The sequence below is a fragment of the Somniosus microcephalus genome, chromosome 26, assembly GCF_052327205.1.
Source record: "Somniosus microcephalus isolate GS21.2 chromosome 26, FLI_Smic_1.0, whole genome shotgun sequence".
NCBI classification, from domain to species: Eukaryota; Metazoa; Chordata; class Chondrichthyes; order Squaliformes; family Somniosidae; genus Somniosus; species Somniosus microcephalus.
The window spans coordinates 25,946,129-26,018,217 of NC_141012.1; the positions used below are offsets into that span (position 1 = coordinate 25,946,129).

Genomic DNA, 72,089 nt, shown 5'->3' on the forward strand with positions numbered 1-72,089 from the left:
GAACACAGACTTAGATACATCTTAAAATACAGAGCTCGAGATACACCTTAAATACAGAGCTCGGGATACATCTTAAATACAAAGCTCGAGATACACCTTAAATACAGAACTCGAGATAATCTTAAATACAGAGCTCGAGAGAACCATGGCAACCAGCTAATCAAAGCCAGGAGCCACAGAGCGAAGGCTAGTCCCCAGTTACCCGGTTAGGACTGAGCAAGGAAGGGAGCAACCACAGAACTTATATACCAAGAAAACCAGGTGCAACCCATGAACAGCTAACAGGCCGTTAAGAATTAACACAGGAGGCTAGGAACAATTAACAAAGGGCTAGAGCCAAACAAGTGAAGGTGCCATCTAGGGGCTAGAGAAGGAACTGACTGGCACCGTCACAGTTCCTCATTCTAGACCTTGCTCTCAGTGGAGCAGGTTGTGCTGCTGCTGCTGCTGCTGCTGCTGTGGGGAGAGTGTGTGGTTGCCTTGGCCTGGGAGTGGAGGGGAAGGAGTGACCCCAGGCCACCACTACCAGCAACCTACAACCAACTTCAACCATCTACCGAGGTGCCTGGAGAGGGAGGAGTAGAGGACAGAAGAGGAGGCCAGTATTACAACTGGAGAGGCCTTCTATCACTGCCTCCCAGTTTGGCCTCCGGTCCAGGAGAGGGAGAGAGGGGAGAGGAATACCACTCAGCTCCAACTTGGAAGGAGGGGAGGAGCTGCTGCATCTTTCAACATCTGCAGGTGGGTGTCTTTTGTGCATTCCCCTAAAGACTTTGCATTCTAGGCGGGGGGGAGGAAGGAAGACGGGCCGGAAAGCCTGGCCTGGGTTGGCTGGAGCCTGCCCAGGTGAAGATTTTTTTTCCCTGACAGTGAGAAGACCTGGTGTGGGGCTGAGCCTGGGCTTTCTCCAGCCTACCCAGGCGAAGACATCTTCTCCCCCTGCCCGAAGACCATCTGCCTAAGACTTTGCTTTTCCATCGGGGAGTGCACCCTGCCGACACCCACCCACCGAATACCACCTTGAGTGGGGACCCTGCCTTTGCGGCCCCCCCTCCTTCCCACCCCCCCTCTCTCTCTCTCTTTGTCCTCTCTTTGCCTCTCTGAAAAGGCACCCTCTTTAAATCTACTAATTGCCACTTGAGCAGAGGGAAGAAAGGCCCCTCTCCCAATTAATTCCATCAGGGGGAGAGGCGGGCCAGTTACTTTACACTCCCTCTGCTCAAGGGAAGACTTTTACCAAGGCCATTAACACCTTCAGGCCTGTGACTTGGGGTGTGTGTAGCTCTTTAAAGAACCACCCCACTATGGCTTCCACATCTGCGGCGGTGACGGGGCCGGCAAGAACATATGCGGCGGTGGCGACCAAAGCCGCGGCTACTCCCGCTTCTGCTGCTGCCCCGTCGCCGTTCCAACTTATAACAAAGAAGCTTGGGGTGAAGAGCTACACCCACCCCAACATGACCATCGAGGCGTGCGTGAAGGTCATGGCTGGGGCTGTCGGCCCTCCAGCCATACTTGCTGCCTCGAAAATGTATGGGAAGGCTGTGTTTTTCCTGGAGTCGGAGCGGGCGGTGGCCCTGGCCATCACCAAGGGGCTCACCGTGGGCGGGACCTTCCTGCCGGTGGACCCTCTAGAGGCCACCGCGCAGAGGGTCGTGTTATCGAACGTCCCGCCCTACGTCTCGAGCGAGCTCCGCCTCCCCCACTTGCTCCAACTCGGGGAGGTGAGGTCGGGGATCACGCCGATCCCGCTCGGATTCCGGGAAGCCAGCCTTCGCCATGTCTTCTCCTTCCGGCGCCAGGCCTTTGTTCAGCTGGCGCGGGAGGGGGAGACTGACGGGGCTTTTTCGGTCCTCCATGAGGGGACCCTTCACCGCGTCTTCTGGACGACGGACGGCGTGCGGTGCCACGCCTGCAAGGAGGTGGGGCATGTACGAAAAAATTGCCCTGCCTCCAAGGCCGCCAGGTCGTCTGGCGTGGCCGAGGCTGGCGCCGCCGCCGCTCCTCCCCCCGGGTCTGGCCGTGCCCCCCCCCAAACAAATACTACCGGGGTGCGGTCGTCGTCGGAGGTCGATGCCATCCAGGCCTCCGGCGGGGGGGAGGAAGTGTGTCCGGTCGAGAGGAAGGCGCGGGGGAAAAATAAACACCGTAGGGCGGGTCCCCCCGTGGAGGGCGTGCCCCATGACATGGAGCCCCTGACGCCCGAGAGCATTACCGCGTTGATCACGGAGGGCGACAGTGGGGGGGACCTCGTGCCCGAGCATGTGGCCGCGACCGCTGAGGCGGGAGTGTTAAGACCTGCGGCCGGGCTTGGGCCCGAGGGACCCGACGAACCTGCTCCACCGGAGGGAGCAGGGGAGGCCCCTGCAGAAATGGAGGCCTCCCCCTATCCCTCCACTTTAAAAAGGCGTGACTCCCAGGAGGAGGACCAGGAGGAGGAAGGTCCCTCCGGTCAAGGGGAGTCATCGCCCGCCGCGGGTACTGCGCCCCACCCCACCGCTGTCACCATCGTGGGCGATCGGCAGGGGTCGCCTGTCCCTGGGGAGGCTGAGGCAGAGGTGTCTGCCCAGCTCGTGCCTCCCGGGGATGGGGACGAGACCCTGCCCGTGGGGGGGGGTCGCGGAACAACCCGCGGCTGAGATCGATCCCCTTTCGGTGGCGTTACCCCTTGACGAGTCGGGCGGCTTGGAGTCTGGGTCGGGCGAGCTCGCGGAAGATGAGCTCGCCCAAAGCGGCCCGGACATTTCCCAGGTGCTGCTCGACCTCGTCGAGGATTTTACGATAAATACCCCTTCTGCTGGGTCGGAGGCCGGTGGCGCGGTAGTGGAAGGCCCTCTGTCTGTGTCTCTGGCGCCAGGCGACTTGGAGGAGATCGGATTTACATATTCTCCGGTCTCTCCGGTCTCTCCGGTCGTTCCGGCGCCTGGGGCGGAGGGGGGCTCCGAACCGCCGCCGTCTCCTGGCCCGGCGCCCCTGCAGGAGCCCAGGGAGGAATCCTCCGCCGCCGATCCTGGGGGTGGGATCCGGGCGGAGGCGGGGCCAGCCGTTGCGGCCGAGCCGTTCACTGCGCTCTGCGTGACGGACGGGTCGGCCGCCGGTGGCGACCCCCCGGAGGAGGACGGGGACTCGGTGGTGGGGGCGGAGGACGACTGGGATGCCATCGCCGATGAGGCGATGGATGACCTCCCGTCGCTCGCCGGGACCCCCCTCATTCCCATCGAGGAACTCCGGGACTTTGTGGCCACGTGCCAGGGTCGTCACAGGATTCGGATGGCCCTTGACAGATGGCCGGACCTGGCACTGCTCGTCGGGTCGGCCCGCACCGCCGTCAAAGCCATGGACGCGGGCGCGGGAGTGAGCCCGCCCGGGCTGCGTCAGCTCCGGTCCTTCCTCACTGGGCTGCTAAGGGAGTGGCGGTTGACTAGCGGCCGCTCTCCCTTCCCCCGTTAGATATAAGTAGAGGTTGATCTATGCTTCTGAGATGAAGATAACCATAGCCAGCCTCAACATCAACGGCAGCAGGGAAGCTAGCCGCAGATTTAATAACTTTTCGGTCCTTCGGGACGGGAAGTATGCGGTGTGCTTCCTGCAAGAAACCCACACCGTTCCGGGAGACGAGGCCACGTGGCTCCTGGAATGGCAAGGAGGGGTCAGCATGAGTCACCTCTCCAGTGTTTCCAGTGGGGTGGCTATCTTGCTGGCCCCGCATTTTCAGCCGGAGATCTTGGGGGTCAAGGAGCTCGTGCCGGGCCGCTTGCTCCAGGTCACTGTTCGCCTGGGGGGCGTGCCGCTCCATCTAGTGAACGTGTACGCCCCTGGGGCCGGTGCGCAGCAAGCGCGCTTCTTTGAAGAAGTGTCCACTCTTCTGGGCTCCATCGACGCAGGCGAGTGCGTCATCCTCGGGGGGGATTTTAATTGTACCCTCGAGGCGAGGGACCGCACGGGCACCCTGCCATGCCCGGCGGCGATGGAGAAGTTGAGGGACCTGGTCGGGTCCCTCGACTTGGTGGACGTCTGGCGAAATCTCCATCCCGACTCCAGCGCCTTCACTTGCGTGAGGTCTGGGAGAGGAGCGTCCAGAATCGACCGCCTCTACATTTCCCGGGCATACGTCTCCTGCGTTCCGGCGGCTTCCATGCGGCCGGTGCCGTGCACGGACTACCACCTGGTGTGGGCGGAGCTCGTTCCGCTGCGCGCACGGGGGGGTCCGCGTATTGGCACTTTAACAACCTGCTGCTGGAGGACGCACGGTTCCGGGATTCGTTTAGTCGGTTCTGGGCCGGCTGGAGAAGGAAGCGGGGGGGCTTCCCCTCCTTGAGGCTATGGTGGGATGTGGGCAAGGCTCACATCCGTCTCTTCTGTCAGGAGTACGCGAAGGGGTCGACCAAGAGGCGGGAGGCCCAGGTCGGGCAGTTGGAGAAGGAGGTGCTCGGCCTGGAGTCCCGTCTCGGTCAAGTCTTCGAGGACCCGGCCCTGCGGATGGTGTACGAAGAGAAGAAGGGCGCGCTGAAGGACCTGCAGCTTGTCGGGTCCCGAGGCGCGTACGTGAGGTCGCGGATCCAGTTCCTGCGGGACCTGGACCGCGGCTCCCCCTTCTTCTACTCGCTGGAAAAAAGACGGGGGGTCCGTAAGCAGCTCTTGGAGCTGCTGGCCGATGACGGATCTCTGGTCTCGGATCCGGAAGGAATCCGCGCGGAGACCCACGCCTATTACGGGGCTCTGTTCTCTCCGGATCCGTCCAGCGAGGATGCGTGCGGAGTTTTGTGGGAGGACCTGCCGAAGGTCGGCCTGGAGGACGCCGAAAAATTGGACGCTCCTCTGAGTTTGGAGGAGCTGACCGGCGCCCTCCGCCAGCTCTCTAGGGGAAAGTCCCCGGGGCTGGACGGGCTGACCGTGGAGTTCCACAGGGCGTTCTGGGACGTCTTGGGGGGCGACTACGCGCGGGTCCTGGGGGAAAGTCTGGCGACCGGGGAGATGCCCCTCTCATGGCGCAGGGCGGTTATTGTCCTGCTGCCTAAGAGGGGTGATCTCCGCCTCCTTAAAAACTGGCGCCCGGTCTCCCTCCTCAGCACGGACTATAAAATCTTTGCCAGGGCTATGTCTGCTCACCTAGGCGCCGTGCTGGCCCACATGATCCACCCCAACCAGTCCTACACGGTCCCGGGCCGGACCATCCATGATAACATCCATCTGGTCCGGGACCTGGTCCACCATTCCCAGAGGGCTGGTCTGTCGGTCGCCTTCCTTTCCCTGGATCAGGAGAAGGCGTTCGACAGGATGGATCACGAGTATCTTTTCGGGACTCTGTGCGCATTCGGGTTCGGGACGCATTTTGACGCCCGGATCCGACTTCTGTACGCTGCCGCGGAGTGTCTGATTAAAGTTAACGGGTCCTTGACGGCGCCCCTTCGCTTCGGGAGGGGGGTGCGTCAGGGATGCCCCATGTCCGGCCAGTTATATGCCGTTTGCGTAGAGCCTTTCCTGCGCCTCTTGCGGAAGAGGTTGACGGGACTGGCTCTGCAAGGGCCGGGTGTGGAGGTGGTCCTCTCGGCTTACGCCGATGACGTGCTCCTCACGGTCACAGATCCCGCTGACTTGCGGAGGATGCAGGAATGCCAGCAGATTTACTCGGACGCATCCTCCGCCAAGATCAACTGGGAGAAATGTTCTGGACTCCTGGTGGGTCAGTGGCGGGTGGACTCCCTGCCGGAGGAGTTCAGGCCCTTCGCCTGGAGCACCACGCACCTCCTCTACTTGGGAGTCTACCTCAGCCCTGCCGAGGACGCCTGGCCGGCGAACTGGCAAGAGTTGGAGGCCAAAGTCACCGCTCGCTTAGGACGCTGGACAGGATTGCTCCGAGTGTTGTCCTACAGGGGTCGAGCGATGGTCATAAACCAACTGGTGGCCGCCATGTTGTGGTACCGGTTCGTCACTTTGATCCCTCCCCCTGCGTTTGTCACCAAGATACAGAAGAAGCTCGTCGACTTCTTCTGGGACAAAAGGAAGCACTGGGTCTCTGCCGCAGTTCTGAGTCTCCCGCTTAGGGAGGGCGGTCAGGCGTTGGTGTGCCTCCGCACCCAGGCTGCGACTTTCCGTCTTCAGACGCTGCAGAGATACCTGTATGTCGAGAATCCTCTGAGATGGTGTGCGCTGGCGACGTATTTTTTCCGCCAGCTGCACGGCCTCAATTACGACATGCAGCTCCTGTTTTTGGAAGTGGGCGGCAGGCGTGCCAGCCTGCGGGAGCTGCCTGTCTTCTACCAGGAACTGCTATGGGTTTGGAACTACGTCGCCTCCAGGCGGAGCTCTCCCCCGTCAGGAATGGCGGCTGTCCTCCGGGAGCTGCTGTTCAGGAATCCGCACCTCCACGTCCGCGAGTTCAGGTGGCTGGCGGAACGCAGGGCTGTGCCTGGCAAGGTGACGAGAGTCGGGGACCTACTCGATGGCGGAGGAGCGGGCTGGATGGCGCCGGAGGAGTTGGCGCGGCGCATGTCTTGGGACAACGTCCGGCACGCGGTCGATGCCATCGAGGCGGTGAAAGCGACGCTGCACCCCGGCGCCACGAGGTGTATCGAGGCGGCTCAAGCGCGTGGGGCGATCCCGTCCGAGCTTTCCCCCGTTCGGACGGAATTCCTTATCGGCGCCCTGCCCCGAAACTCCCCTCGGGGATCGGCGCCTCACAACTTGAGCCGTCTCGAGGAGATGCCCTCCGTGCCTTTTCATTCTGCACGGAGGGGTTTCCTGTACGGGCTGCTCCTGCACACCTTCCACTTTGTCATCTTCGCCTGCCGTCCGGACACGCCGTGGCGTGCCGTTTTGCCTTCCGGCGGAGGCGGAGGTCCCCAATGGAGGGCTCTCTATGCGGGAGTCCTCCCTTGTTCTACTGGGGACTTGGCCTGGAGGGTGTTGCACGGAGCAGTCCCGTGCAATATATTGTTAAATAGGTTCACGGACACCCAGACCGCCTGTTTGTTTTGCGGTCTGGAGGAGTCTGTGTTCCACGTTTATGTTCAATGTGTGAGGTTGCAGCCCCTCTTCCATTATTTGAAGGGGCTGCTCCTTGATTTTTGGTTGCACTTCAGTCCCACGCTCTTGATCTACGGTCACCTGGTGCGGAGGGGAGCGGGCAGGCTGGAGGACCTCCTCGTGGGTCTGCTCCTGGGCCTGGCAAAAAAAGCCATTAATTGGTCCAGGCAGCGGGCGGCTGAGGGGGTCATCCAGCCAGATTGCCTCCCTCGCTTCTGCGGCCATGTTCGCGCTCGGGTGGCCCTGGAGATGGAGCACGCGGTGTCCGCCAGCACGCTCGAGCACTTTCGTGACCGGTGGGCGCCGCGGGGACTGGAGTGCATAATTGGTTTAAACGACCAAATTTTAATTTGATTTGTTAAGTTTTATTTAAAGATTTATTAGAGTTTTAGTTACAGTTTATTTGTTGAATTTATTTTGGTCTTACAAAAAGAGGGCCAAACAAGTGAAGGTGCCATCTAGGGGCTAGAGAAGGAACTGACTGGCACCGTCACAGATTAGGCTAAAAACTACCTGTTAACTACCTGTTAACAGGCAGTTAATTGGCACTAATCCCTTCCCACCTCGGGTAGGCGGGTCCCAGTGCAGGGCGGGTACCCGCCGTCTTTGAAACTGGCATGGAGGCGGGTTTGGGTGCGGGATGGGGTTGGGACCCCTGATTTCGGGATTTTAACGCCCCCCCCCCCCACGCCTCCAATCCCGACTCCACGGCCCAATAAAAAGCCTGCCCGTTAACTCTATTTCTCTCTCCACAGATGCTGCCTGACCTGCTGAGTATTTCCAGCATTTTCTGTTTTTATTTCAGATTTCCAGCATCCACAGTATTTTGCTTTTGTACTATAAAGGGTTACTGTGTCAGGGGCTCAGATATTTCAGTTTCAGGTTTAACCAATGATCATTGAGTGGAAGTTATGTATTACTATTGAAGAAATTCCAAATTTTCCTGAATTATTAATACCTGGCTCAAGGTTCTGTTGGAGATAATTAAATTGGAAGGAAATATAGATCAACACTGAGTATGAGATTGAAGTAATTTGACAAATGGGTAACTTTCTAGAGCTTATTTGGAATGAATGATCTCTTATCTCAGTATCTAGTAAACAATAACATGCATCACATAACATGTGTCTTTAGATGGCAGATTGCTCACCTGTGCCGACAGAATATTGGAACTGTCTAATTTATCTTGTTTTGAAATTGAAAGTGACATATCCATAGAATGGGCACTTTGGAGTGATATATGGGATATGCACTCCATTTTGTACAGAAAATGTGCAATTTATATGGCTGTTACATGTTTCTAAGATGCGAGGCATATGGATACCAGCTCCTCCAGTACACAGCTTGTCCTGCTCTCTAGTATCATTTGCTTTATTGTGCTGTAAACATGCTAGTTTTATAGCATTCATCTGCAGAAATAAACCTGAGCCATACAATACCCAATGTCATTGAAATGCTAGTTGCCACCTGCTGTGTAGTGTAAGTATAAGAGCCTGAGTTCCCCCGAACAAAGTCAAAAGCAATATATCTTAAGATAGTTCATACTTTCAAAATTGTGGAAAGCTAAAAACAGTGGAGGTCCAAAGAGACTTGGAGGTCCAGGTACATAGAGCATTAAAACATCATGAGCTGGTACAGAACATAATCAAAAAGGCTAATGGAATGCTGGCCTTTATATCTAGAGGACTAGAATACAAGGGGGTAGAAGTTATGCTGCAGCTATACAAAACCCTGGTTAGACCACGCCTGGAGTACTGTGAGCAGTTCTGGGCACCACACCTTAGGAAGGATATATTGGTCTTGGAGGGAGTGTAGCGTAGGTTTACCAGAATGATACCCGGACTCCAGCGGTTAAATTATGAGGCGAGATTACTCAAGCTAGGGTTGTATGCCCTGGAATTTAGATGGTTAAGAAGTGATTTGATCAAAGTTTTCAAGATATTAAGGGGAACAGATAGAGTAGATAGAGAGAAACTATTTCCGCTGGTTTGGGAGTCTAGGACTAGGGGGCATTGTCTAAAAATTAGAGCCAGATCTTTCAGGAGTGAAATTAGGTAGCACTTCTACACACAAAGGGTGGTAGAAGTTTGGAACTCTCTTCCGCAAACGGCAATTAATGCTAGATCAATTGTTAATTTTAAATCTGAGATTGATAGATTTTTGTTAACCAAAGGTATTAAGGGATATTGGCCAAAAAGCGGGTATATGGAGTTAGGTCGTAGATCAGCCATGATCTCATTGAATGGCGGAACAGGCTGGAGGGGCTGAATGGCCTCCTCCTTTTCCTATGTTCCTTTCTATGTATCATGCTGATGTAAGCCATTAAACCCCCTTGAGCCTGTTCCACCATTGAATTAGATCATCGTTGATCTGTACCTCAACTCCATTCATCCACCTTTGCTCCATCTCCCTTGATAACGCTTATCTAACAAAAATCTATCAATCTCAGTCTTAAAAATTTCAATTGACCCAGATCCATAGCCTTTTGTGGCGGGCAGCAGGGGGTGGGGGGCGACAGTTGCAGATTTCTATTGCCCTTTGCATGAAAAAGTGTTTCCTAATTTCACTCCTAAATGGCCCAACTCTAATTTTAAGATTATGCCCTCATGTTCTGGATTCCCCCACCAGAGGAAATAGTTTCTCTATATTTACCCAATTGAATCCCTTTATCATTTTAAAGACCTCGATTAGATCACTCCTCAACCTTCTAAACTCAAGGGAACACCCTACGGCTTCCCTTCCCAAGATTTCAATGGCGTCTTCATATGGGCTTAGTAGTCCAAAATTAGGGGGTTGTCCTCCTGTTAAGTGATCTCTCACAGTTTTTATGGGCTGTCTTCTCCTGCAAGAGTAAAAGTGAATAGTTTCAATTGTTGAGATAGCATTGTAAGGGGACAAAAATGACTTCTTAGAATTAAAAGTTAGAAGAAACTATAACTTCTTAGAATTAAAATTAGTGGAAACTAGAAGCTGATAAGAGTGTCTCCTATCCTTGCTTAGGAATGTAGGACCTAGACAAAACAGGAACTGTAAAGCTAATACGCTGGTCTTGTGTCCTTGCTTAAGATAAGACAGGACATACAGATTCTCAAAGCATGATTCTGTAGACCAATCAATGAGGTAGAAGGGGGGTGCACGCCTCAAGTTAGGGTATAATTGCTGTACGTATTTGATACTCGGTGGCAGAATCCTTTCTCTGGGATGAGACTGAGATTTTCCCCTTGCATATGCTTGAATAAAGATCGTGTACTTATCCAACGTGTCCGTCTGGTGAATTTGTGGTTGCTATAGGGCAAGTGTCGACCCCTTATCTCAGGGGGTCCACTTGAGAGGAGGGAAGACTTCTCTTTCACCCCAACAGCATACAGTAATAGCCAAGTCCCAGAATGCAGCAACAGTCGGTGTGAAGATATATCAGTTATATTAGATAGGAGGACACTTTTGGGCTGAATGCATGCAAGGATGTGAGTGAAGGAACACTTGCAAGGAAGGTTGAGTGTGTAAAGGGCTCCCCGCTGTCTCAGGAGCATTGGTGATGAGGTTTAGACAGTATTGAGGGGAGTTAAGTACCATTCACACTAGGTATACTGCATCAATGGAAGGTAATGATAGGTTCTCCTACCTTGGCTGACCCAGTAAGGTCAGTAAACTTTTTCCTGCATGGTGCTTCCAGCTGCACAGTGTTATGGAGGTGGCATTTACACTGCTGGCCACCTCCTCCCATTCCCCCAGACTTCGCTTCTTGGGAGTTTGCAGCACTCGGGGCTGAAGAGGGATCCCCTCCTCTGCCTCAGACGGCCCCATTGGGCAACTGGGTCACTCCCTCCAGGCATTGTTTTTTTGTTTACAGAAGCTTGCTGTCTTCCAAATTTTAATAATCACAATCTCTGGCCCGTTAAGCTGCTGCAAGACTTGAAATCCTGCAGCAGCACACTATCAATGCACTCCCAATCACTTGCCGGGAGCTTGACCACAATATTTTACATGGGCCGGGGTCGGGGTGATCGTTAGAGCACCATGGGTCGGCGGGTACAATTTGCGCACAATCCTCCTGCTGGGTCAGAAATCATCAACAACAACAACTTGCATTTACATAGCATCATCAACATAGGAAAACATCCCAAGGCACTTCACAGGAGCAATTATCAAAGAAAATTTGACACCGAGCCACATAAGGAGATATTAGGACAGGTGACCAAAAGCTTGGTCAAAGAGAAAGGTTTTAAGGAGCATCTGAAAGGAGGAGAGACTGGGAGGGAATTCCAGAGCTTAAGGCCTTGGCAGCTGAAGGCATGGCCGCCAATGGTGGAGCGAAGAAAATGGGGGATGCACAAAAGGCCAGAATTAGAGAAGTGCAGAGACCTCAGAGGGTTGTAGGGCTGGAGGAGGTTTTGGAGATAGGGAGGCCATGGAGGGATTTGAAAACATCACTATCGAGTTGCCTTGCTGAGCTCCGATGCGCTGCGTGTACTCAAAGAAAACCGAACTCTGCTTTAAACAGTTTCAAGTTACCGCAATACTAATAAAAATCACAAGATAATTTAGTATCAGAGCTCATAATAATAATAATAATTCAACTTTATTGTCATTGCACAAGTACATGAACAACGAAATGTGATCTTGCAAGCTCCCATGACTGGGAGAAGCAAAGCCGCTGCGTCGGTGCGTGCCGCCATTCCATTTCCACCATTCCTCCTGTCCGACAATCTTCAGCCCAACGCCCGGGCCTGCTCACCAGCCGCTCCTCCTTCCGTGACCTTCTCACCAACTGCCCCTCCTCGGGGCTCCTTCCGTGACCTTCTGTACCTGGTCTTCCCTGATGGTCACCCCTACCAGGTACTAACCAGGCCTGGCTCTGCTTAGCTTCCAAGCTCTGTAGCCAGTGACCCTATCCCTAGTCCCAGGAACAGGTTAAGAGATAAAAATCTCATTAAGAATGTAATTTCATTTTCATTATTTCCAGTTTCTTTTTAAATTAGAATTTGCCCAAGATATTGACATGTGATTTAACCTTATAAAGGTGTACCTTTTTATATCAGAAGCAAAATGTTGCAGAAAATAAAGCTTATTCTACACAGAAGTACATAGAATCAATAGCACCGAAACAGGCCATTCGATCCAACTGGTCTATGCTGGTGTTTATATTCCACACAAGCCTGTCAGCTGTGACTCAGTTGGTAATGCACTCACCTCTAAGTCAGAATAGTTGTGGGTTCAAGTCCCACTCCAGGGACTTGCAGTACATAAAGCTAGGCTGACACTCCAGTGCAGTGCTGAGGGAGTGCTGCACTGTCAGAGGTTCCGTCTTTCAGGTGAGACGTTAAACCAAAGCCCTGTCTGCTCTCTCAGGTAGACGTAAAAGATCCCATGGCACTATTTCAAAGAAGAGCAGGGGAGTTATCTCTGGTGTCCTGATCAATATTTATCCCTCAATCAACATAACAAAAGCAGTTTATCTGGTCATTATCACATTGCTGTTTGTGGGAGCTTGCTGTGTGCAAATTGGCTGCCGCGTTTCCCACATTACAACAGTGACTGTACTTCATTGGCTGTAAAGCGCTTTGAGACATCCAGTGGTCGTGAAAGGCGCTATATAAATGCAATTTTTCTTTTTTCTTTTCCCTCCCACCCTTCTTCCTCTAACCCCATCAGCATACCCTTCTATTCCTTTCTCCATTATGTGCTTATCTAGCTTCCCCTTAAATGCATCTATGCCATTCGTTCAACTACCCCTTGTGGTCGCGCGTTCCACATTCTTACCACTCTTTGGGTATAGAATTCTTGAATTCCTTATTGGATTTAATCGTGACTATCATATTTATGGCCCCTAGTTTTGGTCGCTGCCATAAGTGGAAACATCTTCTCTACGACTACCCTATCAAACCCCTTCTTAACTTTAAAGACCTCATTAGGTCACCTCTCAGTCCTCTCTTCTATAGAAAAGAGCTGCAGCCTGTTCAATCTTTCCTGATAAGTAGAACCATTCAGTTCTGATATCATCCTTTTAAATCTTTTTTGGATCTTTTACAGCGCCTTTATACCCTTTTTATAATATGGAGACCAGAACTGTGCACATTACTCTAAGTGTGGTCTAACCAAGGGTCGATACAAGTTTAACATAACTTCTCTGGTTTTCAAGTCTATCCCTCTAGAAATAAACCCCAGTGCTTTGTTTACCTTTCTTGGCCTCATTAACCTGCGTCACTACTTTTAGTGATTTGTGTATCTGTGCCCTAAGATCCTATTGCTCCTTTACCCCATTTAAACATTATTATCCAAGGCGTATGTGGCCTCCTTATTCTTCCTAGCGAAATGTAACACCTCACACTTATCTATATTGAAATTTATTTGCCAATTACACACCCATTCTGCAAGTTTATTAATGTCTTTTTATATTTTGTCGCAGTCTTCCTCAGTATTGTCTATACCTCCCAATTTGGTGTCATTCACACATTTTGAAATTGTGCTTCCGATTCCCGAGTCCAAATCGTTAATGTAAATTGTGAACAACAGTGGTTCCAGCACTGATCCTTGCCTTTTGCTAGTCTGAGTAGCCATCCTTAACCCTAATTCTGTTTTCTGTTCTATAGCCAGCTTGCTATCCATTCTGCTACTTCTCCCCTGACTCCACATGCTCTGACCTTAGTGACGAGTCTTCTATTAGTACCCTATCGAAGGCCTTTTTAAAATCCAAATATATTACATCTACTACATTACCCTTGTCTTTGTTACTTCTTCAAAGAATTCAACGTGAAAAGATCAAAGGAATTGCTCTAGTTACTATGTGTAATGACATCAGGGTAAAAATTCCACAATGTCGCTCCCGATGCATGTCAGGGAATTCTGCACTCTCAGCGATTGGATGGAAAATCACCAGCCTGTAGTACATAACCTCGGGATAGATGCTCCCAACACCCGGCAGTACCAACAGAGCGGAATTTTTTATATTCTCATAAATAATTCAAAAAGAATATTTTTATAATTTTACACACAGGAGCCAGAGTGATTCTTTCTGCGGGTAAAAAGCAAATGTGCAATCATAAATGGTTTCACTTAGAGCCTCTCTGAGGTACTTTTTTGTTTGAGAGCCTTACAAAAGCATATTACATCAAAGTCCATTTTCAAGTTGCTGTGCATGAGCCTTGAGCGGCACAACACAATACAAATCGTAACAACACAATTGGTGCACACCCCCTTGAAAAATTTCCCGTGATCCCCAAAACACGAGTAAAATCCCATAATCAAAACATAAATTTAACTTATTTGGTTACTCTAAATCAGCAGGTCTAATTATAGGCAGGTGGAATCGTGCAATCCCGAAACACCAGTAAGAAAATTCAGGAATCCCATATAATAAAAGTGGAATTGGACTTTTATCAGTCTCTTCAAAACAGTTGCCTTGTTCACGTTACATTGTAGAGACAGCTTTTGCTACGTTTCATTATATGAGAAGCTCATGAACCAGTGACTCATCAATTTCTGTATAGAATTCTCATTCAAATAACCTGACCTTTAGGGCAAGGCTCTCTGGAATATAAATGGAAATCCATGATTTTTCCAGAACATTTCAGGGCCACTGGCAAAGTTAATTAGCAGAAGTCCAGTTTTGATTTGGATACATTGGGGTGGTTCCATCATATTTACAATCCTGCTCATATATATTGAGTTGAGCTACCTTTGGCTGCTGTTAAAGAACACTGGACAATTAGAAAAGTCACCTTAGCAATGATCTTGGAGGGAATTTATCCCCGAAATGAGAAAAGAAATTGAGCAACTGTACAGTCATTATTTCTTGGTGTTTTTACCATTTCAATTGTACAGCATAAAGCAGTAAGCGATGTATTGGGGTCCGGTGGGGACAGTGTGCTGTAACATACCTCTAGATGCCTGGAGACACATGGAGGATACTGCATGTTGGCCATGTACTGCAAGGCATCATGGCAGTGGGATGCTTCGAATAATATCATAAACCAGAAAAAAATGAAGCCTGAACAATTTCATCATCTGCCAACCAGAGGATTGGGTTGCTGTCTGTGAAGAGCTGATAGAGATCTAGCCTTGTTTACATTTTTTTAAATTGACAGCATTACTTGTTTTGATATTGTGGTTAATGCTGAATGACATGTTACTGGGGGCTGTGGGATAGAGGATGTTGCAGGAGGCTGGGTGTTTTTGAATGATGAAATGGAGAATAATTTGTAGAATATTGTACAATGCCATGTATTAAACAGTTTACATTTAGCTCAGATGAGGTGGCAGTAGGGGACCTAACTAACCTCAATACCCCTGGACTGGGGAGGGGACATATCTGCCAGTTTCCATTACTGATCACTCTCCAGTGACCTCTGCTGAGAAGGTACAGGGGTTCCAGGTGAGGGTAGGATTGGGCTGAGCTGTAATGCCTGTCATGATTGACTAACCTACCAACATGAATTGTCCAGGCTCCCACGTGAAGAATGGTCACTTGGATAAGGTACCCATGGACTGCTGGATCCTATGGTACCTTCAGAAGGGATGGGGAGGGAACCGGGAAAAAAAAGCGGCTCACTTTTGATAATCCGCTGTCAAAAATGCTTCAAATTCTGTTTCTCTAGCTGTCAGATACAGGAAACTCTGTTTTTATCCAGCACCAACGGGACCGGCGTGGTGCCGGTTTATCAAGAAGTCCAGATTACAGAGAGGTATAGTTAAAAGGTACGAGAGCTCCGTACACAGCAACAAGTCCAGGTTTCCCTGTTGCTTAGCAACAGGTGCAGGAACTCCGGCCACAGACCAAGCGTCCCTGTTGCTTAGCAACAAGTGTAGGAGCCCCAGTTACACAGCCACAGATCCAGGAACTGCCACTGATATGAAGTAAAACTTACCTGAACCTACTCCTGAATTTTGCCGGTTAAAAGAGATTTCCGGTAAATCGAGAGTTTCCGACCATATATCTTCTTATGAGGGAGTGATATTCCTTTTCTTTTAAAAACGCAAAATGGGAGAATATCTGCTTTACTACCATTATAATGAAATCGTGGGAACATTTGCTTTTGAGAGGTGCAATTCCTGAATGTATCATTAATTAGGGAAGACAATGCATTCTCCTCATTTTGATTACAAGAAGAATTTTGCGCTGTCTTACACACGATCAGCTTTGTTGCTCTTTCACCTCTGCCCCTGCAAACATCCTGCGCTCAACATGTGCAATGGTAAGAAAAATATATAAGCATATGGAATATATGCAGAATTCTGTCAGGCTCCACCCCAGTGTGATGGCAGAGATAGGGTACGATGTCACAGCCCTGATTTACAGGCCCACACAAGCCACTAGTGAGACTGCGCGCTACGAGCGAAGCCTCACAAAAAATTGTATCTATAATATACAGAATAAATAGATGGCCGTGAGCTTAAGGTTGATTAAGTCTGAAGGGCGGATGACATTTGTAAATCGCTTTACTCTTGTGGTTGATGATGGCGTCGTCATCAGAACCACTCAGTTGAATTACAGCTCTGAACTTGCTGCCAGCAACTCATATCTCATGTGGATGGTACACTTACAAAGCACTAGATTACTCTGAGACAAAGTTTACAGCATCTAAATTACAGCACCTAGTCATTCCTAACTGCATTTACTGTAAGGATGTGAGAAAGCATCTATCTTTTGAGCAATAGTCCAACTGACTGCGTATGCGAGTCTATGAATTACAGTATGAATGACTGGCTTTTGTGTTACAGAAACCGAGAAGACTAGTAGTAAAAAAAAGAGCCTCTTCAATTGTCAGCTGCTGTCTCCAAGTGCCAGTTCAGTTACAGAGTCATTGGGCAGGATTTTCATTGGGCCGTGGAGGCGGGATTGGAGGCGTGTGGGGGGTTAAAATCCCGAAATCGGGGGGTCCCGACCCCATCCCGCACCCAACCCGCCTCCATGCCAGTTTAAAAGGAGGCGGGTACCCACCCCGCACTGGGACCCGCCTACCCGAAGCGGGAAGGGATTAGTGGCAATTAACTGCCTGTTAACAGGTAGTTAACAGGCAGTTTTTAGCCTAATCCCTATTTTTAATGCTGAAGTGTGGGATTCCCGACGGCTCCAAAACCACGCCAATTTTGCGAGGTGGGCCATTGGGTTGAAGGACTTGGAGGGGTCGAGATGTCGGTGTTCAGGTGAGTGATGTGTGCATGAGTGCAAAGGTAAGTGTGTTTGGTGTGTCTAAAGTGTTTAAAGAAGTTTAAATTACCGTTACTTACTAATGCAGACTTCCTTCCTTTAGGTCTCAGGAATCCCTCATCTTACCGACACAGAAAGCAGAATGGCTGCGAACTGTCAAATGTGACAGCTTCAGCTTTCTGTGCAGGAGAGATTTCTAACTGAGTCTGTGGAGAAGGACTCAGGTTAGAAGTAAAACTGTCAGTGTTTGACAGCTTCAAAGAGCTTTCAAACACTGATATTTCATCTGTTAAAACTTCTTGACAGATGAAATTTCAGTCTGTGACATCACCTGTTGCCGGGTGGCCCTTAATTGGCCTGCTGAGCCCGTTGGGCGGGCTTAACAAGGTCAATCAAGTTAAAATCGCGTGGGTTGGCCACATCTCGATGGAGGCGGGACAACAACAGTTGTAGTCCCGCCTCCATCACGTCCCCTGACTGAAAATCCAGCCCATTTAGTGAAGAATAAGATGCAAATGCTCTTTGGAATGGGCTAGATTGGGACAGTTTTCTTCCTCTTATGGTGCTTGAGTGTCAAGGGTTGCCCGGGCGGAGGGTATAAAGGAAAGTCAGGTGGGCTGTTATAGGCGTGTCACCTGACCGTCCCCTATGTGCTCCACCTAGGTGATTTGTTATGCCACAAAACTAGAAGAGGAAAATCCACCCTGATAACTCCAGGAAAGGTATTAGCTTAAAATGGCCGTTGCTCATGTTAGTTTGGTGAATGATTAACACTCTTTCCCTCACATTTCAATGGAGAGGTTAGCCCATTTAAAATGAATGTTTGTCCGCTAATATCAACAACAGTAGTTATCAGCCTATAAAGTTCCCAGATACAACCTGAGGAATGTGAGACTATTCAGGGGGCTGCCCTGCTGCCATGATAATCGGTGGTTTAATGGCTATTATAAGGAAGGGAAGTCAAGTCATTTAATTCAAAGTTGCTTCATTCAAATTATTGGATAAATCAAATTCTTTTAGTGCCGAAACAATTTTGCTTCATCAGTGAACAGTGTAGAATAAAACAAACCATTCACCTCAGGTCATATCTGAAAACTCTATTGGTATCTACTGTTGTTGCTATTAGTGGACATTCATTTTAAATAGATTAACACTGCCACTGAAGTGTGAAAGAAAGAGTGCCCTAATATCTGCAAGAGTCATTTTAGGCTGATATTGTTTGAACTTTTCTGGAGTCATCAGGGCAGTGTTTGCTCTTGTATGGTGTTTTGGCATAACGGATCTCCGAGGCGGAGAGAAGTTCAGGTAGGGCAGGGCAGGGCACAACACAGCGCAAGTAACTTTCTCCTTATACCCAAGCACTAGAAGAGGAAAAACTACTCAATCTAGTTCATTACAAAGAGGAGTTGGATCTTCACGGAATGAACTGAATTGGCACTAGCAGACGGAAGCTGACAATTGATGAGGCTATTTTTATTTTGAAACTACCAGCCATATAGGTTTCCTGAAATCTTGAAAAGGGGAGGCAAGAGCTCTTTGAGCAATGGGCTACCTGGTAGGCTGCAGTGATACCTTTAGATCAACAATTCCCTGGTAAATTTGTGGAGATGGAAAGAGAGGGAGAGAGACTGAGGGGTGAAATTGGACATGGGTGATGCAAGATAGCTGGTATCGCATTGGTTGCCTGTTATATGCTCCGCCCAATATTCAGCTCGATTCACTTCAATAGAACTGAATATCGGGTGTGTCCTTTAACATGCAGCAAATGCAATTACGCTTGTTTGGTTGCCGCGCCCTTGTCCCATTTTACCTCCTCTCTCTCTATTTCTCTCTGTATTCTCTCTCCACCCCGACCTTCCCCATTGCCTCTTGGCCCCATTACTTTCAAGACTTACTCCTTGTCTCCTCTCCAGAGACTTGAGCACAAAAATCTAGGCTGACACTCCAGTGTAGTTCTGAGGGAGCGCTGCACTGTCAGAGATGCCGTCGTTTGGATGAGGCATTAAACCGAGGCCCTGTCTGCTTTCTAAGGTGGACGTAAAAGATCCCATGGCACTCATTTCGAAGAAGAGCAGGGGAGTTATCCCTGGTGTCCTGGCCAATATTTATCCCTCAATCAACATCACTAAAAAATAGATTATTTGGTCATTATCACATTGCTGTTTGTGGGAGCTTGCTGTGTGTAAACTAGCTGCCACGTTTCCTACATTACAACAGTGACTACACTTCAAAAAGTACTTCATTGGCTGTAAAGCGCTTTGAGACGTCCTGAGGTCGTGAAATGCGCTATAAAAATGCAAGTTTTTCTTTCTAACTGCATAGTAACTAGCAGAAGTATCATGTTTAATAGACCATTCTACAACTGCTTAAAAATATATTCCTATAAAATGCATTTACCTATTTGTGGTTTAACCGTACAACCGTAATGGTAGCTGAGTGTGCCCTGCTCTGCTTCCGTAGGCAGAGTAAAGTTATTGTGTTGCTTTACCTGTTGCTTTATTATATTAATAAAAGTCTTCTCTCTCACTCTACCATGTTCAGTGATCCACACAACCGTACGGAATGAGGAAGGGTGTCTGACCATATCAGGGGGGGGTCGAGCACTCCAGAAGGTGAGCACAGTGGACCCTCTTAAGCCTTTCTCTGCTTCCATGTTTAAAACAGAATTTGCCACCAAATGGCTGGTTGTGCATTTGGTTTTCTCCTTCTTAGGCAGTCCCTCGGAACCGAGGATGACTTGCTTCCACGTTAAAAATGAGTTCTCAGGCGACTGATGAGTCCAATACGGGACCTACAGTCTCTGTCACAGGTGGGGCAGACGGTGGTTGAAGGGGCGGGTGGGTGGGGTGCTTGGGTTGACGTGCGCTCCTTGCGCTGCTTGCACTTGGCTTCCACTTGCTCCCTGCGAAGAGACTCGAGGTGTTCGGCGCCTTCCCGGTTGCTTCTACTCCACTCTGCTTTTAATGCTCAATTCACTATCTGTTTCTTCATCTGAGGCTGTGTCAGGCACTGACTAACATCTGCATAAAGTAGGAATTAATTGCTATTGTCACAACCTCCAGATTGTTACAAAAGTGCACAATGTCATTAAATGTCACTAATACTCATTTTCACCAGGATTCTGGTTGTGATGGTGGTGGACAGGGGTCTTCCTCCTAACTAGCCTTTGTGCAAAGCAGTGAAGCACCAGCCAGCCAAGTATGTGGCATCTCAATAGACTGCTTGATGCTGATTTATTTTGCTTTCATCTGATTGTCTATTATGGCCACATTGTGTCTTACCAGTGTCTTTCTGTTCTGTTGCTTCAAAGCTTTTATGACATTCTGATCACAAGTCCGTACCACACTTGTCATATTGGGAGGCAGGAAGACAAGCAATTCAAGATAGGCTGGGCAACGAGCACAAATAGCACTGTCTTCCGCATCTCAGTACTCAGGCATCTGTCAAATGAAAATAGCCTCTCCGGAAAGAGATCACTCATCGTCCACGTTTTTTATTTCCACAAGACACTCACAGAAAAGGCTTCCAACATAAGGGAACAAATTAGACTTAAATCAAGAGCTTCTAATAGTCATTCCCAAACATTTCTACACAAAAAGACACTGTCATATAATCTATGTCCTGACACTGCTCATTCCTTCATAGTTGCTGTGTCAAAATCCTGGAACTCCCTCCCTAACAGCACTGTGGGAGTACCTTCACCACACCGAATGCAGCAGTTCAAGAAGACAACTCACCACCACCTTCTCAAGGGCAATTAGGGATGGGCAATAAATGCTGGCCTTGCCAGCGACGCCCACATCCCATGAACACTTTTTTTTTAAATTCATGAAGAGTACAGTTGTTTCTCACAGCATTAGGTAGAATAGGATTGTCTTAGACATATTGGGGTTGGTATTAACCCCCTCCCCCACGATGGGCAGAAGGCGGAACATGTCCCCATCCCACCGCGTGTGCGCCCATTGCCATTTTTACGCCAGCAGGTGACATGTCTTGGAGAGGCCATTGTATGCATCATCATGAGTGTCCTCATACCAGAATGGGTGGTTGTTTTATTTAAATCCTCAAGCGTGTTTTGAATGCTGCAGGGGTTTCACCAGTCCCACACAATTTTATATGGATCTCATTGTTCAGGTGAAATTCCATTATAAAGCCTGGACAACCGTAACAAAGATTCTCACACAAAGGAAGACAGTACAGGGTGCGAGACCCATGCTGTAAAATTAGAACAAACCGTTCTGAACCTGTTGGCATTAAACAGATTTTATTCCCGGTGTTATAAAAATTGGGAGCCAAGCTGAAGTTATTTTTTTTATTCATTCACGGGATGTGGGCGTCGCTGGCAAGGCCAGCATTTATTGCCCATCCCGACCTAATTGCCCTCGAGAGGCTTGCTAGGCCATTGTCAGAGGACAGTTAAGAGTCAACCACATTGCTGCGGGTCTGGAGTCACATATAGGCCAGACCGGGTAAGGACGGCAGATTTTCTTCCACTAAAGGACATTCGTGAACCAGATGGGTTTTTACAACAATCCAGTAGTTACATGGCCACCATTTCTGATATGAGCCTTTTATTCCAGATTTATTTAACTGAATTAAAATTTCCCAGCTGTTGTGGTGGGATTGTGAACTCTTGTTTGACGGGATTATTATTAGTAACTAGGTATTACTAGTCTAGTAACATTACCACTATGCTACCACTCCTGTAATCAGTGATCAGCATAATATCACTATAAGTGTTGTGTGTATCTAAACATGCTAAGTCTATATCTATATATATTATATATAGAGGTTATAGAATATCATACAGTGGAACACATCATATTGAAGCCGAGGGAACGCAACTTGAGTTTAGACCTTAAAATACAAAGTTTAAAAGTGTAAAGTCACACAAAACAAAGAATATGTTTTTTACTCCCATGCAAGCTTCACACACCAAGGGTATATTGCCAATACACACTAAGCACTAAGCTATCAACTGTGAGCGCTAAAGATTAAAAAATTACCCTAATATCCTATCAACACCTTTTATAATACATTGGGTATTATATTTTTTAACATTTTATCAATTTTCTCTTCCGTAAGCACTGCCTCTTGCTGAGGTACGTTGACACAGATGTTAGCCCCCATCCCTGACACCTACTCCCCTACAACTTCACCTATTCTTTAGTTATGAGTCTTGACAGTGAGTGTGGGCAGGCTATTCATCGATCAATCATGTCACTCACTCATTCACTCACGCACACACATTCAGCAGGAGTCACTGGATGATGTCCAGGAGTGGAACCTCGCTGCTTTTTCCCAAGCCCCACTCCTAACCTGGGGGGACACACTGAAATTGTGATACCTCCTACCACCCACTGTCTGAGGTCAACTAACTCGCTACAAACCATGGATTGATCCTAGGAACTTGTGGTTTGTATGGCTTAAGTACTGCCCCAGGTGGTGCATTTACTCACTAAGTCATTAGATGAGTTCTATCTCTTACAATAGTGTGTCATCAAAATCTTCTTTATTTACATGCAACTTTCTCAGTTTATTTTGAGTGTGATGACTACAAAGCCAATACATCCATGAAAAAAAGCACATTAACTTTAAGGACCAAAGCCGGAGCTTGAAATATCTGACGACATGGAGAAGCCTGCCGTACTGTTATGCTTGCATTTCTAAAGTTCTTTTAAATTGAGATTATATTTAGAATCCCCTTGAAAAATAAGAAGAATTTCCACCAAGGCGAGAGCTTTGAGGATACTCAGTGAATAATCGGCATCTTCTGCACAATATTAGAACTCGATTTATGTAATAATGTTGTTTTACCTGAGAGCCAATGGACTTCAACTTACAGTGCAAACTGCTCTCTGTGGCCTTCATTAATCCCATCTATCACAGTCACAGGATTAATATATGCCAGTGGGCAGGAGGAGAGGTAATTTGTCTCTGCCATTATTGGAGCAAACCTGTGCTGGCTCTTCTGTCTGTCTGCGATTTCAGCGGTATTCATCCTAAGTTAAAAAAAGGAGGAAAAAAATTAGAATTGCCTAATGCATTTATCACTGTCAGCTAGGATTCACTCCACTTCCTACATTTTGTCTCCCATTCTCAACGCCGTTAGAACATCAAGTGACTCCTGTCCTCTCTGAAAAGATTCACTTTCGTTCAGCAGACAAACGTTTGTAACAAATAGAAGGCCGCTCAGGCAAGTGTATTCATGCATGCCTTAACAAATGAGGTGCAATTTACCAACTATACATTCTGTCTGTTGACATACATGGTGATCGCTTGGAATGTACACCAGGAGACAAACAGCAGCTCGTCTTACTTTCCAACGTACATAAAGCATGTGGCCTGACTGCCCTCTTGTGGTTCTTTCCTCTTTCAAATCATGATGTCTACACTAACCGGGTCTCGACTGAACAGGATGTTTTACTTTCAGATCACAAGTGAAACAATTAGATTCTGTTATTTGCATTTTCTCCACAACCTCCCCTTCAACATGTTCTCCCTCTCCCTCATGGAATTTCCTTCAGATTCAAACCTGGGCATCAACCATCTCCATACAGCCTCATTACAGCCTTGGACCAAACATGGACAAAGGAGCTGAATTCCAGAGTGCGGGTGACTGTCCTTAATATCAAGACAGCATTTGACCGAGTGTGGCAACAAGGAACCCTAGTAAAACTGAAGTCAATGGGGATCAGGGGGAAAACTCTCCACTGGCTGGTCATACCTAGCACAAAGGAAGATGCTTGTGGTTGTTGAAGGCCAATCATCTCATCCCCAGGACATCGCTGCAGGAGTTCCTCAGGGCAGTATCCTAGGCTCAACCATCTTCAGCTGCTTCATCAATGACCTTCCCTCCAACATAAGGTCAGAAGTGGGGATATTCGCTGATGATTGCACAGTGTTCAGTGCCATTCGCAATTCCTCAGATAACGAAGCAGTCCATGCCCACATGCAGCATCCAGGGTTGGGGTGATAAGTGGTAAGTAACACTTGAGAGTCGTGCCACACAAGTGCCAGGTAATGACGATCTCCAACAAGAGATAGTCTAACCATCTCCGCTTAACATTCAATGGCATTACCATCATCAAATCCCCCACCATCAACATCCAGGGGACACCACTGACCAGAAACTTAACCGGACCAGCCACATAAATGCTGCAGATACAAGAGCCGATTAGAGGCTGGGTATTCTGCAGCGAGTGACTCAGCTCCTGGCTCCCAAAGCCTTTCCACCACCTACAAGCCACAGTTGGGGGGAGTCAGAGATCAGGGTGGAGGCGGGGGGGGGGGGAGTCTGAGATCGCGTGGGGGGTGGGGGAGTCTGAGATCAGGTTGGGGAAAAGTTGGAGATCAGAGTGGATGAAAGTCGGCTGATCGCCGGGTTGGGGCGGTCGGCTGATCGTGGGGTGTGTAAAGAGGTTTGCTTGTTGGGCCGGGAGGAAACACTCCTGCCCCTCCTGGCCCACAAGCAGTTCTAGTAAATGCACTTACCTCATGGATCTGGCCCTTCTCGCCTCCTTTTACCTGCCGGGATTCCCAAGCCACAGGAAACCCGTCCGCCATGGGTTAAAAATAAAAAGAACTTGTTAAAATGGAGGCACGCAGTTTCATTAAAACCTTTCACTGACCGACCTGCCTTCTGAGAACAGATTGGTCGTCCGCCTCCGTTAAAATCGGAATTGGGCGAGCTGGGGTCAGGTTTGAGATTTAAAAATTGTTTTTCTTCCCACCTGACCCCCGTCCCACCCATTCTGGGGGCTTAAAATTCCCATTGTCACCTGGAATTAGAACACTTTCTTTCTGATATACGCACAAGAGCATAAGAAATGAAAAAATCCCATTCATCCACAGACCATGTACAATCTGCTCTATCCTGGACCTTACCTAAAGCATTAATCTACTGAGGAAAGATTTGACATGGTTTCTCCCTCCTTACACCTCCACAAGACAAACCAAATGAAGCTACAGAGTAACCAGCTAATCTAACATCCTAAATTATTCAATGGTCACCAGCACTTTCCTGAACAAGAGTTCCACAGATGCAGCATTTTAAGAACCATCATATTTCACACAGAGCCATCTTTCTTTTCTGTGGTGCGACACAAACTTCATTTTCTTTCAGGTGAATCTTTAAACGGAGCCCCCTATCTGCCTGTTTCAGGTAGAAATAAAAGATCCCATTAATAGATATAATATAGTCTGTAATAAATCCAATAGAGAATTCAGCAGAAACATCTTCACCCACAGAGTGGTGAGAATGTGGAACTCGTTGCCACAAGGACTAGTTGAGGTGACTAGCATAGATGCACTTAAGAGAAAGCTAAATAAACACATGAGGGAGAAAGGAATAGGAGGGCATGTTTGTAGTGTATGTAACCTGTACCACCTTAAGAGGATACCTTAAGGTGATGGACTGCTTTTTGATGGCTCCTGTACATTGTAGTACCGGTGGTGACCACACCGGTATATAAACCCTGTGGAGCAAAGTGTATTCCAGTTCAGCCCTGACCCTCAGTTACTAAAGACCTGTTTAAGTATTTCTGTAGTCTGTGTCCAGTTATTCAGCATAACTACATTTGAAAGCACAGACTCAACAGTGGCGACGAGTCTGATCTTACCTAGCGGCAGTTGCATCAAAGGAAGCTTCGCCTCTGAAACGGGCGTCGAACAAGGACATCCACCCTCAACATCCTGCTGGGCACTGCATAGCACGGGAGGCAATCGGGAACCCGGGTTGGGTTCTGGCCACGAAGTCTAACATCAGTGAACATCCCTTCGACGACAGCGGCGGGTAAGCCCGATCGAGCGGCACGGGGGGGGGGAAGTCGGCCGAGTTGTCAGTAAGAGAAGGGGAGGGAAACGACGAAAAGGGCGGAGAACACGACCGCAGCCGGTGTCAGGGGCTGGACTGCAATCGGGGCAGAGACGCGCAGCAGCCAGAAAAGCGTTTATGTCCACAAGGACCGCGGGAGCGGCGGGGAACAAGGGCAGCAGCATCGGGGAAAATAAAGGACCGCTGGGAGGCGAGAACGGCAACAGCGCAGTAATCGCCATTTTTAGTCGGCGGGGGAAGAAGACAAGCGTGGGAAAAGCCGCCAAGCGCGGGAAGCCGCCATTTTGAAAAATAAAATAAAATAATAATCATAATCCGAAGGAAAGGAAACTCAACAAGGATGCCAAAAACGGGTAACATCACTGCTTTTGATAGCGATGTGGAAGATTGGGCCACTTATGTGGAACGCGTTGAAGTTTACTGTACAGCGAATGAGGTACCGGTGGATAAGAAAGCACTAACCCTATTAAACTCGATGGGTGCGAAGACGTACGGGTTATTAAGGAACCTTGTAACACCAGATAAACCGGTAGGAAAGAGTTTCGCGGATATTGTTACTATCCTGCAAGAGCATTTAAACCCCGCGCCGCTGCTGATAGCGGAACGATTTAAATTCTACAAAAGAATTCAACTTAAAGAGGAAAGCAACGCTGAATTCTTAATCGAACTGCGCAAGTTATCAAAGTACTGTCAGTTCGGTACAGGACTAGCAGACGCACTGAGAGATAAGTTTGTGTGTGGGCTCCTAAGGGAAGGAATCCAGAAGCGACTGCTAGAGGAAAAGGATCTTAAGCTGGACAAAGCTTTCAGCATTGCAGCATCGCACGAGGCAGCAGCACGAGGCACTGCAGAAATGCAGCAAAGGCCATTGGAATTCAGCACCAATGAAATGGCATTGGGCGCAGTAAAGTGCTATCGTTGCGGAAGGACAACGCATGACCAGAACCAGTGCTGGTTGAAAGATAAAGAATGCAGGCAATGTGGCAAACTTGGTCACATAGCGAGAGTATGCCGGTCAGGAAAGAAGACCAGCAGCAAAAAGTCGCCGCAGGAGAAGTACAAAAAAGTACACAAGGTGACAGAGAACAGTTCGGATGAACAGAAGACGGATTCAGACTCCAGCAGTAAGGAATAACAACAGAAAATGCTGGAAAAACTCAGCAGGTCAGGCAACATCCGTGGAGAGTCAACTCAAATTTCTCTCCACGGATGTTGCCTGACCTGCTGAGTTTTTCCAGCATTTTCTGTTGTTATTTCGGATTTCCAACATCTGCAGTATTTTGCTATCGTTCCAGCAGTAAGGAACTGGGTTGTCTAAAAATACATAATGTGGGTAACACAGCAGACCACCAAACTATCTGGGTCATGCTTCGGATAGCAGGAGTCCAAGTGAAGATGGAATTGGACACTGGATCGGCATTGACGGTCATGAATAAGCAAGATTACAAAAGGTTATTCTCACACATTCCCCTGAGGGATACGGAGATTGTATTGAAAACATACACGGGGCAAAGAGTATACCCCATCGGAAAGATAAAGGTAAATGTGGTCTACAATGGTAAAGAAAGTCAGGAAATGGACTTGTATGTGTTACCTGATGGAGGTCCGCCACTACTGGGACGGGAATGGATCCGGAGAATAAATGTGGACTGGCATTCCATACAAGCACTAACTGTAGATTCCTGTAAAGAGGACGACGTCAAACCTAAACGACTGTCCAAAATATTGGACGATGCTAAGGAGGTGTTCCAACAGGGACTGGGAATACTGAAAGGAATTACGGCAAACATCAAGGTTGAAGAACATGCAAACCCAAAATTCTTCAAAGCCAGACCGGTACCTTATGCAATACGACCTGTTGTGGAAGCAGAGCTGGAAGGGCTAGAACGTTCAGGAGTACTGTCAAAGGTGGACTGGAGCGAATGGGCCACACCCATTGTTCCCGTCATGAAGCGTTCATTGAGCAACAAGCCGGGGGAACCTGAGAAGGTTCGCATCTGTGGCGATTTCAAGATCACTGTTAATCCGGTTCTTCACACGGTGCAATATCCGCTTCCGCGGATTGAAGATATCTTCGCTTCGCTGTCTGGCGGGAAACACTTCACCAAGATAGACCTGGCGCAGGCGTACCTACAGATGGAAGTTGATGAAGCGTCACGCCAGTATCTCACGATCAACACACATAAGGGCTTATATTGGTATAATAGACTGGTTTTTGGAGTGGCATCGGCTCCAGCGATTTGGCAAAGGGCCATGGAGCAGGTATTGCAGGGAATTCCAGGCACACAATGCTACCTGGATGACATTCTGATTACAGGAGATGATGATAAGGAGCACCTCGCGAATTTGGAGCAGGTGCTCACCAGATTGAAAGAATATGGACTCAGAGTTAATCGCCAGAAATGTGAGTTCTTTCAAAAGCGAATCTCGTACTGCGGCCACGTCATTGACCAGGAGGGGCTCCATAAGTCACCTGACAAGATCGAAGCTGTTGTGAAAGCTCCCGCTCCGGAAAATGTATCCCAGTTGAGGTCGTTCCTTGGGTTGGTTAACTATTACCACAAGTTTCTTCCAAATTTATCCACGGTGTTACACCCGCTGAACACTCTTTTGCAAATGGGAGTACCATGGAAGTGGAGCGAGGATTGTAAGCGGGCTTTTCAAAAAAGCAAGGCGCTGATCACCTCTAAGGAAGTGTTGGCTCACTTTAACCCAACGCTGCCTATTCGCTTAGCTTGTGATGCTTCTCCATATGGTATCGGGGCAGTGCTCTCACATAAGTTGCCAAATGGCTTGGAAAGGCCAGTCGCGTTTGCATCCAGATCATTGACCTCCGCAGAGCGCAACTATGCTCAGATAGATAGGGAGGCGCTCAGCCTCGTGTGGGGAGTTAAGAAATTTAACCATTACCTGCAAGGCCAAAAGTTTACGCTGCTGACAGATCGCCAACCGTTGGTTTCCATTTTTAACCCTAAGAAGGGTGTTCCGGTTATGACGGCGCAGAGGCTTCAGAGATGGTCCCTTTTCCTAGGGGCACATCAATATGATATTGAATTCAAAGGTACAAAGCAACATGGTAATGCTGATGGGCTGTCGCGCCTGCCACTACCTACAGCGGAAGAGGCACCGGCAGTTGACCCTGTCGAGATATTTCACTCGACCATCATCGAATGCTTACCAGTCACCAATGCGGGTATTGAGAACCAGAGACCCCTGAAAGGTGTTATCCGGCCCGGATCAGGAGGCCTCCTCAGAGACTGAATCTTTGAACAGTTTTGTGTGAAAGTTGTATATATGTTATCCATGTAATGTTTAAATTGGGGTGTACACTGTTAAGCTAAATGGGGAGGAATTGTAGTGTATGTAACCTGTACCACCTTAAGAGGATACCTTAAGGTGATGGACTACTTTTTGATGGCTCCTGTACATTGTAGTACTGGTGGTGACCACACCGGTATATAAACCCTGTGGAGCAAAGTGTATCTCAGTTCAGCCCTGACCCTCAGTTACTAAAGACCTGTTTAAGTATTTCTGTAGTCTGTGTCCAGTTATTCAGCATAACTACATTTGAAAGCACAGACTCAACAATGTTGATGGCATTAGATGAAGAGGGGTGGGAGGAGGCTCATGTGAAGCATAAACAGCAGCATGGACCAGTTGGGCCTAATGGCCTGTTTCTGTGCTGTAAATACTGTGTAAGACTTTGGAAAAAGAGTAGGAAGTTATCCTGAGGACCTGGCCAAAATTTATCACTCAAACAACACCACAAAAGCAAATTAACAATTAACTTGTATCATTGGCTGTTTGTGGGAACTTGCTGTGTGCAAATTGGCTGCTGTGTTTGCCTACTTAACAGTGCTAGAGAAGCTTGCCCATCAGCATTAAGGAATCTCTCACTCAAGCATTAAGGAACTTCAAACTTCAGCATTACGGAACCTTTCACTCCAGCATTAAGGAATCTTACACTCCAGCATTAAGGAACCTCTCACTCCAGCATTAAGGAACCTCTCACTCCAGCATTAAGGAACCTCTCACTCCAGCATTAAGGAATCTCACACTCCAGCATTAAGGAATCTCACACTCCAGCATTAAGGAATCTCACACTCCAGCATTAAGGAATCTCACACTCCAGCATTAAGGAATCTCACACTCCAGCATTAAGGAATCTCACACTCCAGCATTAAGGAATCTCACACTCCAGCATTAAGGAACCTCTCACTCCAGCAGTAAGGAACCTCACACTCCAGCATTAAGGAATCTCACACTCCAGCATTAAGGAATCTCACACTCCAGCATTAAGGAATCTCACACTCCAGCATTAAGGAATCTCACACTCCAGCATTAAGGAATCTCACACTCCAGCATTAAGGAATCTCTCACTCCAGCATTAAGGAATCTCTCACTCCAGCATTAAGGAATCTCACACTCCAGCATTAAGGAATCTCACACTCCAGCATTAAGGAATCTCACACTCTAGCATTAAGGAATCTCACACTCCAGCATTAAGGAATCTCACACTCCAGCATTAAGGAACATCACACTCCAGCATTAAGGAACCTCATACTCCAGCATTAAGGAACCTCTCACTCCAGCATTAAGGAATCTCACACTCCAGCATTAAGGAACCTCATACTCCAGCATTAAGGAACCTCTCACTCCAGCATTAAGGAACCTCTCACTCCAGCATTAAGGAACCTCTCACTCCAGCATTAAGGAATCTCACACTCCAGCATTAAGGAATCCCACACTCCAGCATTAAGGAACCTCATACTCCAGCATTAAGGAACCTCGTTCACTAGCAGTGCATGTTGGCTAACCTTAAGCACATTGCCCACAATTTTCTGTCCTTTAAATTGAAAGGATGGAAAATTGTTGATGATGCACATGTGATTTTCTGGGATGTTTCTCGCTGCCAACGTGTGCTCAGAAAATGATCCCTTCATCTGCTCTGCCCAGCTGTAACTGTAGTGTGAAAAAGTCGTTCATATTCTTATTTTGATAGTAGTTGATGCAAATTATATTGGAGTTACTGCAATTATATGAGAGACCTGAGCACATAACCTAGGCTGACACCACCGAGCAGTACTGAGGGAGTGCTACACTGTCATAGAGGAGATAAACTGAGGCCCTATCTGCCCTTTCAGGTGAACATAAAAGATTTCATGGCACTATTTGGATAGCAAGGGAGTTGTCTTTGCCAATGTTTATCCCTCCACTAACTACTAAAACAGAATATATCTGTAGAGAGAGAAACAGAGTTAACATTTCAGGTCGATGACCTTTCGTCAGAATTGGAAAAAGTTGGAGATGGAACAGGTTTTTAAGCAAGTGTAGGGGCAGGGAAAGGGGGGAGGGGAGGAAAGAACAAAAGGGAAGGTCTGTGATAGGACGGAAGGCAGGAGAGATTAAGAGGCAAAATGATGATGGTGCAAGGCAAAAGGAGATGGTAATGGGACAAGTTAAGAAACAAAAGATGACTCTAGATGAAGTGTAAATGGCACTGGCAGAATGATCGACAGCTGCCATGTAAGAGAGAGAAAAAAAATGATAGGGGCAGAGGTTATGGTCTGAAATTGTTGAACTCGATGTTGAGTCCATAGAAACATAGAAACATAGAAACATAGAAGATAGGAGCAGGAGTAGGCCATTCGGCCCCTCAAGCCTGCTCCGCCATTCAATGAGATCATGGCTGATCATCCAAATTCAGTACCCTGTCCCTGCCTTCTCTCCATATCCCTTGATCCCATTAGCCTTAAGAAATATATCCAACCCTTTCTTGAATATATTTAATGAACTGGCCTCCACCGCCCTCTGTGGCAGAGAATTCCACAGGTTCACCACTCTCTGGGTGAAGAAATTCCTCCTCATTTCAGCCCTAAATGGCCTACCCCTTATCCTTAGACTATGACCCCTGGTTCTGGACTCCCCGACCATCGGGAACATCCTTCCAGCATCTAGTCTGTCCAGGCCTGACAGAATTTTATAGGTTTTGATGAGATCCCCTCTCAATCTTCTAAACTCCAGTGAGTATAAGCCCAATCGACACAATCTCTCCTCATACGTCATTCCTGCCATCCCAGGTATCAGCCTGGTGAATCTTCGCTGCACTCCTTCCATGGCAAGAACGTCCTTCCTCAGATAAGGCGACCAAAACTGCACACAATACTCAAGGTGTGGTCTCACCAAGGCCCTGTACAATTGTAGCAAGACATCCTTGTTCCTGTACTCGAACCCGCTTGCTACGAAGGCCAACATACCATTTGCCTTCTTAACCGCCTGCTGCACCTGCATGCTTACCTTCAGCGACTGGTGCACAAGAACACCCAGGTCTCTTTGCACTTCCCCTTCTCCCAATCTATTGCAATTCAAATAATAATCTGCCTTCCTGTTTTTGCCACCAAAGTGGATAACCTCACATTTATCCACATTATAATGCATTTGCCATGTTTCTGCCCAATCACCTAACCTGTCCAAATCATACTGGAGTTTCATGACATCCTCCTCACAGCATACCCTCCCACCCAGCTTTGTGTTGTCTGCAAATTTGGAGATATTACATCCAATTCCTTTGTCCAGATCATTAATATATATTGTGAACAGCTGGGGTCCTAGGACCGATCCTTGCGGTACCCCACTAGTCACTGCCTGCCACTCGGAAAACGACCCGTTTATTCCAACTCTTTGCTCTCTGTCCGCCAACCAGTTCTCTATCCAAGTCAATACCTTGCCCCCAATCCCATGTGCCTTAATTTTGCACGCTAACCTCTTATGCGGGACCTTATCGAAAGCTATAAAGTGCCTAATTGAAAGATGAGGTGCTGTTCCTCGAGCTTACGTTGGGCTTCATTGGAACAGTGCAAGAGGCCGAGGACGGAGAGGTCAGAGTGGGAGTGGAGCGGAGAATTAAAGTGACAGGCGACCGGAAACTCGGGGTCACCTTTACTGACTGAATGGAGGTGTTCCATAAAGCGGTCACCCAATCTATGTTTGGTCTCCCCAATGTAGAGGAGACCACATTGTGAACAGCGAATACAGTTTACTAAATTGCAAGAAGTACAAGTAAATCGCTGTTTCACCTGGAAGGAGTGTCTGGGGCCCTGGACAGTGGGAAGGGAGGAGGTAAAAGGGCAGGTGTTGCCTCTCCTGCGCTTGCACGGGAAGGTGCCAGGCGAAGGGGAAGGGGTGTTGGGGGTGATAGAGGAGTGGACCAGGGTGTCACAGAGGGAGCGGTCCCTTCAGAATGCTGAGAGGGGAGGGGAGGGGAAGATGTGTTTGGTGGTGGGATTACGCTGGAGGTAGTGGAAATGGCGGAGGATGATCCATTGAATGTGGAGGCTGGTGGGGTTGAAGGGATAATTACAGTCCTAGCCCTTTTGGGCTATCCCAGATCAGGCGTATTCCCCAGACGTTCACCTTCAACTTAAGTTAGAGATAGCCGAATTCTATAAGATGCTTAATTGGGTCTAAAGGTTCAGGCTATCTCTCCCTAAAGGAACAGAACGACTAAAGATGTTACCATCCTCCGGATAGTACTTTTAATAAGTTGAACTAGACTGTAGCCTTCCAGATATTATAAGGGTCCGGAATACTCCCCAGAATTCTGCAACTCCTTACAAAAGAGTGTACAGAATTTGTAGGTTCACGAGTCTATACAGAATTACTCTTTGAGACAATTCTAAAAGTTTTATTTAAGAGCCGACATTCAGTTAACATCTGTTGAATCAGGCGCAACATTAACAATTCAAAATACAATTAGCTTACATTTCTTATTTCTCAGAGATCCTTATTTTCAAATCTTTACTTCGTTACATTTCTTATTTCTTACTTATTTCTAAATCCAGAACATCAACCAAAAATCAATACCTTGATTTATCCGAGACTCAAAGTTAAAAACTTACAGATGGTGCCTGTAAAGTTGAGAAACGCTTGGTCTATTCAACGAATTCTGACTTCTGTTAAAAAAGGTCTCATTTTTATACCTTTTTGGTAGTGGTTTCTTCTTTGATGTTCTCTGCTGATGTTAGCTAATTGTCTTTATTGATACCCCTTTCGAATGCTTTCTATTTTACTGTCAATTCAACTATTGCATGCATAATTATTTCTCTACCTTTAGGTGTTCCAAAAACCATCATAAAAACAATGACAGCAATGGTTTCTGTTTGATGTCATTCTTGCAAAATGCTTTCCATTCAATTCTTAATTTTGGCTTTACTGGTTTTAACAGATGGAGGGGGAGAAATTGGGTGAGTAGCGCCACCTGTTAGCGCCTAAAGAGGCAGTCAGTGGCTGTAGCGCCGCTGGCTGTGTCTCCCGCGATATTCAGTAGGGGCGCTAATGGTGGCGTTAGGCATTTGCGCTGCGCCGCCACCGATTACGTCATCGGTGTGCGCAGCGCCCCATTCGTGCCCCGTTCACGATATTTGGTAGCGAACGCCGCAGTTGCGCCGTTCGCTACCCGCGCCCGGTTCACGGGGCCTTACTGTGCCGGCAGCGGCGCAAGTTAAGGTGGAGGTGCGGGGCGGCCGCTTCTTCGGCGGCCGCCTGCCAGCACCTCCGTCCCTGGCCTCCTAACCCCCCCCCACGGCATTGCTGGCTGTTTCCCGAGAGCCCGGCACTTCTCCTCGGTGCCGGGCTCATTTGCCGGCACTCACGAGCGGGGATCGCGCTGTTGCAGGCACCTCCCCCTTAACAGTGGGAGGAAGGCCTGCAGTACCGCAGCGTGCCGTGCAGCAGCGTGTGGCGCTGCGGCACGTTGCGCTGCGATAATCGGTTTCAGCGCCCTAAGAGGGACGCGGAGCGCCTCGAGCCTCGCCCCGTGTCCCTCGAGGGGCACTGAAACTGAATTTCTGGCGATCGGTATTACTCCGATCGCTGCGCTAAATCCTGCGCTCAGGCGACTTTTGCGCCACTTTGGCGCCCCAACCCAATTTCGAGGCCGCTGAGTCTCCGTGGTGGTCCACGTTTAATACAAAAACAATGTAATTGCTTGGTGTATCTATTGAAGTCTTATCTTCAAAGTGTCCTTGTTGGTATGGTTTTTACTATATCTAAATTAAAGACACTTTGACCAGAGTGGTTTATGCATTTCTAGCTATCTCAATTGGTTGCATATTTAATCGTGTTTCCTGTCTTCCAAGTTTAACATAAAACTATTTGACCAGCAGATGTTTCTTTTACTTGATGTCATGTTTTCAAAGGCACATGCCTCTTTTAATGTTTGTGTTTCTGTTCCAACATGTTAGCTCTTAACACTTAAACTGGGCATTCTCATTGTGTTGGTTCCAAACTCTATACTCTTCGGAAGCAAATCTTTGCTTTTCAATAGGGTCTTAGTTTCTTGGTCAATATCCCTTTCCCATTTCAAAGCCTGTTTACAACTTTGTTATCAACTGATCGTATCTCAGAAGCCTGTATTTCTGTTCACAGCCTTGTCTGCTGAGACTTGTGTCTTTGAGGCTTTAGATTTTTAAACCCAGTATATTCTGTATTAATAATATCAGAATTCTGTTCATAGTATCGTATATTTCTCTGTATCATGGCTATTCCTTCAGAGGGTGAAAGGTGAGGACAAGGGGAACCCTATCATGGTTCCGGGAGGGAGGAGAAGGGGTAAGAGCAGAAGTGCGGGAAATAGAACGGACACGGTCAAGGGCCATGTCAACAATGGTAGAGGGGAATCCTCGGTTGAGGAAAAAGGAAGACATGTCGAAAGCACTGGTATGGAAGGTGGCATCGTCAGAACAGATGCGGCAGAGACAGAGAAACTGGGAGAATGGAATAGAGTCCTTACAGGAAGCGGGGTGGGAGGAAGTGTAGTCCAGGTAGCTGTGAGAGTCAGTGGGCTTATAGTGAATGTTTGTCAATAGCCTATCTCCGGAGATGGAGACAGAGAAGTCGAGGAAGGGAAAGGAAGAGTCAGAGATGGACCATGTGAAGGTGAGGGAAGGATGGAAATTGGAAGCAAAGTGAATGAAATTATCTAGTTCAGGGCGAGAGCAGGAAATGGCACCGATACAGTCATCAATGTACCGGAAAAAGAGGTGAGGGAGGGGACCCGAGTAGGACTGGAACAAAGAATGTTCCACATATCCCACAAAAAGGCAGACATAGCTAGGACCCATGCAAGTTCCCATAGCAACACCTTTAATTTGGAGGAAGTGAGTGGAGTCAAAGGATAAACCTGCTTAAAAACCTGTTCCATCTCCAACTTTTTCCAGTTCTGACGAAGGGTCATCGACCTGAAACGTTAACTCTGTTTCTCTCTCCACAGATGCTGCCTGACCTGCTGAGTATTTCCAACATTTTCTGTTTCTATTGCAGATTTCCAGCAGCCGCAGTATTTTGCTTTTGAACTAAAACAGATTATCTGTTGATTTATCTCTTTGCTGTTTTATGGGACCTTGCTGTAAGCAAATTGGTTGCCACATTTCCTACATTACAATAGTGATTACACTTCAAAATCATTGGCTATGAAGCACTTTGGGATGTCCTTTAGTTGTGAAAGGCACTATATAAATGCGAGTTCTTTCTTTCTTTGGAGCTTCTAAATTGACAACAGGGCATGAGACAAAGACTGCACAGAACTGGGATGAAGAGAATGCCTGAGCACAGCCAGAAATGAGAGATAGAGATTTACCAAAGCCAGGAAGAGAGAGCAAACAAGATGAATTCAGAGAGCTTGGAAGGGGTGGCGGAGTTAAGATAGTCTGACCTTAGCCAGGAAGGAAAAGCAGAGTGCTGTAGGAAAGCTAAATCTGAGGTAAAGTCTCAGGTTAAGGGATTGGACAGACAAAGGAGAAAAGATTATGCTCAAGGAGGCTAGGCGCAGCTGAAAATGACAGACATGCATTTATGGGATCATAGAAACTTACAGCACAGAAGGAGGCCATTCGGCCTTCGTGCCTGTGCTGGCTCTTTGAAAGAGCAGTCGTGTTTAGTCCCACATCCCCGCTTTTTGTCCGTAATCCTGTAAGTTCCTCATCCTCAGGCACCTGTCCAACTCCCTTTTAAAATTATTGATGGGATCAGCTTCCACCACCTTTTCAGGTACAGCGTTCCAGATCGGAGTGAAAAAAATTTCTCCTCAACTCCAATGTTCCCTCCAATGTTTTTCCCTGCGAAGGCCATTTAAACTTGCTGTGCGGCCGCCACATGCACCATATCTCTTCCAGGGAAACAGCTGGTGAGCGGCCTGCACGGGATCTCCCAATCGGTGCACGGCCGCAAACCTTAGGGGGACATTGCTCATCTCTCGCCTAGATCTTTTGCCAATAATTTTAAATCTATGGCCTCTGGTTATTGACCCACTCACCAGAGAGAATAGTTTTTCTCTATCTACTCTATCAAAACCTCTCATCATCTTGAAAATCTCTATCAGGTCACCTCTTCACCTTCTCTGTTCCAAGGAGAACAGTCCTGACTTTTCCAACCTCTCCTCATAACTGAAGTCCCTCATCCCTGGTAACATCTTGGTAAACCTCCTTTGTACCTTCTCTAAGGCCTTTACATCTTTCCTGAACTGTGGTGCCAAGAATTGTCCACAATACTCCTACTGAGGCCGAACCAGTGATTTATAAAGTTCTAGCATGATCTCTTTGCTTTTATATTCTATGCCTCCTGTGTGGCATTTTGTCGAATGCCTTCCGAAAGTCCATATACACAACATCTACTGCTATTGATCAACTTTCTCTGTTACCACATCAAAGAATTCAATCAACTTAGCCATACATGATTTGCCTTTAGAAAATCCATGCTGGCTCTCCTTGAATAGGCCATGCCTTTCCAAATGAAAGTTTATTTTGCCCCTCATAATGGTTTCCAACAACTTCCCCACCACCGATGTTAGGCTGACAGGCCTATAGTTTCCCAGTTTATCCCTCTCCCCTTTCTTGAATAGTGGTATAACATTAGCGACCCCCCAGTCCTCTGGCACTACTCCTGTATCCAATGAGGATTGAAAGATTGTGACCAATGCCTCTGCTACTTCTATCTTTGCTTCTTTCAGCAACCTAGGATCCATTCCATCTGGACCAGGTGACTTACCAACTTTCAGTAATGCTAATCTTTTTAGTACATCTTCTCTATCTATTACTATCCTGTCCATAACTTCCCTCTCCTCTTTTAGTGTAACTTTCACATCTTCCGCTTCCTTTGTGAAGACTGATGCAAAGTACTCATTTAATACATTAGCCATGTCCTCTGCCTCTACATGAAGATTTCCCTTTGGATCCTTAATAGGCCCAACTTTTTCCCTAGCTAACCTCTTACACTTTATATGGTTATAAAATATTTTAGGGTTCAACTTAATGTTGCCTGCTTACTATTCTCGTACCTCTCTTTGCCTCCCGTATTAACTTTTTCAGTTCCCTTCTGTACCTTCCATAATCTTCCTGATTATTAACTGAATTTTGCTCCTGACATTTGTTATAAGCCTCCTTTTCCTGTTTTATTTGAACTTTTATTTCCTGTGTCACCCAGGGTGCATTAGCTTTAGATGCTCTACCTTTTCCCTTCAAACGGAATATGCCGAGTTTGTACCTGAACTCGGCATATTCTCAATTGTATTAACCTCAGGGTTTCTTCGCTCTTTCACGTGTTTTAATCCTATAATATGTCAGAAAGTGATCTAATGATCAGTGCTTCAGTGTAAACAGCAACCAGCAAGGGCAGAGGGAACTCAGGCACGTGCATGACTCAAGATATTTCAGCTGCACAGCCGCAAACTGCTGAAGGCTAATCAACAACTGAAGGAAAGGTTAATGTTTGGGTGTGACACTTCATCAGAAACGAAACTGCCACCAAATTAATCTATCTTTCGTTTCCAGATGCTGATTGGCCTGCCTTGTATTTCCAGTAGTTTCTGTTTTTATTTCGGATTTGCATCATTCCTGTTTTGTGGATATTTCGACCTCAGTTGGATTGTGTTTCAATATGATAAATCTTAACAAAATCTATATCCATTGCAAAACTCTTGCAACCCGAATGTTCAGCACACTTCAGATGGTACACTCCAAATGCATAAACAAAAAAGTAAGAACAATCATCTTCGACAGGTTTTTCTGACCTTGATAAACTGACCTCTCCGCAAGGCGGGAGCTAAGGATTTACACAAGAGCCAGTTGCCAATCTATAGAGACTTTCCTCAACAATCGAGGCCCAATTTCCTGACACCCCCCAGCGTTAAAGAACCTCACGCCCCAGCATTAAAGAACATCACCCGCTAGAAGCAGAATTCCATAAGATTCATCCGTTAGACTCTACTTGACCTCAGGTTGTTCCTACATAGACAACTTTCCCACAGAAAGTTCTAGAGTTGTGGCTTTAAAGGAACAGGAAAGATTATTCAAAACGCACCAACTTTAAAACCTTCAACTCTTCTAAAATTGTGCAGCCTGTATCCCTATCTCCCACGAAGTCCTGCTTGCCCATTACACATAGCTGATCTACATTGGCTCCTGGTCCCGCAAAGCCTTAAGTTCATTATTGTGTTTAAAACCCTCCAGAGCATTACCACTGCTTATTTCTGTCACCTCTCCAGTGCTATAACCCCACTCCACTAAATTCTCTATTTGTCTAACTCTAGCTGCTTGTGCCTCTCTCCTTCCTTCACCCCACCATTGCTGACATGCCTTCAGCTGCCTAGATCCCACTCTCTGGAATTCGCTCCCTGAACCCCTCAATTTCTCCAACTCTCTCTTAAAGCTCTTCTTCAAACCTACTTTTATGACCAACCCTCCTAACCTCTGCTTCTTTGGCTCCGTTTCCATTTTCCCTCACACCTCTGCACAGCACCTTGAAAGTTTCTTTCTATGTTGAAGATAAATGCACGGTACTGTCAAACAAGGCTCCACCTTAGCAGCTAAACATCGCAACCACACTCCAGATCTCCATGAGCAATGCCACAGGAGATAATCTACTACACAAAGAAATCGCACAGTTCAGAGTTAAAATCTGTTAACCTGAATTGCACCAGATTTTAATCATTGACAGATATTTGTCACCTGTCTCTCCACAAAAACTTTCTGAGTTTGTGTTTCTTTTGCATCATGTTTACAGGAACTGATCTGAAACAACACAGCCCTGGAATCAGGGTGGTGGGGGAGAAGTATATTTGGGAGCCTTTTGTATATGTATAGCAGCTGACCCAGTATTTATGGATGATGTCACTGAGGGGCAGCATGTAGTTAATGAACAGAAAAGAACCATAAATAGACCTCTGTGGCACACCATAGGCGACTGTGTAAGCAATGGAGAAGAAACCAACTGAGGAGATGTAGTGACTGTGTTGGCACAGGTAAGCTGGAAGAGAATATAGTGGGCATGGGCAACAGTGTCGAAGGTGGAAGAGAGGTCAAGGAGTGACAACAAACTTTGGCCACAGTCACACGGGTGCCATTGGTGACTTTGACCAGAAGAAGACCAGAACAATCTGGCTGGAAACTGAATTGGAGGGACTCAAATAGAGGGGAGAGGTGAGCCCATAGTTAGGTGACAACAACATGTTCAAGAATCTTGGAGAGAAAGGACAGGTTAGAGGTAGGATGGTAGTGCATGAAGATAGAGTCTTCAGTGGACGTTTTAACAAGAATGGTGATGGCAACGTTTCAAGGAGGGTAGGAAGAATCTCAGACAATGTTCTCATCACAAGCTGCTTCACCTCCACCCTTCACAATGAGAGATGTTGACAATGTTAGCAAGTGTGGGCTGAGTAGGAGACGATGGATAGTCAGGAGAGGGTTAAAGGAGTAGGTGGTGAACTTTGTGAAGAAAATGAGGCTGATGAGGGTTGGAGGTGGGAGATAGGGGGAAAAGCCGCATAGTATAGAGGGTGGAGAGTGAGTTTGGAGGGTTTTAAGTTTTATGGGGTTTGAAGGATGGGGGATGAGATGGCTGGGCAGGAACTGGAGGGATCCTAGGGTGTGGTGATGGCTGAAGAGAGGAGGTAACGATGGCTGAGCGGAGTGCTTTGATTTTGGAAACAAAGGGCTGAAAATTCAGTAGGCTTAGCGCCCCATTTGGGGCGCTGGAGGGCCTAGCGCCGCAGTTATGGCCAGTTTGAAAATTCAGTGGGGCCCTTCTGTCGGCGTTACACCGGTTGCGCTGCGCCGGCACCGATGACGTCATCGGTGTACGCAGCGTCCCGGTTGCCGTGGTGACGGGCCCCAGCGCCGAAATTCAGTTGCGGCCGCCTCGCCCGTGGCAGCCGCAACTAAGATTTTTTCAACCGAGTCTTCCCCGAGTTAGCGCCGGCGCATTAAGGTCGCGCGGCGGCCGGCCGCTTTCCCGCTGGCCGCCTGCCCGCACCTCCCTCCCCGGACTCCTCCACCCCCCCCCCCGCGGAACAGATGCGTCTGGCCTGCAAGCCCGGCACTTGTCCGAGGTGCCGGGCTCATTTTTTTCAATATTTGAACGGACAGCGGGCAGGTGCAGGCAGCTCCTCCTTAACTGAAGGAGGAGGCCTGCACTTCCCCAGCCTGCCGCACCACATCGGGTCCCGCAGCGCCGGATTAGCGCCGCAATGCGGCAGTCAGCGCCCATTGGGAGGCGCTCACGCCCGCCAGTAGCGCCGGCAGCCGTCTGGGCGCGGCGCTACTGAATTTTTGGCGCGCGCAGGGGGACTTAGCGCCGGTGCTAAATTTCCGGCGCTAAAGCCCTGGCGCGGCGCCAACTCAATTTCTAGGCCAAAGAATCCCATGAGCTCTTTACATCTGATATCAGAGGTGATGATGGTGGGTGCAAGGGGGGAGGGAATCAAAGGAGGGAGTTTGTGGGGAAGAGCAATTTGTGGTTGTCCTTGCCCTCCAGAATGATTCCTCCCCTCCCCTCGCACACATTGATTGTATAAATAGGCTTTTTTCTTGAAAGAAAAGTCACAAAAATCCCAGCCCTACATTGTGGAGCGTAACCCTGACAACAGTTTCCATGGGCCTAATGTTCATTCAGAAAAAAAACAGCAGCTGCAGTCTGGGGAGTATAAAACTGAGGAGAGACGCTGCACTTCATACACATCTGATGAGTCCAGATCTCACAAACAAAGACGGTAGAAAATAATTTCAAAACATCTCAGCTTTTCAGAAAACTATGGATCAGAGAAACAATTATCAGCACCAACAAAATGTTCATTCTATGCTGTGTTACCTATCTAGACATGTTAACACCGCAGTAACTCAAACATTAACACTAAGTCAACTCGTAGCAATTTGTTAGATCTCCTCCATTAGATCAGTCCATTATCAGTCTTAATCACACACGCATTTGCGCGCACACTTGTGCACACAAACATACACGTACATGTATACGTGTGCACCCACAGATGTATATACATGCACATATCAATGTCCACAAACACGCATACAGACACAAATACATGCAGATAATGCACACACACGTGGACACAAAACAAATCACAAAAACATACACGTGCACACGCAAATACGTGCACACACACACACACACACACACACACAATCACACTAGATAATTGCAACCAGACAGGCAAGCTCTCTGCCTGATTTTCAGCAGATAGAAAACTGGAATTGACATTAAAAATGAGCTTTTGGCTGATAGTCTAGTAATTTAAATTTTCTGATCTTACAATTATTCAGGCAGACGTTTTCTGCGCAGTGTCAAATGACTGTCAAATTAGCCAGTTATTGGGCGTTTGAACCTTGAGACTCATTGTGATTTTCCAGCCTAACGTCAGCTTTCCACCGTGAGTGGAATCATATGAAAACCCACATGGTCAGGATGATAAAATGGAGTGGATATGATTATCGTGAAAGCACATTGTAGAACGATTGGTACCCTGGAGCGTTCCTGTACCCACTTACTGATTTTGTGTATAACATTGAAAATTAAAAGCTGTAACCCTCCCCCTATTCCCAAGAGCAGAATACCGGATGTGTCTGATGATTTCCAGATTACATTTAGCCATAGAGGAGAGGGGGGAAGGGTGGAGGTTAGAGATGATCAAATCCTTGATCAACTTTACTGAGCTGGAAGGAATATGAAGCTCACAGGTACCTTGAATTGATTCATAATAATGTGTATTGACCAAACAAATCAATGTGTTTAAAGAAAGGAGAAAATATAAAAACTTAAGATCAAAATTAATTTAAATGCTTAGCACTAAAGGTACATATAAGTGCATTGTTAAATTACTGGTGATGGATTAAGACCTGTACCTGGTTAGAGCAAAGCAAGCCTACCAGATTTGAGTTATACTGCCCACTGTGCATTACTCTTTGCCCAGGGAAAGCAGAGATCAGTTCACCAGCATCCAAATTCTGGTTAGATTTTAGTAGCACCAAATAGTAAATGGGACAATTGACACTCTGCCACCATTAACAAGACTAAGAATGATGGAAACCAAATCAGTGCGAGACTGCTCCCACAAAGTACTTTCAGCCCACTTCCAATACTAAATTCGGGCAGCTTCACCTCCAAGTTACACTACAGCTTGTGTCAGTGAAAATCCAAAAAACACATCTGAACAAGAACTTTGTAGTATAACTGGCCTGCAACAAAGTACCTTTTTCAAATTGTTTGAATCTAATTTCACAAAATAGCAACAGCGTGGTACTTTGAACCCAGGTATTTCAACAGGATCCTTGCCATTGAAGTTACTGTGACAGCTATATCTGATTTAACATTGCAGTTAATTAAAGGCTGAAAACAAGCATTTTATTATCCATTGCACTATGGTGATCCAGCCTTGAGTATTGTAAGCTGTACAAGATTAGACATATCTTGTAATTAACCTAATTTACTTGCATACATTAAATCTGATTATCATAATTGATTAATACCCTAAACAGCTTATTAATGTTCTCCACTTTTCATAAAGATAGGATTTACTGATGTTGAGTTAGAAGGAAACACCTCCTTTCTAATTAGCCATTTTTTACATCGTTAGAAGAGTTGGAACACTACCCTTCACCTCTGGGCGCCAAGTATAAATCCAGCCCAGAATAATGTACAGGTTGAAGGTCCATTGACTCTGTTGGTTGTAATGGTCCTGAGTAAAATGTGTTTGAGCAGTCTCATGAAGTTCCCAATAGGCGCGAATCTATTACATAAAACTGCCCACATTTCCGTACTAATTGGAAGTCTCACTCAGAGGTGACAAGAACAGTGAGTGCATGAAGTAGGAATCGTACAGGGAGCTTTACCCTGTTCTGTACTTGACTAGAGAGCACTTGCTGCTGATGTCTCCCAGCACTCACATCTAATACATTGATGAGAACAATATTCATCCCACCCAAAATTAAAACAGTATATGCAAATTGTGTCCAATTAGCATAACTAATTAACAACCTCGCTCTCCCTGCAGGATTATTTACTGTAAGATAGGATTTAGGTTGTTTGATTGCAGCGGAAAAACAATTTTCAAATTAATCTAATTTGCATAACTCTAACTGGTTCTCTGTAACAATTTCACTCTGCAGGATTTGGAAAGGTAGGACACAACTTCTCTTGACTTATTGACAAAAATGTTTACTCCCTCTTTATACTTCACTTTTCCCGATCACATTTTTCTCCCTCTTTATACTTTATGTTGTCAAATTGGTAAAAATCAAAACCAAGAACCTGTAGGAATTTGTGGCCAAGGCGTTGGTAAGGGCAAAGTGTGGCATCGTACCAGGGTGAGTGCAGGAGTTACTGAGTGCAGTATTTTGGAAAATATCTCCTCGGCACCCTCTGTGACTGTCTGTCTGCAAGAATATGTTCTGATCCACATGATCCAACAGAAAAGACACAGAAATTGATCAGCACACTCTCCAATTTATGGACCACTGTGGTGCGTTTTATAAAGTGCTTTCCGTAATGTTCCCCCTCCGCAGTAATGATGATTTATGTTTCAAACCAGTTGACTTGACTTGCCAGCTTTCTTCAGTGTTTTCAGACTCCCTAATAGGCTTTTACCAACATCACTTCTGAATAGCTGGCTATTTGGTGTGCAAGAAACATAGCTGCAGCTCACCAAAGTAGCACATCTTTCAAATTTGACCTGTTGTTGATGCCAAAAGATAGATCATGCATTTCTGCTGACAATGTGTTGATGGCAAATGCCAATGAATAAACTGGATCCACCTTTGAACTGTGCCAAAATCCAACCACAGGCTAATTGGCGCCACTATAGTGTGTATGTTCCCAGTTGAGAAGCTTCATGCCAGCTTCCAGTAGTTCAATTAGAAACATCTAAGCCTAATTTGAAAGTATGTCTCTTTGGATGAATAATGTTATCTCCTTGACTATCTGCAATGTTGCTCTTGATTTTTCTGCAGATATTGGCCTAGAACTTGGTTGATGCCATGCACGTTTTGCAGGCGTAATATGGCGGGTGGCGGGCAGCGTGTGCGCGCACCTTCTGCGCCGGAAGAGCGCCGTCCGCCACATTAGTAAAGGCAGGAAAAGAGGCGTTCACGGCCCACACCTGAAACAACCATTTGGCTCCTTTTTTGCATGTACAAAGGGCCTAACACCTGTTTCAAGTCCCCTTCCAGAAACTGGTCCACCCTGAATGCAGCTGGCGTGGGTTGGGTGCATTCAGGGAAAAACAGGTCTACATGTGGCCTAACCTTAAAAAGACCGCTGGGGGACGTGACCCAAAAAGAAACGTTTTTTTAAAATAAAAAATACTTACCTGAATGTGGAGCTGGCAAGTGCAGGAGTGCTCCTGGGATGCACAGTAGTGCTGAAGAGCATTGCTGGCATGTACTGGTCCCCTTCTCATTGGCTTCCATTCCCCCCATGACTGACCTGAGGGCCACTGCTGGCAATGCAATGGGCAAAAACTCAAATATGTGATTCACTGGCGAGCTGCCTGGGACACCCAGTAGGCACCTGCAGCCCACTGGTCTCATGTAAATGGGGCTCAGGGCCCAAAATCAAGTGTGCCTTGGGCCCATGTCTATGTACCCTTATGCTGGCATTTATGGGGTGAGCACCTCCATTACAGGCATGAGGGTGGATCATAGAAATTGGTGGGTAATCGAGAGTCTCCACATTCAGTTTACCCACATGGTATAGTAATATTCCATGCATGGAAGTAAAGGTAAAATCAGTGCAAATAACAAGAGAAGCAACAACAACAACTTGCATTTATACAGCGCCTTTAACGTTGTAAAGCACCCAGAGCCACTTCACTGGAGCGTTATCAAACAAAATTTGACACCGAGCCACATAAGGAGATATTGGGCAGGATTTTAATTCAGAGGTGGGCGTTGGGGGGAGGCAGGATATTTTTTTATTCGTTCACGAGCTGTGGGCGTCGCTGGCAAGGCCGGCATTTATTGCCCATCCCTAATTGACCTTGAGAAGGTGGCGGTGAGCCGCCCTCTTGAACCGCTGCAGCCTACTTCTTTGTAGCAGTTTGGTACAGCGGAGAGGTTTGCCAGGCCACAGAGGGCAGTTAAGAGTCAATCACATTGCTGTGGGCCTAGAGTCACCAGACCGGGTAAGGACAGCAAATTTCCTTCCCTAAAGGACATTAGTGAACCAGATGGGTTTTTACAACAATCCGGTAGTTTTTTTTATTCAAGATTTATTTAATTAACTGAATTTAAATTCCCCAGTTGCCGTGGTGGGATTTGAATTCACACCTCTACATCATTAGTCTAGTCCTCTGGATTACTCGTCCAGCAACATAACCACTATGCTACTGTACCCACCTGATTGACATCAGGAAACCTGGGAATTTAACGGCAGGGCCTGATTAACATTTTTTTCCTCTGTTTTCCGCCCAAGGCCAGCCAGATTGAGAGGCTGGCTGGCTGTTGGGCGGGTAGGCCTGTGGCACCAGGCCGCAGCCGGAGAGCAGAGAGGAAGGAGGGAAGGATCGGAGGCCGGGTCAGGGGCTTGGGATCAGTAGGCCCGAGATCGGGTGCCGGAGATCGGAAGGCCAGAGGGGGTGGGGAAGGGGTTCGGAGATTGGAAGGCTGGAGGGAGAAGCCGGGGGCTGAGGATCGGAGATCGGAAGGCCGGAGTGGGGGGGTTATCAGAGATCGGGTGCCAGAGATCGGAAGGCCAGAGGGGGTGAGGAAGGGGTTCGGAGATCAGAAAGCTGGAGGGAGAAGTCGGGGGCTGAGGGTTGAAGATCGGAAGGCCGGAGGGTGGGTCGGAGAATGGGGCCTGGGATCAGAGGCCAGGCAGAGTCAGAAGGCCAGAGGGGGGAATCAGAGGCCTCGGGTGTAAGGTCGGAGGTCGGGCGTAGGGGTGAGATCGGAGGCCTGGAGAGAGGGAGATCAGAGGCCTCGTAGGGGAAGTCGGGGTGGGGGGAAGATCGGAAGGGTCAGGGTGTTCAATCATGGGGGGTTAGCGAGGCAGGTACACTGGATCCAGCAGGTAAGTGGAAAGGCACTTACCTCCTGGATCCAGTAGTCCTCCCTTCCTTTAGCTGCCGGGTTCCCCAAGACAGGAAACCCGACTGCCCAGAGTTCAATTTAAAATGGTGCTTCAAAATGAGGCACGCAGCCTCATTATAATATTTAAAGTGCCAACCTGCCTCCTGGAAGCGGGTTGGCCACCCGCTCCCGTCCTGCCTGTTAAAACCGGAAGTGGGCGGGCTGGAGGCGGGTTGGGGTTGAGATTCATATTTCTAACCACCCGATCCGCTCGTTTTTTGGGGTTAAAATTCTCCCCAATATGACAGATGACCAAACGCTTGGTCAAAAAAGTAGATCTGAAGGAGCGTCTTAAAGGAGGAGAGAGAGGTAAAGAGGTTTACAGAGGGAATTCCTGAGTTTAGGGCCTAGGCAATTGAAAGCATGGCCACCAATGGTGGAGTGATTAAAATAGGGGATACGCAAGAGGCCAACATAATTTAGCTTTATTCATCGAGAAAAGGAGACGAAATATAAGTGACAGAAGAAGCTGTGCAATGATGTCTCATTGAAGGCTTTGTTAACCAAGAAAGTGAATAATAAATAAGCATAAGGAAGGTCCCATTCTATATACTTGCATCCAACCACACACATGCATATTGTGACAGGAACATTGCAGCACCAATTCCTTTTGGTTGTAGTAACGGACGATAAAAATCAAATTACCAAGCAAATATATTGAATTCCAGAGCTTGTAAGTCTAATCGGCCAATTAGGAGTAACTATCCTGATAACTAACTGAGAGACAGATTCTCTCAGGTGCTCCTAAAACAGCTGCTATATCAGTAACCTACTAGAATTTTCATATTTCTAATATCCTTCATCAGCATCAGTGTACAGCAGGACAGGGCCTAAGCTTTGGCAGTAAGTAGAAGTACCTTATAGTTAAATATTGGGCTTCAGATGATCTGGTCATTATCACATTGCTGTTTATGGGACTTGGCTCTGTGCAATTTGGCTGCCACGTTTCCGACATTAGCACAGTGACTAGGCAGCCATATGTCCTGAGGCTGGGAAACTAAAACTACTGGATAGAATTCTTCTTCTAATGAAAACCAAGAGAATGCCAGTTAATTAAGTAAAGTAAAATCATATGTTTCTATGCTGCACATTCCAAAGATTTTGTTAATGGGTCATTAATTGCGGAAAATGTATTCGTCCCACCTTTGGTAAATATTTTGCCACTCAGAATTGGCTCTCAGCAGTCATATTGCTCATTGCTTTCAGTAGAACAGCAGTGGGTGCGGAGAGAAGGGACTGAGCGCCGAGACATCATGGATCCAATGTTCCAATCCTGGCAACAAATGGGCTTTTCTGGCCTAAATATTATGCGCTCACGAGCCCAGACAATGGTGGAAGGGGACTCCATGCAGTTTTCTAATAGAAGCTCTGCCCACAATTTTAACTACGCAACATGGGAGCCTGGCCTAAAAACATAAGCAACAGGAGCAGGAGTCGGCCATATGGCCCCTTCGAGCCTGCTCCGCCATTCAATAAGATCATGGCTGATCTTCTACCTCAACTCCACTTTCCCGCCCTATCCCCATATCCCTTGATTGCCTTCAGCCTGCAGTACATTTAGCTGGAGATTGGAAAATTGGACCAAAGAGTCCAACATGCAGGACATCACCTAACATATTCATGAGATCTACCCCTTTGCATGTTCAGAATAACAGTGACTACACTTCAAAAGTACTTCATTGGCTGAAAAGAGCTTGGGGACATCCTGAGGTCACGAAAGGCGCTATAGGAATGCAAGTCTTTCTTTTTTCAGTTTCATTAATTGCAGGATTACCTCATCTATATTACTGAAAATTACAGCAAGACCCACGGGGACGGAAGTAAAATTGGTCGTATCATATTCATTTTGAGTTTCTTAGACCCCCTTGCCACTCATATTTTCCAGAAGCAGCATTTCTTTGGCTGCAGTTCTCTGTGCAGCTCCTTGGATTCTGCAGTGAAACAGCATTACGTTTATAATTTGAATCAGACTCACTTTGCGCAATTTTAACAGCTTGCCACATTAAATCCATACTTTATTTTGTTATTATGCTCATCCAATTTTTGCCTAAATTTCTTATTACAAGCATTTCATGCCTTGCTGGTACTCAGTGTGAGAACTGGAAGAACATTTCTTGTTTTGCCAATAATTACTATATGAAGTTGGGCCTAAGGGCATAAGCCAGCCTTCCACTATTGTCAGGGTAATTCTCTACTTCCCGCAAAGCTCTGTTATGGAGCATTTATTCCAAAAGCAATTTTTAAAAATCTTTTAAGGTTTTTATGATGTTTCTCCAGCAATAACTGACCTTCATGAGAAAATATCCAGGCCGCAGACATTTCACTCTCCCTGGTTTAGTCTAATTTACATTTAGCTTGCTTTTTTCCAACCAACAACATCATCTTGTATTTTTATATCACACCTTTAACGTAGTAAAACGTCCCAAGATGCTTCACAGGACCATAATCAGACAAAACTTGATACCGAGCCAAAGAAAGAGACGTTAGGACAGGTGACCAAACGCTTGGTCGAAGAGGTAGGTTTTAAGCAACATCTGAAAAGGAGGAGAGAGAGGTGGATAGCGAAGTGGTTAGGGGGAGGGAATTCCAGAGCTTATGGCCCAGACGGCTGAAGGTGTGCCACCAATGGTGGAGTGAAGGAAGTGGGGGATGTACCAAAAGGGCAGAGCTCTTGGGAGGGTTGTAGGGCTGAAGAAAGCTACAAAGATGGGGAAGGACGAGCCATGGAGAGGTTTGAACACGAGCTTGAGAATTTTAAAAGCGAGGTGTTGGTGGGCCGGGAGACAATGTAGGTCAGTGAGTACAGGGGTGTTGGGTGAGAGGGACTTGGTGCGAGTTGGGATAGGGGCAGAAGAGATTTGGATGAGCTCAAAGTTTATGGAGGGTGGAAGATGGGCTGGAGAGCATTGGAATAATCAAGTTCTATTTTATTTTTAGGGAGGCAAAATCAGGTTTGATCAAGTCTAGCCCTCAAAAATTGCAATTAATTATAATCTGTAACATTTTAGGGCTGGAAATGAATTTTAAACAATTGTTGCTAAAGGCTACCATTTCTTTTTAACTTATAATGATGAGACTCCTCAAATGAACATTTCATTAAATGTCTACTCCAGAATGCCCTAAACGGTTATATCTTTAAGTATTTAACCAAATAATATCCTCCTTGCTCCATATTTAATTTTTTTTTCCAATCTAACTGATTATTCTTATTAAGTATGTCCCTGCATAGATCTAAGCAGCCATATGTCCTGAGGCTGGGAAACTAAAACTACTGGATAGAATTCTTCTTCTAATGAAAACCAAGAGAATGCCAGTTAATTAAGTAAAGTAAAATCATATGTTTCTATGCTGCACATTCCAAAGATTTTGTTAATGGGTCATTAATTGCGGAAAAATGTATTCTTCCCACCTTTGGTAAATATTTTGCCACTCAAAATTGGCTCTCAGCAGTCCTATTGCTTTCAGTAGAACAGCAGTGGGTGCGGAGAGAAGGGACTGAGCGCCGAGACATCATGGATCCAATGTTCCAATCCTGGCAAAAAGTGGGCTTTTCTGGCCTAAATATTATGCGTTCACGAGCCCATGCAATGGTGGAAAGGGACTCCATGCCGTTTTCTAATGGAAGCTCTGCCCACAATTTTAACTACGCAACATGGGAGCCTGGCCTAAAAACATAAGCAACAGGAGCAGGAGTCGGCCATTTGGCCCCTTCGAGCCTGCTCCGCCATTCAATAAGATCATGGCTGATCTTCTACCTCAACTCCACTTTCCCGCCCTATCCCCATATCCCTTGATTGCCTTAGGCCTGCAGTACATTTAGCTGGAGATTGGAAAATTGGACCAAAGAGTCCAACATGCAGGACATCACCTAACATATTCATGAGATCTACCTCTTTGCATGTTCAGAATAACAGTAATTCCAAGACTCATGGACCCGAGATGTAAGCGGGTTTTGATCCTAGCCCAATTGCTAGACGGACGGTTCGAATCGCCCCCGCCTTACGAAAGTTCTATACCCAGGAATTATTATTCAGAATGTAAATGAAATAAGTCACGGACAGGAATGCTTCAGTGAAAAATCAAACTTGTATTTATTTGGTCTAACATACACTGGCTAAAACATGCACTACTAAACGAAATCACTATCCCTGTGGAGAATAAAATCCAGGTTACAAACAACATACATACAGTACACAACTGGGGACTATAACAAGCAGTAATTCCCTTGTTGCTATGGTGGACTCTAATTCCACCCCTACCAATGAATTACCCAGTCGCATAAACCCCTTCACCTGGCTGAACCAAACGAAGCTCCCACCCTCGGAATAGCCCAAAAACTTCACTTCTGAGAAAACTCTGAGCCCTTACAGCTCACCCAGTTCGCCTGGGATATTGGGTTACCAGCTTGGGACACTTGAGACTATGCTTACCCCCACACATGGTCGGTTTTGATCACTCCGTTCGGTGGCTTCGCTGGTACTTCTTGTTAGGCCGATCTTGTTGGAGCAGGAGCGAGAGGGAGAGAGAGAATGGTGGAAAAGGATCTATCTTTATAGGAGTCTGGCTACCCCTATCTTTCCCGCCAATCTTTAAAATCCTTTTGTTTCTAAGCACTCCGGTGCTTAATCAGTGATGGGTCACCATCGGACCCATAAGTATTCCATGATTGGATTAATGGCCCTATGTCTGGGACATATCTTGCGGTCTTTGTGTTAGGAAAACTGGCTCCTCTTTGGCTGGTTGAGGCTAGTCGGTTCATTGTTCTGCTTCTCTTCCGAGATGGAGGTGAGAAGTGTTTTTGCATATTAGAGTGGCTTTCTAATAAGATCAAGTTCAATGGCCCCCTTCCTTTTTCCAGGACTGTCGGGCGAACCCATACATTCTGGATGACTGACAGTGCTTTTGTCACAGCCAACTGCCATGCGTTCTCTGGAGTTTTAACAAACCAGTCCCCCACGCATCAGCACAGGGCGATCCCACCACAGGGAAAACACCCTCAGAAAAATCCCATAAAGTCCACAAAAATATTCTCGACTGAGTCCATTCTTCAAATGGAGACTTTGCGATCTCTTCAGTACAAAAAAAACTATCCCCCACCCCCGCAATCTATCCTTATTACTCCTGGGAAGGGTGAGCACAATAAAATGTGAATGTACTTCCTTGCCTGCTGTAGCTCTTTCATAGGTAACCAGTCAGAATCGAAGTGCAGCTACTCTGAGATCTTGAGCCACACATCTCCAATATCTGTGGTCAGGCAATAAACTGTGATTACAGCCAAGCTCCCCAAGTATGTAGCTAGGCTCAACCCTCCCATCTCAGGAACAATTATGGGGCAGCCCAACTCTGGAGAATTATGGCCTGCTACTAAAAGCCTTGGATAGGCATTGCTCACCAGGCAATCTCCCTGCACAAGCTACCCTTCATACAACCCCAGAAAAGGCTGCCAGACACCCAGAAGCACGCTACTGTATATATATTATAAAAATACTATCCACCTGGAAAGAGGTCTGCATTTCTTTGAATATGCCTCAAGGGCTATCAGCTCTTCCCCAACTGGCCGCACTGGGCAACTTCCTAATGTTTTTGCCACAGATGCATTCTAAGCTAGTCATAACAAGGGCATCACCAGACTGAGAAAATTTCTCGAAAGAGACCAGATTATGCCCTTCCAACCACCTGACCCAGCACAACCCATTCCGCTCCCTTCAAATGAAATTTTTCTTGCTGCCAAACTCAGAAACTCCAAAGTGGGCAGCCCACTCCCCCTCTACTCCCTGTAAATGTACCACAATCACATCTCCACCCTCCATGCCATGTTTGCCTCCAGCTCAAAACAGAAAGCTCTAGAGGGGCCACCAGTTAGAAGGGGAATGAAAAGAAAGATAGAAGCTGACCCTCACATCTATCAAATACAGCAGAATGCAGAGGCTAGGCCAGAATAATACTTAGAGCTCACCACACCTTACAAATTCTACCCCTTCCAGGAAAGAAATGCTGGAGAGGGTGCAATTAAAGGGGCGCAATGATTCATACATCTCTGTATTGCTGCTTCATTCAGCCCTTCTAGACTGCAACCCTGAAAATCACAATCCTTGCAGATATGAGCTGCTGGGCCCATACACTAGTTAGTGAGCAGCCCCCCCCCCCCCCCCCCCCCCACAGCACCCCCCAAAAAATGATGCAGGCTTGCAACTGATAATGTTAGCTGCAAGATGTTGTGCCCCCACTATGGTGGTGCTCAACCCTTCCTACGATAAGCATCGGGGTGAAACACCTGTGGGACACATGCCATTCAGATAGGATGATGTTTGAACTCTGCCTGAAACTCAGGAGATACCAGACAGTTTGGAAGCCATTCCTGGAAGCTTACACAACTCGGGCACACTGATCCAGACCACCCCGGAGAAAAACCAAAGTGAAGCCCCAAGCTAACAACCCCCTTCTAGAGCCACACAAAGGACAATGCCCCAATCCCACAAGGTCCATCTCTTTATCTGTAAGACTCTCAACATAGTGACCCAGCCATAGTGCAGCGACCATTATCAAATGATCCTGAGCCCCACTCTTCTCAATGTTGGACCTTTTCTTAAGGTGTCCACACTTAAGAAAAGACATACTTGCTCTCGAGTCAGTACAAAGAAGGTTCACTCGGTTAATCCCGGGGATGAGGGGATGGACATATGAGGAGAGGTTGAGTAGATTGGGACTCTACTCATTGGAGTTCAGAAGAATGAGAGGCGATCTTATTGAAACATATAAGATTGTGAAGGGGTTGGATCGGGTGGATGCGGGGAAGATGTTCCCGATGATGGGTGAAACTAGAACTAGGGGGCATAGTCTTAGAATAAGGGGCTGCTCTTTCAAAACTGAGATGAGGAGGAACTACTTCACTCAGAGGGTGGTAGGTCCATGGAATATGCTGCCCCAAAAAGCTGTAGAAGCTACATCATTACATAAATTTAAAACAGAAATAGACAGTTTCCTAGAAGTAAAGGGAATTAAGGGTTACGGGGAGCGGGCAGGAATTTGGACATGGCCTAGGTTCGGATCGGTCATGGCCCTGTGGGTAGCGGAGCGGGCCCAGGGGCCATGTAGCCTGATCCTGCTCCTATTTCATGTGTCTAATTCTGTTAGATTCAGGAGATAGTTCTGTGATAGTAGATTGGCGGTTAGGATCAGATCAGCCATGATCTTATTGAATGGCGGAGCAGGCTCGAGGGGCCGATTGGCCTACTCCTGCTCCTATTTCTTATGTTCTTATGTTCTTAATATACTAATGTTTTCCTCTGTATGCACCGTGTGACAAATTGTACAGTAATTTCACAAAATATATGTACTTTTTCTTAAAGAAAGTTGGAAAAAATATTTTAAATAAAGGGCATTTTTATACAAATACTCAAGAATAAATCTATTGGGCCGAATCCAGAAAATATTTTTGTCCAGTTTCTTTCACGTTTAAGTTTAGCTGTAATGTAATTAAGGTTTAATTTTTTCATAGACCGAGTAATCAAACTAATTAGCATTAGCATGCCTTTATCATTCCCATGACTAACAAAACTGATATGATGCAATAAGCTTTCAGCAGCAGCTGAAGAGTCAGTGAAGCAAACAAGAATCAAAGTGTGACTCAAAGCTATTTAACATTTAGTAGAAATAAAGATCCCCATGCAATAGTTCTCAGTACTGCAATTGTTCTATACAGAATTAAATGTTAGGGCTATACTGGTGTTTATTCAGTGCAATTCCCATTACGGAGCTAACATACAGACAAACAAACATCCCTTCAGCAGATTATAGAATGGTTACAGCACAGAAGGAGGCCATTCGGCCCATCAAGTCTATGCTGGTTCTCTGCAAGAGCGCTTCAGCTAGTCCCATTCCCCCACCCTTTCCCCGCAGCCCTGCAAATTTTTTTTCTTCAGCTACTTATCGAATTCCCATTTGAAAGCCACGATTGAGTCTACCTCCACCACCCTCTCAGCCAGTGCGTTCCAAATCCTAACCACTCACTGCGTAAAAATGTTTTTCCTCATGTCGCCTTTGGTTCTTTTGCCAATCACCTTGAATCTGTGTCCTCTGGTTCTCAACCCTTCTGCCAATGGGAACAGTTTCTCTGTATCTACTCTGTCTAGACCCCTCATGATTTTGAACACCTCTATCAAATCTCCTCTCAACCTTCTCTGCTCTAAGGAGAACAACCCCAGCTTCTCTAGTCTATCTATGTACCTGAAGTCCCTCATCCCTGGAATCATTCTCGTAAATCTTTTCTGCACCCTCTCTAAGGCCTTCACATCCTTCCTAAAGTGCGGTGCCCAGAATTGGTCACAATACTGCAGTTGAGGCCAAACCAGTGTTTTATAAAGGTTCATCATAACTTCCTTGCTTTTGTACTCTATGCCTCCATTAATGAAGCCCAGGACCCCATATGCTTTTTGTTAGATCCGTGTATTTTGATGTTGTGTGTCCTTCAATAACTAGACACGAGACTGCAGGGAACAATCAACAGGTATTTACTGGATGAGGGTTACTCTAAAAACTAAACGTACAGATCCCTACTCAGGGTTTATATACAGCTGTGGTCACTGCTGGTACTACAGTATACAGGAGCTGTAAAAAGTAGTTCTCCCCTTAAAGGTACATACACTACAATTCCTCCCCTTTTAGATTGACAGTACCATAACATTCATTTAACAATTAACACTTTTAACATGCACATTAACTGAAAATAGTCCATTTATAAATTCAGTCTTTGGGGCGGCTTCCTGATCCTTTCTGGATAGCGCCTTTCCTGAGTGTCTTGTTCTTGGTGCAGAGGCCCCCTGTCGTCAGTTCGTTCATCAGCTTCCGATGCTACTGTTTCTGGGGTAGATGCTACCTGTATGTCGGGTTCATCACCAGGTGCGCGAGACATGGGGTTGACTCGTTCCTGTGACTCTAGGATCTGGTCGACATGGCGTCTCACAATGTTCTCCCCAACATCCACGGTGTACATTAGTGGCCCCTGCCGTGTGTATATTGTTCCTGGTTGCCATTTCTCTGTTCGGTAGTCACGGGCCAAGACTGGTTGCCCTACATTGAAGCTCCTTGTCGTCTTCTCATTGATGTGCTGGAATTGCTTATTCTCAACATCTCTTCATACATTTGGTCTGAGCAAATCCAGATGAGATCTCAACCTTCGGTTAAAGAACATCATGGCCGGGGTCTGGTTGGTGACTGCATGTGTCGCATTTCTGTAGGCTAACAGGAAATTGTCCACCTTATGCTGCAGTGGAATGTCGTCATCGCCCATGGCCCTTACTGCTTTCTTAAAGGTTTGTACGAACCTCTCAGACAATCCATTTGTGGCTGGATGATACGGGGCGGATGTGTAATGCCTTACCCCATTCCTTTTCATGAATCTTCGAAACTCTTCGAACACAAACTGTGGTCCGTTATCAGAGCAAATCTGCCCTGGCAAGCCGTTCCTGGCAAATATGGTCCGTAGGACTGCAATAGTTTTCGCCGTGGTGGTGGACGACATTTTGATCACCTCAGGCCATTTCGAGTGCGCATCCACGGCTATTAGAAACATTGAGTCCATGAATGGACCAGCAAAATCAATATGCACCCGTTGCCATGGAGATGAGGGCCACTCCCATGGGTGTAGGGGGGCATGTGGTGGTGCATTTTGGACCTTCTGGCATCCTGAACAGCTCTTTGTCAGGTCCTCAATTTGCTGATCGATCCCCGGCCACCACACATAAGCCCTAGCAAGGCTTTTCATTTTCATCCCTCCCAGATGGCCTTCGTGAAGCTCATTTAGCACTCTCTCCCTTAACTTGGGTGGAATTACCACTCGGGATCCACACATCAAGGTCCCCTGGCATACTGACAGCTGTTCTCTTCTGGATGAGAATGCTGGCAACAGTGAGTTGCCATGTGTTGGCCATCCCTTCACCGTCAAGTCATATACCCGAGACAGTGTCGGGTCATTCCGGGTCTCCTTCTCTATATCAGCGTTAGTTACTGGCAAGCATTCAATTATAGTCAAATAAAATATTTCGACAGGGTCCACTGCTGGTGCTTCCTCCGCAGTGGGCAGTGGCAGGCGTGATAGCCCATCAGCATTTCCATGCTGTTTCGTGCCCTTATACTCGATTTCATATTGGTTCGCCCCTAGAAAAAGGGACCATCTCTGTAGCCATTGTGCAGTCATCACCGGCACGCCCTTCTTTGGATTAAAGATGGAGACAAGTGGTTGGTGGTCAGTCAGCAAGGTGAACTTCTGCCCGTGCAGATAGTGGTTGAACTTTTTAACTCCCCACACTAGGCTGAGGGCCTCCCTGTCAATCTGGGCATAGTTACGCTCGGCTGAGGATAGTGACCGAGACGCAAAGGCTATCGGCCTCTCCGAGCCGTCCGGGAACTTGTGCGACAGCACCGCTCCAATGCCATAGGGTGATGCATCACACGCCAACTGAATTGGTACTGCTGGGTTGAAATGAGCCAACACCTCTTCTGATGTGATCAATTCTTTGCACTTCTGGAAAGCTCGTTTACATTCGTCATTCCACTTCCATGGTACCCCCGTTTGCAGTAGGGTGTTCAGTGGGTGTAGTACTGTCGACAAATTCGGCAAGAACTTATGGTAGTAGTTCACCAGCCCGAGGAACGACCTCAGTTGTGACACATTTTCCGGTGCTGGAGCCTTGACTACTGCCTCAATCTTTTCAGGGGACTTATGTAACCCCTCTTCATCAATAACATGGCCACAATACGAGATCTGCTTCTGCAAAAACTCGCATTTGTGGCGATTTGCTCGGAGCCCATATTCCTTCAATCTAGTGAGCACCTGCTCCAGGTTGGCAAGGTGAGCACTGTCATTTTCGCCCGTGACCAGGATGTCGTCCAAATAACACTGGGTCCCTGGAATCCCTTGCAGGACTTGATCCATTGCCCTTTGCCAAATAGTCGGAGCTGATGCTACCCCGAACACCAGCCGGTTGTATTGGTAGAGACCTTTATGAGCGTTGACCGTGAGGTACTGTTTCGAGGCTTCTTCTACCTCCATTTGCAGGTACGCCTGGGCCAGATCAATCTTAGTGAAGCGTTTCCCTCCAGATAGCGAGGTGAAAATATCTTCAATCCGCGGAAGCGGATATTGTACCGTGTGAAGGACTGGGTTCACTGTCACCTTAAAGTCCCCACAGATGCGAACTTTCTTTGGTTCCCCAGGCGTATTACTCAACGACCTCTTCATTACAGGAATGATGGGTGTGGCCCACTCGCTCCAGTCCACTTTGGACAGTACTACTGAACGTTCCAAACCTTCCAGCTCTGCTTCGACGGCTGGGCGGATCGCATAAGGCACCGGTCTGGCCTTTAAAAACTTTGGGCTTGCATTTTCCTCTATTTTGATCGTCGCTGTTATGCCTTTTAGTGTTCCAAGTCCCTCCTGGAACACTTCTTGTGTGTCAGTTAGCATTTTCGACAGTCGTCCAGGTGTGACGTCGTCATCCTTTTTGGCATCTACAGTCAGTGCTTGTATGGAATGCCAATCTAGCTGTATCTTCCGGATCCTTTCACGTCCTAGTAGTGGTGGTCCTCCATCTGGCAATACATATAGGTCCATTTTTGGTGTTTCCTTACCGTTATATACAACGTTCACCCTTAGTTTTCCTTTGGGGTAGACTTTTTGCCCCGTGTACATCTTCAAGACAATCTCTGTATCTCTCAAGGGTATATGTGAGAATAGCCGCTTGTAGCCCCTTCGGTTTATGACTGTTAGAGCTGATCCTGTGTCCAATTCCATTTTCACTTGGACTCCAGCTATCTTGAGCGTGACCCAGATAGTTTGGTGATCCTCCGTTTGGATCACCTTATGTAGTTTCAGACAACCCAGTTCCTTGCTTCCGGAGTCTGTATCACTTTTCTGTTTGTCTGAACTACTCTCCATCACCTTATGTACCTTCTTGTACTTCTCCTGTGGAGATTTCTTGCTGCTGGTTTTCTTTCCCAACCTGCAGACTCTTGCTATGTGTCCTACTTTTCCACACTGTCTGCACACTTTGTCCTTAAACCAGCAATCATTATGGTCGTGTGTGTTGTTCTGCTGTAGCGATAGCACTTCACTGTTCCGTATGACATTTCATTTGTGCCATATTCTTGCGGTCTCCGTTGTATCTCTGCAGCGCCCCGTGCGGCTGCTTCGTGTGATACTGCCATGCCGAAAGCCTTGTCCAGCGTAAGATCCTTTTCTGATAGAAGCCGTTTCTGGGTTCCATCACTTTGAAGCCCACACACAAACTTGTCCCTTAAAGTATCTGCTAGTCCTGTTCCAAACTGGCAGTGTTTCGATAGCTTGCGCAGTTCCGTTAAATACTCAGCATTACTTTCATCTTTATGCTGGTTCCTTTTGTGAAACTTAAATCTTTCTGCTATCAGCAGCGGTGTGGGATTTAAGTGGTTCTGTAGGATTGACACTATGTTTCCAAAATCCTTTTCCACTGGCTTCTCTGGGGTTACTAGGTTTTACAGTAAGCCATATGTTTTTGCACCCATGGAATTCAACAATACCAGCGCTTTCCTCTCATCTGGCACTTCATTCGCCTTGCAGTACACTTCTATGCGTTCGACATATGTCGTCCAATCTTCGACTTCATTGTCGAACACTGTGATACTGCCACTCTTCGGCATCCCTGGGTGTGGTTAGACTGGCTCAAAATGGCATTTTCCCGCGCTTCCCTTCTTCTTGCGGCTCAAAATGGCATTTTCCCGCGCTCTCCCTTCTTCTCCGCTGCGGCTCAAAATGGCGTTTTCCCGCGCTCTCCCTTCTCCGCTGCAGCTCAAAATGGCGTTTTCCCGGGCTCTCCCTTCTTCTCCGCTGCGGCTGCTTGGCCCTTGAACACCGGCTGCACTCTGCGCATTTCCCTTTCTTCCCCGCTGACGCTGCTCGACCCTTGAACACCGGCTGCGCTCTGCGCATTTTCCTTCGCGCCTCTCTCTCTTCTCCCGTCGACGACGTTCGGTCCTGAACACCGGCTGCGCCCTGTGTGCTCTACCCTCTCTCTTCTCCCGTCGACGCCATTCGGTCCTGAACACTGGCTGCGCCCTGTGCGCTCTACCCTCTCTCTTCTCCCGTCGACACTGCTCGGCCTTTTCTGTGCCGTCGGTCGGCTCTAGCCGCCGCTGTCCGGGAAGGGTCTGCGCCGTACCTGTTGCCAGCCCGTTTCGCTGGACCACTGTGACTGGAGAACCAAGCCCAGCTCTCAACAGCCTCCCCTGCGATGCTCAAATCTCCGCTGGATGACTGGGCGGTTGCTCGTGGTCGACGCCCGTGCTTCTGGCCTCAACTTTCTTCCACTGTTCTCCAGGAGCGAATCCCTGGGAGGTAATGCAGAGTTGCAGGTAGGTTCGAATCTGCCTCATCGCCAATGTTAGATCCGTGTATTTTGATCTTGTGTGTCCTTCAATAACTAGACATGAGACTGCAGGGAACAATCAACAGGTATTTACTGGATGAGGGTTACTCTAAAAACTAAGCGTACAGATCCCTACTCAGGGTTTATATACAGGTGTGGTCACTGCCAGTACTACAGTATACAGGAGCTGTAAAAAGTAGTTCTCCCCTTAAAGGTACTGTGATGAAATATTCCATTCACCACTGCCTGTGACTGAGATCGGTTTCAGTGTCATTTCCATTCCCCCAGACCTCATTGTATTGTGTACTGGAATGTGCTGTATTGTATACTGGACTGTGCTGGAATGTGCTGTGTGTAGGGCTCCGCCCATACCTGGCCCCGTTTGTAAGCTAGCTTCAGTCTGGCCTCAGTCTCCAGAAGGAAGACATCTCTCTCTCTTACGTGTTACTTTCTAAGTTAATAAAAGCCTTGTTTTTGTTCTGCTAACTTCGAGTCTCGGAATTATTGAGGCACATCAATTTTATTAACTTATTTTTCAACACTATGGATCAACTCCTGAAACCCGAACGTTTGGATTTGGATCAACATGCTCCGGACGCATCAGCACGCTTTGGACACTGGTTTGAGTGTATGGAATTCTTCCTGGACAATTCCGCAGCCGTCAAAGACGCTACGGACGCTGCGAGGATGAGACTCAGAATTCTGCGGAATTGGGTAAGCCACCGGGTTTACCCCCTCATCCAAGACGCCGAGACGTACCTGGCCACCTGCGACATCTTAAAGGCGCATTACCAGCTGCCTACGAATGAGGTGTATGCTAGGCACCTGCTCGCTACCCGCGCACAGCGACCTGGGGAATCGGTGGAGGAGTTCCTAAGCACTCTGAAAATGCTTGGCAAAGACTGCAAGTGCCGAGATGTAAAAGCCGCAGTGTACACTGACGAGCTTGTTCACGATGCCTTCATCACAGGCCTCAGCTCCACTTACATCCGGCAAAGACTGCTGGAAAAAACGGGGTTGGACCTGAAACAGGCTGCGGACACCGCGCGATCCCTGGATGTGGCCCAGAGAAACTCGGACGCCTACTCTTCAGCCCGCGCCGTCCACGCCACCACGTGTGCACCGAGGGCGCCGCCATCTTGGAAGGCATCTTCCCCGCCCGACAGCCCGACACCGGCTGGGCCCCGCTCTCCCCCCAGAAGCCCTACGACAGCCGCGACGCATCAGGGACCCAACTGCTACTTCTGCGGGCAGCCAAAGCACACCAGAAACCTGTGCCCGGCGAAAGGCACCACCTGCTTTAAGTGCGGTAAGAAGGGGCACTTCGGGAAGGTGTGCAGAGGGAACCCCGCTGGAAAACCAACCGCCGGAAAACCCGCCACCGCCGCGTGTGCGCCGTGGGAGCGGCCATCTTGGACGCCATCTTGCCCGACCTCATGGGGTCCGCCATCTTGTGAGCAGACAGCGTGGATGCCATCTTGTATCGATCAGGGCCCTACAGTGGCATCGGTCACAGTGGACCAGACCAGGCCGCACCCGCTATCCAGATCAATGGTGGACATCGAGGTAAACGGGTGCCGGGTTAAATGCTTAATTGACAGTGGAAGCACGGAGAGCTTTATCCACCCAGAACTGGCACAACAACTCTCCCTAAAGGTGGTCCCTACTCAGGGTACCATCTCTATGGCTGACAAAACCCAGACATCGACCATTCTGGGTTACTGCACGGTACAATTGTGCATTAACGGAACTGTATATGATAATTTTAAAGTATTAATCATGAAGAACCTATGTGCGAGCGTGATCTTGGGCCTGGATTTCCAGTGCAACCACCAAAGCATCACGCTCAAGTACGGTGGGTCCCAGCCGCCCCTCACAGTGTGCGGTCTGGCTACCCTGAAGGTAAAGCCGCCTTCACTATTCGCGAACCTTACCCCTAACTGCCGGCCAATAGCGACCAAAAGCAGGAGGTACAGCTGGGAGGACAGGCGGTTTATCGCGACCGAGGTAGACAGGCTCCTGAAAGAGCGCATTATTGAACGCAGTAACAGCCCGTGGCGCGCCCAAGTGGTAGTGGTAAGGGGTAGTGAGAAGAAATGGATGGTGATCGACTATAGTCAAACGATCAACAGGTACACCCTACTAGACGCCTACCCGCTACCCCGCATATCAGAAATGGTGAACCAAATCGCCCAATACCGGGTGTTCTCCACCATCGACCTCAAGTCAGCGTACCACCAGCTCCCTATCAGACCAGAGGACCGCCCGTACACCGCCTTCGAGGCGAACGGACGCCTCTACCAATTCCTCAGAGTCCCCTTTGGGGTGACAAATGGGGTCTCGGTCTTCCAGAGGGAGATGGACCGCATGGTCGATGACCACCACTTGCAGGCAACCTTCCCCTACCTCGACAACGTCACCATCTGCGGTCACAACCAGCAGGATCACGACTCGAACCTCGAGAGATTCCTGAAAACTGCACAAAAACTCAACCTCACCTACAACGAGGACAAGTGCATTTACAACACCACGCGCCTCTGCATACTAGGCAACGTGGTGGAGAATGGGGAAATCGGGCCAGACCCCGACCGATTGCGCCCCCTACGGGAGCTGCCCCTGCCCAACACTCCCAAAGCCCTGAAAAGGTGCCTGGGGTTATTTTCTTATTATTCCCAATGGGTCCCCAACTACTCCGACAAAGCCCGCCCCCTCTTGAAAGCATCCTCTTTCCCGCTCTCTGCTGAGGCCCACGCCGCCTTCAAAAGCATTAAGCAGGATATTGAGCGGGCAACGCTACAGGCAGTGGACGAGAACACTCCATTTCAAGTGGAAAGTGATGCGTCTGACTTCGCCTTGGCGGCCACCCTCAACCAGGCGGGGCGGCCCGTAGCTTTCTTCTCGAGGACCCTCCAAGGGCCCGAGATCAGACACTCCTCCGTGGAAAAGGAGGCCCAAGCCATCGTGGAGGCAGTGCGCCACTGGCGCCACTACCTAGCCGGCAAACGCTTCACCCTACTTACCGACCAGCGGTCGGTAGCGTTTATGTTCAATAATAAACAGAGGGGGAAGATTAAAAATGATAAGATTCTTAGGTGGCGGATCGAGCTCTCCACCTTCGAGTACGACATCATTTACTGGCCAGGGACCCTTAACGAATCCCCTGACGCCCTCTCACGAGGGATGTGTGCCAGCGCCACCGGGGATCGGCTACAGACCCTCCACAACGACCTCTGCCACCCAGGGGTCACGCGGCTGTTCCACTTCATAAAGTCCCATAACTTACCCTACTCGATTGAGGAAGTTCGGTCCCTGACCAGGAACTGCCGCACTTGCGCTGAGTGCAAGCCTCGGTTCTACCGCCCAGATAGAGCCCACTTAATCAAAGCTACACGGCCCTTTGAGCGGCTCAGCTTAGATTTCAAGGGCCCCCTCCCGTCCGTCGACCGCAATGTTTACTTCCTGAACATTGTGGACGAATACTCCCGGTTCCCATTCGCCTTCCCCTGCCCAGACATGACCAGCGCCACGGTCATTAAATGCCTCAACAGCCTGTTCTGCCTGTTCGGTATGCCGAGCTACATCCATACAGATAGGGGGGCGTCCTTCATGAGTGAAGAGCTACGCCAGTACATGCTGTCCAAGGGGATCGCCACGAGCCGTACCACCAGCTACAACCCCCGGGGTAACGGCCAAGTGGAGCGAGAGAACGGGACAGTATGGAAAGCAGTCACTCTAGCTCTAAGGACCAAGGGCCTCCCTATCTCCCGCTGGCAGGAAGTCCTCTCGGATGTGCTCCATTCGATACGGTCGCTATTGTGTACGGCCACTAATACCACGCCTCATGAACGAATGTTTGTCTTTCCCCGGAAATCCACCTCAGGCGTATCCATGCCGTCATGGCTCTCCACCCCAGGTCCGGTACTCGTGCGAAGGCATGTGAGGGGCCACAAGACGGACCCTCTCGTGGAGCCAGTACACCTACTCCACGCCAACCCCCAATACGCATATGTGCGGCACGCCGACGGAAGGGAGGACACCGTGTCCATAAAAGACGTCGCCCCAGCCGGCATCGACAACAACCACGGCAATAGCGGCAACGACGATCACAGCAACTCTTACCCACCCACTACTCTTTCATCACCCCCGGAAGAACACCGACCAACGGCACCCCCACCAACTACCCCTCCAACAACCCTGGCGGCACCCCCGGCAGAGACCCAGGAGGCTACCGGGGACACCCAGCCGACACCCGCGGCACCGCAACAGCCACGTCGGTCGCAGAGGACTATCAAACCCCCGAACAGACTAAATCTATAGAAGGGGTGAATGTGATGAAATATTCCATTCACCACTGCCTGTGACTGAGATCGGTTTCAGTGTCATTTCCCTTCCCCCAGACCTCATTGTATTGTGTACTGGAATGTGCTGTATTGTATACTGGAATGTGCTGGAATGTGCTGTGTGTAGGGCTCCGCCCATACCTGGCCCCGTTTGTAAGCTAGCTTCAGTCTGGCCTCAGTCTCCAGAAGGAAGACATCTCTCTCTCTTATGTGTTACTTTCTAAGTTAATAAAAGCCTTGTTTTTGTTCTGCTAACTTCGAGTCTCGGAATTATTGAGGCACATCAGGTACATACACTACAATTTTTTAAATCACTTTCTCAACCTGCCACCTTCAATGATTTGTGCACATATAACCCCCAGGTCTCTCTGTTCATGCAACTCCTTTAGGATTGTACCCTTTAGATCAGGTGCTAATACATGGGATGGAGTGCTGGGTTGCAGCATAAGGTGATGTGTGATTGTTAAAAGCTTTACTCAGCATGAGGTCCTCTGCTTCAGCCTGTGTAGCCAGTAGTAGCGAGATATCTCAGGTTACCGCTTTTGAATTCAATCTGCGTGCATTCTTAGAATGCAGGACTCGACTGTGGATTTGTGTATACTTGGGAAGACTGAAAAGTATAATCTATCATTTCAGATGGGGACAGCAGGTTTAATCATTTACACATTGCTAAGTAGAAAAATAAACAGATATTGATCTTACAGGTTATTAATATACTAAACTATTTTACACAGCATAAACTGTGTTTTGTATCATTGAACAATTGGGTTCTTGGATCATTTCTTATAGAAATGAAATAGCAGAATATCTGGAAGGAGTTCTATGAAAAAAATAAAAAAGCACGCAGGGGATTTTCCACAGGGAAATGAATTTTAAAAAGTCAGAATTATCTAGGAGAAGCTTTGTCATTTTTCATTTATATGTGCATACTTTTCAAGGTAAGGAATTGCAATGAGAAAGAAAACAAATCTTTTTCAGTTGCTGAACACTTTCAGTTCAGTATTAGCATCGGCCACATCCACACTTGCCATCTCACTCACTTTACACATACTGTGTACCAGGAGTCAGCTCGAGACCCAATTGCAAATCAGAAAGTAATTTACAATGAGCATTTTGAGGATGAGTCAAGAATCTCTGCATGTTGCCCTATTCAGTCCAGTCCATTTGAGTTTGGGTTGGCCTGACCTTTAAAAGAATGCAAAAGCAGATGAAATAAATATCCCTGTGCAAATGCCCTAATTTCCACTGTCATCACATGCTCTTCCCTCTATCCTTGGAGGTAGTGGACAGAAAATTAATCTAAAGCCATAGCAATAAAGGTATTTCAAAGAGTACGTATCTTTAGGGACTTGTTACTAACCTGGTCTGGTGATGCACAGCTGATTCCTGGGAGTCTAATGTAAGACAGATCATTTGGTCCCCGATTGTCTGTTTTGCATCAGTTTTCCCTCCCTCTCCAGTAGGGGCAATCTGATCCTGCGGATCTAATGGCACAGTACATAATCCTCAGTCTCTGTTGAAGCAGGGGAGCCAATCGGTTTGATCAACAGAGTTGTTGGTGTGACTAATGCTTCCATCTACTTTTCAGTAGCTTTTCATCTAATTTCTGGTTTAGTTTGCAAACTTCAATGAAACACTCCACACACCTTGATCCCCCTGAGGTCAGGTTTTATTTTTAATGGCCCAGAAATTCCGTTTGCAGCCCTCCCACGGGCGGAGGAATGCGATTTGGAAAAATCTCCGCCTGGACCGGAGTGCTCCCGGGAGGCGCAGAGTTCCGTTGCTGTGCCTCTTCAAACTGCCGGTGTGCAGGGCCCGCGTATCCCAGGGGCGCATGTAGTTCGCAGCGTCCCTGGGATCACGTGGGCCATGGGGAACCAATCACAGCAGGGAATCTCCATTCATAGATTTGACAGGAAGACCTGTCAAATCTATGAATAGGGATCAGCCCCAAAACATAAGTAAAACTTCAAATAAATTTTTAAAAAACATCACATTTTTAAAACGACTATAAATTACATAAATTAACTATTGTAATCAAAAATTTACATTTTTGAAAAAATAATTAAAGTTTTTAACAGGGCTAAAAATAAACTTACCTTTCTTTAAAGTATTTTAAAATGATAAATCAGTGGAAACATTTTTTTTTTTTACTTTCTTCACCTCTTAGCCTGGTAAAAGCAGGCCTTGCGCCGAGGAGCTGCCGGCTGTACGCCGGCGTTTCCAGGCGCAGCTGTTTCAGACTTACCTGGACTGAAGCAACTGTGGAAAAAAAATGGAAGTTTCAGCCGTACGTGCTGCCTCTCCGGCGCAGGCGATTGAGCCGCCAAGCCCTTTCTTCACAGGACGGAAGTTCCGGTTTTCAGCGCATGCGCAGTGCATGCCTAAAACCGGCACTTCCGTTGGCCCTACGGGTGAGTGCACAGTGCGTACACACCCGCAGGGAACGGAATGTCTGGGCCAACATGTAGATTCCTCAATATTACAACTCATTATACTAAATGAATGCAAACTATTGAATATACAAGAGATTCTACAAAGGAATACTTACTGTAATAGTTATTAAATATTATAGTTATACAGTAAGATTCATAATCTAACTAGCTGTGTCCATAAACTAGCACATTTAATAATTACCAAGTCTGGGAGGCACGATGAGATTTTTTACCCTTGCTTATAGTTGTCAGCTTCCTTCTTCTGAAGTGCTCTCTAACCTAAGCTGCAAACCGTTCCCACATAAAAAGCCCAAAAAGGTACAGCTCATGTGACTTTGGTTTCATCTGTCAATCAGATCATTAAGCTGAAAAGCATATATCAAACAACACATTCTATTTGATGGCTCTTCAGCTTTCATCAATTTACCTTTTCCTGTCTCGTTAGAGCTAACAGGCATCTGATAATTACAACAATGTAGCAGTTTGCTTCCACTGGTGCACTGAAAGAAACAAATAATATTCTTCGATGCCGCTCAGCTGGCCCACAGAACAGAGTTCCAAGTCATGTCAGTGCTGCCAGCACAAAGTTTGTTCATCTTAAAAGGGCTAATTGGCGCCAACTCTGTGGCAGCCACAAGTCAATAGTTCACCAGACACAGCTCTTCAGCACGCAGTCAATCAACACCAACCACATACACAAAGCAAAATTTTAAATCTGGTTCACTTGTATGCGTATTAAATCTGACCTGCGAACACCTTGCAATACTTTGGGAAGAATGTGTCACTCTTCCCTTGCACCCTTTGAAACAGGACCAGGTTCAGATGGTAGTTTAAGAACATGCTTCAGGAACGCCCGAGTTTTAGTCCTCCAGAACCTGTGGTCCTCTAGCTTTGAAGCTTGAAATGTTCAAATTCTCGATCCTATTAAAAATGTTATACAGTATATCAAATATTTACACACGACAGAATATTCTGTCAAGTATTCGGAATCATGTGCTACTATATTTTTGGGAACAAATTACAACTCACAAATATTCTCTTGTTTTAACGTTACAAATGCTGTTGCCGTTGATGGTAGCTGCTATACAACTCCTACCATTGCCTCTTAAGATTTTTGATAATAAAAAGGAGAAATGATTGCAGGGAGTGGGGGGGGAGGGTTTCCAGTGTACATCAAATGTTACTCATTATCCTGGAGGGATAATCAGCCTCATAGCATCTCTTTTTAGCCAAAGCCCCTTGCACAAAGGGGTAAGCAATTGGTGATGAGTAGCCTGGTATATGTCTAGATGTCTAGAACACTGAGGTACCCAGCCTATCACGTTGTCCTGCATAGAGCCTTCCATCATGCTGATGCTGATACCAGGGACGGGAAACGATAGTTATCAGAAGAGACTTGAGATACTGAGACAATTTCCGCTGGAGCAGAGGTGGTCAAGAGGCCCCATGCTCTGGAATTCTCTCCTTAAACCCCTCTGCCTTGCCACCTCCCTCTTCTCCTTTAAGACCCTCCTTAAAACCCACCTCTTTGAGGAAGCATTTGGTCACCCTCTTACTATCTCCTCCTTTGGCTCTGCACACATTTTTATTTTTGAAGCACCTTGGGACATTTTTCTACTTTAAAGGTGCTATATAAAGGCAAGTTGTTTTGTCTACAAAGCGGTCAGAAAGCTGATGGCAATGCACTCACATATTTCCTGGTGAGTTATGCAGCTCACTCTGCTACAGCAAGAGTGCCTGGTGTCTGCTGTCTGTTCAAAGAGCTCTCATAGCTGTGCTCATCGCCTGTCTAATGATCAATTAGTATTGATCTAGTTGATTTCAAGGTAATACGCCTAGCAATGCAAGATTGTAACCGAGCCAATGCTGTGTGACAGGCGCGGTAATACCTCAACCAGAAACTATTGATTGATTGATCAACCTGCCTGTGGACATGTCATAAGGGCCTGGCACTCTTTCCACTCAGCTCCAGTAACCCAGCAAACCAATGACTGAATGAGTAAGGTGGCCCTAGCTAGATAAGCAACAGGAAGCTCAGTGTATGTGCTGATAAACCGTATTATATCAGTCGTAGCACTCTCACCTCTGAGTCAGTAGGTTGTGGGTTCAAGTCCCACTCCGGAGACTTGAGCACAAAAATCTAGGCTGACACTCCAGTGCAGTGCTGAGGGAGTGCTGCACTGTCGGAGGTGTCATCTTTCGGATGAGATGTTAAACCAAGGCGCTGTCAGGTGGACATAAAAGATCCCATGGCACTATTTTAAACAAGAGCAGGGGTGTTATCCCCAGTGTCCTGGCCAATATTTATCCCTCAATCAATATCGCTAAAAAAAAAATATCTGGCCATTATCTCATTGTTTGTAAAAGCTTGCTGTGTGCAAAGTTGCAGCCATGTTTCCCACATTACAACAGTGACTACATTTCAAAAGTACTTCATTGGCTGTAAAGCGCTTTGGGATGTCCTGAGGTCATGAAAGGCGCTATACAAATGCAAGTCTTTCTTTGAGCCAGTTAAACTCCAACAGTATTTGTACACACTTGGGGGTCCTTAAACCTTGGCTCTTGTCAATCCTAAGTACTCTGGTCTTTGGTAAGTGCCCCAAATAGGCAAAGAGTGTGCACTCCACATCAGGCAAACAAAAACTCTACCTGTGCAAATACCTTAGTAGTGACACTCGTAAGTATAGTGATGGATTTCTGTATGTGTTCGATACCTGGTTGACAAAAAAAAGCTATACAAAGAGAAGATTGAGGGTTAACAGGGACTCAACTGAGTTCTGCTCCTAGGAAAGAACAAATAAGAGACAGCACAATAAGTCTTGATTTCAGCAAATTGAGCATATAGGGTGGATAAAGAACAGGTAGGAAGGTGCACTGAGAATTTTGTAAAATATCAATTTAACATTTTACTGAATTCTGGCTCATAATATAAATGTTGAGAATTTGTTATATGACTTTATTGCACACTTTCAGCCACGCTATTCCATTCATTAAATTAAATAGATAGAAAATGGCAGCTAGGGGTGTACAATTTTGTGACGCGTGTGTTCAGCCTGTGTGTGTGTGTGTGAGAGAGAGAGAATGTTGGAACTGTGCTAATCAATTAAGTCTGCATAAAGAGATTCTATATCCGGAGTTATTTTGCAAAAGCTAGCTAGTTGTGTGATCCTAGACCTTCTGGATTGCCACAAATACTGTGGTATTGCAATGGAAAATTTCAGTATGCTTCCTGAAGGCAAGAAGTTCTGTTGTTACAAACCTTTTAACCTGCTGGGCCTACTCAGATACAGTTAAATTAAATACATGTGGTGGATAGGTCTGAGGGTCAGCAAACAGTAAGATTCAAACCAGACAGCGACCACACCACCGTGAGGTAAATATTTGAGCTATTGCTCCCTCAGGCCACTCCAGACTATTTTTCCCCTTTGACCTACTATGCGTTTGGCAAGAAATGTGAAACCCGACCATGATTGTAATCAAAGACATGATGCAGACTGCATCTATCTCTGGGCAACAGGTAACCAAACAGGAATTTACAACTCCAAAGATTCCAACAGAAAGAAAGGGTGGACTGTTTACAGAGAAAATGGTTTGGTGTTTTCTGTTCATTCAGAAGAGGTACTGAGGTGGAACCGATCATCAAAAATAGACCAGTCATCCAAAAACTTCAGCCAAGAGCCACTTGCAAAGAAAGGCTTCCTGTTACAGTCAGGAAGATTCTATTTAGACTCTGCAATTACAAACATGATCATTTGTTTGTATAAAGATACATGGAGAATGCTGGTTAAGTGTTGTGAGTGAAGCATGAACAATATCATTTCCATTAAGTGGAAATGTAGCGTGAATATCTTTACACTTAGCATCCATTATAGAAGATAACATTTTTAAAAATGCATTTCAAACAGACTTTGATTACAGCAGAATTGAAAGTGTAGTTGAATTGTAAGGTCATTTGCCCTAATGGTCTGTTTGAGTTGCTCTTCTGCTGTGCAGTGCTGCAGGGGCTGGAGACCATGCCCTGAATACAAAACACCCATTGTTACGGAGCCATGAAAGGGATCGCGTTGTTCAGATTAGCTCAGATTTTATGTTTAGATTTGGCTTTAAAGTGAATGGAATTCAGATTCTCCGCAGCAGAATTCAAAGCTGAAACACAAACTTTAAAGATGCGGAGATTAAAGTGATGTAACTTCTTAATCTTGTCGGTGGTCTCATCTACACCAAGGAACTTAAATAAAAACTGCTGCCACTTTGCTGATATACCGCAGACCTATCATGGGATTTGAACACATGAACCATCTAGGAGTTAACTAGATAACCACTACACTACTGCATTAAATGAACATATCCTGGTCACAATCAACTTACCAACTCCATTGCTCCTATAAATGTAAGAAATCATAAATTCCATGGATACCCAAGCCCACAAAAGGATATGGGAGGGGTGGGACTTCCTGCTAATGTCCATTGCAATGGAATTTCACAACTCCAGATAACTAAA

At 47.1% G+C, this 72,089-nt stretch overlaps 1 long non-coding RNA gene across 1 annotated transcript; it reads right to left on the minus strand.

Moving 5' to 3' along the window:
- Positions 1-11,581: 11,581 nt before the first annotated feature.
- LOC147100351 (uncharacterized) lies at positions 11,582-23,406 on the minus strand. The gene is made up of 3 exons (XR_015073719.1): positions 23,257-23,406; positions 23,017-23,175; positions 11,582-11,920 (listed from the first exon to the last, which is right to left on the minus strand). It is a non-coding gene; the product is annotated as an uncharacterized LOC147100351 (long non-coding RNA).
- Between the last annotated feature and the right edge of the window lie 48,683 nt (positions 23,407-72,089).